This window comes from Melanerpes formicivorus, unplaced genomic scaffold (genome assembly GCF_026170545.1).
Source record: "Melanerpes formicivorus ecotype bairdi unplaced genomic scaffold, bMelFor1.0.p_v2 SCAF_22, whole genome shotgun sequence".
Classification (NCBI taxonomy): domain Eukaryota; kingdom Metazoa; phylum Chordata; class Aves; order Piciformes; family Picidae; genus Melanerpes; species Melanerpes formicivorus.
The window spans coordinates 253,961-324,237 of record NW_027142374.1 but is presented as its reverse complement, the minus strand read 5'-3'; the positions used below and the strand labels follow the sequence as shown (position 1 = coordinate 324,237).

The window sequence follows — 70,277 nt, the reverse complement described above, 5'->3', positions numbered from 1 at the left end:
TGGGCTCCCCAGTTCAGGAGGGACAGGGATCTGCTGGAGAGAGTCCAACAGAAGCTAAAAGGATGATGAAGGGACTGGAGCACAGACCTGAGGCTGAGAGCCCTGGGGCTGTTCAGTCTGGAAAGGAGAAGGCTGAGAGGGGATCTAATAAATGTCTATAAATACCTGAGGGCTAGGGGTCAGGAGGGAGGGGACAGGCTCTGCTCAGTTGCACCCTGTGACAGGACAAGGGGCAAAGGATATAAACTCCAGCACAGGAGGTTCCACCTCAACATGAGGAGGAACTTCTTCACTGTGAGGGCCACAGAGTCCAGAGAAGGGCAACAAAGCTGGGGAGGGGTCTGGAGCACAGCCCTGTGAGGAGAGGCTGAGGGAGCTGGGGTTGCTTAGCCTGGAGAAGAGGAGGCTCAGGGGAGACCTTCTTGCTCTCTCCAACTCCCTGAAGGGAGGTTGTAGCCAGGTGGGGGTTGGTCTCTTCTCCCAGGCAAGCAGGACCAGAACAGGAGGACACAGTCTCAAGCTGTGCCAGGGGAGGTTTAGGCTGGAGGTGAGGAAGAAATTCTTCCCAGCAAGAGAGATTTGCCATTGGAATGTGCTGCCCAGGGAGGTGGTGGAGTCACCATCCCTGGAGATGTTCAAGAAAGGCTTGGATGTGGCACTTGGAGCCATGGTTTAGTTGTCAGGAGGTGTTAGGTATTAGGTAATAGGTTGAACTTGATGATCTCTGAGGTCTTTTCCAGCCTGGATGATTCTATGATCTTAGAGATCTTTCCCAACCTTAATGATTCTAAACCAGGGAGAGCTCATGCTCCAGCCAAGCTCTTGAACCCAAAAGGGCTGGAGATGGGGCCAAGCTGAAAGAGGGTTCTGCACAGCAGCAATGCTAAGGGTTTGCCTCGGGCAGGCTGGAGTATCTCACTCTTCCCTGCCCTGGATTTAGCCAGAAGATTTTGCAGGCCCTTTCCTATCGAGATGTCAGCCTCGCTATCAGCCCACCCCCTCCCCTGCACATCATCAAAATATTTTGATAACCAAAAAATGTCAGGCAACACAGCAAGTTTTGCAGTAAATAACTAGAGCAAAATAACTGCAAAGAAACCCAGGAGGGGAGGAGCGGGGAGCTGGTGCCTCTGCAGAAGTTTTCCGTCCCCAGCCGCCAGAGAGATGGTTCAAAAACTGCCCCTTGGACAGAAATAGTTATTGTCGACCAAAATAACCTCCTGCTCTAGTGGAAAAAGGAGACTTGTGGTAGACAGTCTCACGGTGCTGGTTCACACCTCGGGTTCACACCTTACTCCACCTAGAGTACTGCATCCAGTTCTGGCACCCCCAGCACAAGAAGGGACATGGAACCGCTTGAGCAGGTCCAGAGGAAGCAACAAAGATGATCAGAGGCCTGGAGAACCCGCCCTGTGGGGACAGGCTGAGAGGGTTGAGGCTGTTCAGCCTGGAGAAGAGAAGGATCCACGGGGACCATTGTAAGTGAACAGGCTGGAAGGTGTCCAGAGAAGGGCCAGGAGGATGAGCAGAGGGCTGGAGCACCTCTGCTATGAGGACAGACTGAAGGAGTTGGGGCTGTTCAGTCTGGAGAAGAGAAGGTTCTGAGGAGACCTCATTGTGGCCTTCCAGTATCTGAAGGGGGCCTAGAGGAGGGCTGGGGAGGGACTTCTCAGGATCTCAGGTAGTGATAGGACTAGGGGGAATGGAATGAAGCTGGAGGTGGGGAGATTCAGGCTGGAGGGGAGGAGGAAGTTCTTCCCCATGAGAGTGGTGAAGCCCTGGAATGGGTTGTCCAGGGAGGTGGTTGAGGCCCTGTCCCTGGAGGTGTTTAAGCCCAGGCTGGATGAGGCTGTGGCCAGGCTGATCTAGTGTGGGGTGTCCCTGCCCATGGCAGGGGGGTTGGAACTAGATGATCCTTGTAGTCCCTTCCAACCTTGACTGATACTATGATACTATGATACTATGACCTTTAGAGCAGCCTTCCAGTACCTGAAGGGGGTTCAAGAGATCTGGGGAGGGACTTTTGACAAGGGCTGGGAGTGACAGTATGAGGGGCAATGGCTTTGAGCTGGAAGAAGGGAGATTGAGACCGGAAATGAGGAAGAAATTCCTGAGAGTGAGGGTGGGGAGACACTGGCACAGGTTGCTCAGGGAGGTTGTAGATATCCCCTCCCTGGAGGTATTCAAGGACAGCTTGGATGAGGCCTTGAGCAACCTGGCGTAGTGGAAAGGGTCCCTGTCCATGGCAGGGGGGTTAGAACTGGATGATCTTTCAGGTCCCTTCCAACCCAAACCATTCTCTGGCTCGCTGGCTCTGCTCTGGAGGGCCAGGGCTCCCTCTGCGAGCGCAGCACAGCCCCAGGGCTGTGCCGTGCGCTGGCCCAGCAGGAGCCCAGCTGCTCCCTGCAGCAGACGAGCAGCAGTTAGATGAATTGCCTGGCAAAGGAGCCCTCAGCGAGATACTAAACACATACCAAGTATGTGTGACAAATTGCAATGACAAGGTTGTGCTGGCAGGCTGGACGGCGGGTAATGAAATCCCTGTCCAGACAGCACTATGCTCTGGGCACACTTTGAGCCAAGGGAAGGCAAGAAATGCTGCCAAAACCCCTACTGGCATGACCACCATACCCATTTTCCACACAGATTCACAGAATGCCAGGGGCTGGAAGGGACCTCGAAAGCTCATCCAGACCAACCCTCCTGCCAGGGCAGGGTCACCTAGAGCAGGTCACACAGGAACACATCCAGGTGGGGTTTGAATATCTCCAGAGGGAAACTCCACAACCCCCCCTGGGCAGCCTGTTCTGTCACTCTCACAGTGAAAAAATTCTTCCTCATGTTTCCATGGAACTTCCTATGCCTCAGCTTCCACCACTGCCCCTTGTGCTGGCATTGAGCATCACGGAGCAGAGCCTGGCTCCATCCTCTGGGCACTCACCCTGCACATCTTTATCAACATGACTGAGGAGAGCAGCCCAGGCTGCTGCTAACACCCTGGGTGTGCAGAGAGCTGAGGGTGGAACTGCCACACCATGCACAAAGCCAGAGGAGGGCATGGCAAAATGCCAGGGCTGGCACTCAGGGTCAGATGAAGGAGACCCTCGAAGAAATGAAGCACAAACACAACCCTTAGGTCTGACCAGGCTGGAGGCTGGAGGGAGGCTTAGTGCAGAGATGGGCAGTGGTGTGGGGCAATGCAATAAATGGAAGGCATGGCAGCAGTAGAGTGGAGTCCCCATCCCTGGAGGGGTTTCAGAGCTGTGGAGATGTGGTGCTGAGGGATATGTTTAGTGGTGACCTGGCAGTGTGGGGTTCACGGTTGGACTTGATCTGAAAGGTCTCTTCCAACTCAAGTGACTCTGACTCTATGGCTCCTTGATCTGCACGTGGGGAGCCACACGGCTGTGTACACTCACACTTGCTCCTCACCACCATCCTGGGCATCCCAGGCTGCCCACTCACTCTCCCGTTGCCCTTCACAGCCCCTGAAAACACAGGGTCCCCCTTTCCCTTGCCAAACCCCAGCAGTGGGATGTGGTTCTGGGCTGGCCAGACACTCACCCAGAGGCAGCCACATCTTATTAGCCCAGTAGCTGTGGGAAATTGCCAGGCTGGGCTGGATGCCCTAGCAGTGAGTTGTGGGGTGGGAGAACAAGGTCTGCACAAGGTTCTTGATGCAACAGGAAAGCAAGGGCAGCACAGCTCTCAAACCCCAGGGGCTACCTTTGAAGAGATGTCTCTCTTCAGCCATTTGTCCCCTCCAATGTCCCCTGTCCCACCTCAAAGGGCACATAACCCCCTATTCACTTTATTTTCCTTCCAGTTGTGGACAGCAAAGCCAAGCCTGGTATTTAGGCTGGTGCTGGACAGAATTGGTCAGAACTGGTCTCTTCTAAGAGACAACAGAATTGATCTCTTCAAAGAAGGTTTCCAACCTTTGCCACCAGCCTGCAGCACAGCAGTGGCCATGGCCGTGGCTTGCACTCATGGTGAGGAGCAGAAGCATTTTGGCAGGCCAGGTTTAACATGTGCGGTGAAGGTTTTTCTTTAACTACTTCCATAGCTGCCACCTCTGCAAAGGCACCACCTTTGGACTATCGACCCAGCCCCAACCTGGCTGGGTGTCTGCATCCTACAGGCAAGAAAAAGCCACCAGGACTCTGAGCAGAACGGTGATGCACCAAGAGCTGGTGTCCAGTGTGCCCATGGGAGGCTGGCATGGGGCAAAGCAGCAAACAGCTTCACTGGGGTATTTTGGCCTGAGTGATCCAGGGGGTGCACCTTTGCTTGAAGAAGGCTGCTGTAAAGCATTCATCTGCAGAAGGCTGGAGCACCTCTCCTACGGAGACAGACTGAGGGGGTTGGGGCAGTTCAGTCTGGAGAGGAGAAGGCTCCAAGAGACCTTCTCGTGGCCTTCCAGTATCTGAAGGGGGCTCCAAGAAAGCTGGGGAGGGACTTTTTAAGGTGTCAGGGAGTGATAGGATGGGGGGATGGAACAAAACTAGAAGTGGGTAGATTCAGATTGGATGTTAGGAAGAAGATGTTCCCCATGAGGGTGGTGAGGCAACTGAGGTTGCCCAGGGAGGTGGTGGAAGCCTCATCCCTGGAGGTTTTGAAGGCCAGACTGGATGTGGCTGTGAGCAACCTGATCTAGTGTGAGGTGTCCCTGCCCATGGCAGGGGGGTTGGAACTAGATGATCCTTGAGGCCCCTTCCAACCCTGACAATTCTATGATTCTAAAACTGCCCCAGCAAACACCGTCCCTCCCCCTCCCCGGGTCTCTGTGAGCGGCACTCATTCCTCGCTCTCGCTGTGGATCCGGCGTGCCGAGTCCTTGCTCCCCAGGAGTATTCTCCCTTTACAAAGCAAGATCATAAAGCAGTGACATAATCCAGGCTTGGCAAACACTTCTGCTGATGTTAAGCCAGTGCCGGCCGTGGTTCTCGCTGCAGTGTTGGAGTGCATGATATAGATGGTGCAACTGGCTGATTAAATGTGCAGGAGCCTCCCAAGATACCATTTCATTTGGAATGCTGACATTTACATTTGACAGTCCAATAAGTGTGGGCCTTTTTCTTCTCTCTTTTTCCTTTTTATTCCATTTTCCCCCACATTTTTTCCCCTTTTAATTAGTTCTTGCAAGGGTGCAGGTCAGACACAGCTACACAACGAATTTCTCCAGACACAGCCACACAAGGAAGAGGTTCTCCATACACAGACACACAAGGAAGAGGTTCTCCATACACAGACACACAAGGAAGAAGTTCTCCATACACAGACACACAAGGAAGAGGTTCTCCATACACAGACACACAAGGAAGAAGTTCTCCATACACAGACACACAAGGAAGAGGTTCTCCAGACACAGACACACAAGGAAGAAGTTCTCCATAAACAGCCACACAAGGAAGAAGCTCTCCAGACACAGACACACAAGGAAGAGGTTGTCCATACACAGACACACAAGGAAGAAGTTCTCCATAAACAGACACACAAGGAAGAAGTTCTCCATAAACAGACACACAAGGAAGAAGTTCTCCAGACACAGACACACAAGGAAGAAGTTCTCCAGACACAGCCACACAAGGAAGTTCTCCAGACACAGCCACACAAGGAAGAAGTTCTCCAGACACAGACACACAAGGAAGAAGTTCTCCAGACACAGACACACAAGGAAGAGGTTCTCCAGACACAGACACACAAGGAAGAGGTTCTCCATACACAGACACACAAGGAAGAAGTTCTCCATTCACAGACACACAAGGAAGAAGTTCTCCAGACACAGACACACAAGGAAGAAGTTCTCCATATACAGCCACACAAGGAAGAAGTTCTCCATTCACAGACACACAAGGAAGAAGTTCTCCAGACACAGCCACACAAGGAAGTTCTCCAGACACAGCCACACAAGGAAGAGGTTCTCCATTCACAGACACACAGGGAAGAGGTTCTCCATACACAGACACACAAGGAAGAAGTTCTCCAGACACAGACACACAAGGAAGAAGTTCTCCAGACACAGACACACAAGGAAGAAGTTCTCCATAAACGGCCACACAAGGAAGAGGTTCTCCATACACAGACACACAAGGAAGAGGTTCTCCATACACAGACACACAAGGAAGAAGTTCTCCATTCACAGACACACAAGGAAGAAGTTCTCCAGACACAGACACACAAGGAAGAAGTTCTCCATTCACAGATACACAAGGAAGTTCTCCATTAAAGAAAAACCCCAAACCTAGGTATGATTCAAACAGATGACTCCTGGCCAGACTTCCCAACCCATCTACCTTAGAGCGGAAGCCTCGGAGCCAAATTAATTAGAGGCCACCCACAAGAGTAGACGTGAGAGGTGTAGGTGAATCTCTGCCTGTTTGTTCCCCGCCGCATCTGCTGAGATCTCGATGCGTGCACGAAGGGGGAGTGGGAGGGCTCTGATGGTAAGTAAATGACTCAATTCCTTTCGTTTTGACACCAAAACACAGGCAGCCAGCGAGGCTGGGTAGTAAACAATAGTAGCAGTGTGGAAACAAAAGCCAAACCCCAAAACACAGAACCAAAAAGAAGGGGAAAGAAAAACAGGCAAGCAGCGTATAAGATGCCTCAATGAAGAGGTGTGATTGTTGGCAGCACGTGTCCTGTTGGAGTTTATGGGATGTACAGAGGCTTTTTATTGGGGGATACTTTTTGCTGTTAAGTGTGAGAGTGAGAGAGAGATATAAAAGAAAACAAGGGGGGGGACACACCAATTGTTTCTGCCGTCTGAGAAAGCTCTTGGTGGAACAGGCAGAAATCCAGGGATAATTAAGAAAATAATAGTGCACGCCCAACAAGAAAAACATTATTTGTTTAAAGATGAAGTCCCTCCAGAATACTTTCTGTCAAGAAGGAGGGGGTGGGGGGGAAACCCTTCTAAATGAAAAGCAGCAGCCATCAGCTCGTTTCTTGTGATCTGGAGTGGAAAAAGAGCAGGGCTGTAATACCCTTCAGTGGTGAGGCTTTTTCCGTTTTCACCGCCCTTATCAGCCTTTGAGAGCTGCAAAATAATCGTGTTGTGCCCTTACATGTTTCCACCAGAGGATCAGAAGCTCTTCACAAAGCAGAATTAATTGAGCTTCACGGCTCACCTGTGAGAACAGAGCAATTATTTAGCAACAGGGTTTGGGGGGGGGTTGGGTTTGGGGTTTTTTTGTTTGTCTTTTTCTTCTCTTTCTTTTTTTTTTGGCTGTTTCAGGTGGGGATAGAAGTAAAAGCTGCAACAGGAAGATGATGAACCCACCAAGCCAAATCAAGGCTTCAATGAACCCACCAAGCCAACTCAAGACTTCAATGAACCCACCAAGCCAACACAAGGCTTCAATGAACCCACCAAGCCAACTCAAGGCTTCAATGAACCCACCAAGCCAACACAAGGCTTCAATGAACCCACCAAGCCAACTCAAGGCTTCAATGAACCCACCAAGCCAACTCAAGACTTCAATGAACCCACCAAGCCAACTCAAGACTTCAATGAACCCACCAAGCCAACTCAAGGCTTCAATGAACCCACCAAGCCAACTCAAGACTTCAGTGAACCCACCAAGCCAACTCAAGACTTCAATGAACCCACCAAGCCAACTCAAGGCTTCAATGAACCCACCAAGCCAACACAAGGCTTCAATGAACCCACCAAGCCAACTCAAGACTTCAGTGAACCCACCAAGACAACTCAAGGCTTCAATGAACCCACCAAGACAACTCAAGGCTTCAATGAACCCACCAAGACAACTCAAGACTTTAATGAACCCACCAAGCCAACACAAGACTTCAATGAACCCACCAAGCCAACTCAAGGCTTCAATGAACCCACCAAGACAACTCAAGGCTTCAATGAACCCACCAAGACAACTCAAGGCTTCAATGAACCCACCAAGCCAACACAAGACTTCAATGAACCCACCAAGCCAACTCAAGACTTCAATGAACCCACCAAGACAACTCAAGGTTTCAATGAACCCACCAAGACAACTCAAGACTTCAATGAACCCACCAAGACAACTCAAGGTTTCAATGAACCCACCAAGCCAACACAAGGTTTCAGTGAATCCACCAAGCCAACACAAGACTTTGGTGAACCCACCAAGTCAACACAAAGCTTCACAGCTTTGCTCATTCCCAGCAATGGAGGTGACAAACCTGGAAGTTTCTAGCTCCCAGATCCAGGTTGTCCCGTTGGAAGGGACCACTTCCCACTTGCAGCACTTTTGTCCAGGCATCAGATTGCCAGTTGCTTCCTATCCTCCCAAGTTCTGCCTCTTCAGATGATAAAATTCTTGCAGAAAACCCTATCTCCAAACCACCCATCTTCCCTGCTAGCATGTCATGGTACCATCCCACATCTGGGACATGCAACCTGGGCTCCAAAATCCTGTTCCCATCACCCCTGTGTGACTCCAGGTAGGTTATAAAGCTGTGCCAGCCCATGCAGGGGAACATGGTGGGAAACATCTCCCAGGCCTGGGGGTCAGGGCAAGGAAGGCTGCAAGAGCCCTAATATCACACTAATGACAAGGAGGAAAAGAGCTACCAACCACACCCTGATGCTCTGTGCAGTGCACAGTTGTGTGCTGAGTAACATGACAAGGGTGGTGAGAGACTGGCACAGGTTGCCCAGGGAAGTGGTGGAAGCCTCATGCCTGGAGGTTTTGAAGGCCAGGCTGGCTGTGGCTGTGAGCAACCGGCTCTAGTATGAGGTGTCCCTGCCCACAGCAGGGGGGGTGGAACTGGCTGATCCTTGAGGTCCCTTCCAACCCTAACAATTCCATGGATTCTATGTACTTCCACCCAACCAGCAGTGAAAAAGCCTCCATCCCTCCTTCAGATGGTTTACAAGAAGCTGTAGACCATGGAGGGAGGAGGCAATGCTGAGGTTCCCCATTAGCCCCTTGCAGGTTTTGTGATTATTTTATAAGGGTTGGGGGTTTTATTTGTTGTCGTGTTTTGTTTGGTTGGTTTGGTTTTTCCTTATTGAAGATTTTGGCTACTGCACAGTTGCAGAAGTTTTTTTGGTTAAAAACTGGGATGGCTGAGCCCAGAGTGGTGGGGAATGGAATTAAATGCAGTCAGTGGTGTTCCCCAGGACTCGGTGCCTGGGCAAATCCTTTTTAATATCTTTTATCAATGATGTGGATGGAGGGGATCAAGGCACCCTCAGTAAGTTGGCAGATGGCACTAAGATGGGAGGGAGTGCTGGTCTGCTGGAGGGTAGGAAGGCTCTGCAGAGGGACCTGGACAGGCTGAATTGATGGAAAGAGGTCTGTTGTATGAGATTCAACAAGGCCAAGTGCTAGTCCTGCTCTTGAGTCACAGTAACACCATGAACACTCCAGGCTTGGGACAGAGTGGCTGGAAACTGCCCAGCAGAGAAAGACCTGGAGGTGGTGGTCAACACCTGGCTGAAGATGAGCCACTGTGTGCCTAGGTGCCCAAGAAGGCCACCAGCATCCTGGCCTGGATCAGCAATGGTGTGGCCGGCAGAAGCAGGGAAGGGATTGTTTCCCGTTACTGGTGTGGCCACACCTTGAGTCCTGGGGAGGGGAGGGAGGGAGCTGGGGGTGTTTAGTGTGGAGAAGAGAAGGCTGAGGGGAAACCTCATTGCTCTCTACAGCTCCCTGAAAGGAGGTTGCAGTGAGATGGAGGTTGGAGTCTTCTCCTTAGTATCAGATGATAAGACAAGAGGAAATGGCCTGAAATTGTGTCAGGGGAAGTTTAGGTTGGAGATTGGGGAAAAGAGTGGTCAGGGATTGGAAGAGGCTGCCCAGGGAGGTGGTAGAGTCCCCATCCCTGGAGGTGTTTCAGAGTGGCAGAGATGTGCTGCTGAGGGACATGGGTTAGCACCAGGCGTAGCAGAGAACGTCTGGACTCGATCATCTTAAAGGCTCCTTCCAACCCACACCATTCTATGATTGTACGACCCCAGGTCCCAGCTCCCTGCACCGCCACGGCAGCAGCTCCCCCACGACCTCGTTGGGGTATTTTGGCCTGAGCGATCCATGGGGTGCACCTCTGCTTTAAGAAGGCTGCTGTAAAGCATCCATCGGCAGAGGGCTGGAGCACTTCTCCCACGGAGACAGACTGAGGGAGTTGGGGCTGTTCAGTCTGGAGAAGAGAAGGCTCCGAGGGGACCTAATCGCGGCTTTCCAGTACCCGAAGGGGGCTCCAAGAAAGCTGGGGAGGGACTCGGTGTCCTCCCCGGGGGACGCTCAGCCCCCGCCCCGAGCCCGGTACCGCCGGCAGCCCGACCCCCCGCGGCCGCGGGCCCGTCCCCGGCGCGGCGGCCATCCCCGTCCCGCCCCGGCGGGCGGTGCTGCCCCCGCCCCCGCTTCCCAGCAGCCCTCGCGGCCGCCTACAATGAAATTTGCGAAGTTTTTTCGGTTTCGGCGCCATTTTCGAGTGGACTTGGAGGTGAGGAGGGAGGGCGCGCGGGGCGCCGGGCCCGCCGCGCCGCGGGGGGGTCGATCGCCAGCCTCTCTTCCCTCGCCCCGCTGCGGGCCGGGCGGCTCGGCCGGGCTCGGCTCGGCCTGGCGGGGGGGGGGGTGAGGTGTGCAGCAGCGGGACGGGGAGGGGGCGGCTGGCGGCTGCGGGACGGGGCGCGCTGCCGGGACGGGGATGGGACAGGGACGCACAGCGGCCGCCCGGGGCGGGGTCGCGCCGCATCCCGAATGCGGGGCTGGGGGGGGGGGGGAAATACGGGCACAGGCCCGGGAGAGAAACTTTGGGAGGGAGGAAAGGAAAAAGGCTTAAAAAAAAAAAAAAAAAAACCACCAAAAAAAAAAAAAAAAACCCCACCAAAAACCCCCAACCCTCAACCCCCAAAACTCTATAAAAGCAAAACTTCAGTGGGGATGCGGGGGGTGGCGGGGGGGGGAGAGCCGGCGGCAGCGCCGGCGCCGCCCAGAGCCGCACAAAGGCGGCCGCGGGGGGGGGTGGTGGGGGGGGGTGTGTTGCGGGGGGGGGAAGTGTGGGTCGGTCGGTGGCCTCGCGGGGGGGGTGGCGGCGGCGGCTGGTGACGCAGCGGGCAGTGACAGCGGGAGCGGCTGGGCCCGGGGCGGTGCCCCCACCCCACCCCCCCTCTTCTTCTTCTTCTTCTCCTTCTCCTTCTCCCCCCCCCCCTTCCCCCCACACCGGACCGTTAAGGCGGGAGCAGGACGGTTCCCACGTGGGTGCGGGGCGACACCCTCCCCCGCTCCCCGCCCCCCCCCCCCCGGGACGCCTTTTCCTGGTCCTGGTGGAGGGTTTGGTTTTTTTTTTTGGTGTTTTGGGGGTGTTTTTTTAAATGATTAATACTTTTTATACCTCGTACTTGCCGTGTGTTGTTCCCTCTCTTCCCCCCCCTCAGGTGCGGCTGGTTTGGTTGGGGTGGGGTGGGTGTTTTTTTGGTGTTTCTTCCTCATTTCCTCCTCCTTTTTGTGTGTTTTTTTTTAAGAGCAAACCCGGGGCTGGCGCTGGGTCTGTAGCCCTCCTCCCCCCCCCCTCCGCCTAAGTCCCGCTTGGCACCAAAAAAAAAAGCCGTTTTATGCCTTAAAAGCGAATAAAACTCCTAAGTTAATTCGGTGAAAAGAGTCGGGAAAAAAAAAATATTAAAGGAGAGAAAAACCAAAACCCAACAATTCTTTTGCGGTCATCTTTCGCTATTTGGTGTTTTTTACCCCCGCGCTGCTGCTGCTGCTCTTGCTGCGCTTTGTACAGGAAATTTGAATGTCCTGGCATGGACAAGGGAGCTGCGGGGATGGAGCAAAGCACCCACCCCACCCCACCCCCACACACACACGCTGGATTTTCCCTTTTCACCTTCCCCTCTAAGACAATATTTTACCCACATGTGCATCAGCTCCCCCAAACCATTAATTTTTTGGGCTTTTGGAGAGTGAGTGGTTTTTTTTTTGGGGGGGGGGGGGAGGTTGGGTTTTTTTTGTTACAAGGTTCCGCCGCGAATCGCTCCCTTCCAAAAGGAGGAGAGAAAGAGCAGATTCGCGTGTTGTGTACGTGTGGAGGTGAGGGGGACCCTCTGCCAAGTTTCATCACCCTCTGCTCTGAAGAAATCCTTCAGGACTCCGCTGCTCACCGTGGGCTGCGAGAGCCTGCGTTGAGTTAATCCGCTTCGGGTGGGAAAGAGAGCGAAAAATCAACTGCTAGGTGCGATAAACCGCGGAGGGAGAGGGGAAAGAGGAGGGAGCTTGGAAGTAATGCTTCTGGCAAGCTGACCCAAATATAGATCATATATAAATACAGATATATATAATATTTTAATATATATGTGTATAGATAATATACAAATGGATAATAGATAACTATATAAATAGATAACTATATAAATAGATAAATATATAACGATAAAAATAGATAAAAATAGATTAAAATATATATCTAGATATATAAGTAGATAGCTATAGATACATAAATAAATATCTAGAAACAAAGTATATAATAATAGATTTAAACCCCCTCTGTACTTATGTTTTAAATCAATGCTCATCTAACAAAAAAAATACACTATTTTTTTTTCGATGATTGATTTATTTATTTTCCCTTCTATCCTTAACAAATAAACTTTATAGGACTCGAGCTTCCCGATCCCGTTTAAAACTGGATGAGATGACGATGTGAAAACATAGATAAATATATATATATGTCTTTATGGATATAACGTGAAGCTTCGGGGCTGCTCTTCTCCTCAGCAGTGTTGAGTGAGGGGGCAAAAAAAAACCAACCCCCAAACCAAACCTGTGGACCCTGGAGTGGGTTTTTTTTTTTTGCCCCCTGTGGATTTTGCTGCTTTTTTTTTTTTCCCCTGGAGTGCTGTAAGTTAAATTCTCGCCTCCCCCCCTTACCCCTTCCCCCCACCCCCAGGCCTTTTGCGAGCGCCGGTAGCTCTTGGCTGCTCTTACCAACCTCCCCTTGATCAACCCGGCTGATGAGCCGAAGGCGCAGCGTTGGCGGGGGTCGGGTTTTCCGACGGGAGGGAAGCTTAACGAATGAATTGTTTGCGTTCTTTGAACCGGCCCTTTGTAGCCGCGGGTTGGTTCGGGGGGGATGCGCGCCCCACCTCGGAGCACGTTTCGCATCGTGTGGGTCAGAGGTGCTTCGTGCCGGGGTTAAAAACGCGGCGCCTGGCACGTCAAACGCCGCTGCTGCCCTTTTCTTGTCTCCCACCCTCCCTCCCGGGTGCGTTAATGAGGGGGGAAAAAAAATCACTGTTAGTGAGCATATGAGGAATTGTCGGCTCTTACACGGATTTCGGTTGCCAACAAGGGGGGAAAGCAAACTATTTTAGGTGGTGTTGTGCCGCTCAGGAGGAAGTCTTGGCTGGCTAACCCGGCGAGGTTCGTTGTGGCCGTGCCCACCGTGGGTGCCGGCACAACTGAAAGTAACTCTGCTGACAGGCAGCGCTCCGGCTGCTCCCGCTCGGGGTGTGGGTGTGGGGTTATTTCCCTTTACTCTTGGGGATGTTTCTCGATTGCAGCAGCCTTGAGAGGCAAATCCCGTTGGGAATGCAATAGCTGGGACCATTTGGTGGCTGTCGATCAAGCGTCGGGTCTGGTCCCAGCTATTAACCACACCTGTAAATATTAACACAGGACTTTTGTTTAGGTTTCAGCGTTGGGAGGGAGGCAGGGACAGAAGTGGAGTGATTTGAGGTGTGTGGGGGGGGATTATTTATTTACTTAATTTTTAATCCAGACCCAGGCAGATACAAAGTGCTTTGGTGCTTCTCCTCTCACCTTTTTGTTTCCACTCTGCCGCTGGAGCCGTGGCTTGCTAATGAAATCTCTGGGACTTTCAGCTGTAACAGGATTTCTTTTGGTCTGTGAAACAATGCATTTGGGGTGGGGGTGGGGAGGGGGAGGAGGTGTTAATCTTTCAAAGGAGAACAATGACTTGGGGATTTGTTTGTGCATGTCTCCCGTGAAAACTGGTAGCAGGCTTGCTTGTTGTATTTTTGTCCCCCACCCCCCGAGCTTTTAATATATGTTTTAGAAGTGCTTACTAGTTCCTTGTCCTGGAGTTTACCTAGCCCCAAAATGTTTAGGAGGCAGTGAAGGCTCTGCATGCAAATCTGTCCTGTCAGGGGCTCCTGTATTTATTTTCTTCCCCGTGGCAATTCTTTCTCACTTCGGGTTTCCCCCCACCTCTTTTTTTCACTCCTGGTTGCAGCGTCAGTGAGGAGGGAGAGGGAATTTTAAGGCAGCCCTTTTATTCCAGGGTGAATTTGGTTTGCTTTTGTGCGTGTCTCTGGCTTGGGGCAGAGGAGGGGGAGGGGGGAGATGTTTTCTACTTAATTGCCCAATATACTTTGGCAAGCAGAAGTTGCATTGTTTTGGGAGCTACGTTAATGGGTTTCTGCCTGTTCGAATTCCCCAGTTATTTGGGGGGGTTAATTAAGCCTCTGTAGGTGGCTGGCTCTCGGAGATGACAGATAGGAGTCTGGATTTCTAGAAATAGCTGGTGTGCACGCTGCAGGCGTGGAGCTTGTGGCAGCAGAAGAGTTGTTGCGATGCTTTTGTGGTGAAGTGGAGCTTTCAGGGCAGTTCTCTCGGTGCTCAGGGTTACCAGTACAGCAGGGCACCCCTGTTTCTGGCCGTGGTGGGGTGCATCTCAAAGGCTAGGGGTGCTTCTGGGCTGTGCCTCCCCAGGCAGCCAGGGGCTGAGCACCCAGCAGTTCCACCACAGAAACCCCAACCCTTAAGATCCTCTCTGTATCTTACCTGCTTGTCCTGAGGGTGCTTTATTGCCTAAGCCTGCTTCTGCTCGGCCAACAGCAGTAGGATGTCTCTGCCGCTGCTGTTTTAACCCCTTCAGGGAGGTGGACTTGCTGCCAGCTGTGGTGGTGCCCATGGCTTACCCACTCACCCCCAGAGCTGCTGCTGCTTTTGCCTGGCAGGAGCTGTGTCATCCCTCCTTGCTGCACAGCTCCTGGACTATGGTTGGGGGTTACCAGTGCCATGCCACGGCAGCAGTGGTGCCAGTAGCCCTGGCTGCGGGAATGGGGAGGACAGGGCAAGGAGGGATGTGGCTGTTCCTAAGGTGCTGCTTTGTAGTCTGCCTTACCTGGAGGTGAAATTTTTGTTATTTTACTTCCCTAATTTAAAAAATGCTTGCCCCCATCTGAGCCTGTGATCTGTGCATGACAGGAGAGGTGACAGCTCCAAGCTGCCCAACAGCTCCTGTCCCCCCATCCCAAAGCACGGCGGTGCCGCTGTCAGCACCTCCTAAACCTTTGTGTGTGTTGCTTTCTAGTTGCTGTTGGAACAGCACTTGCCTGGTGGCCAGGGAGAGGCAAGGCAGAAGGAGCCAAGGCACTTGCATCCAGGTGAGTTAGGAAGGTAAGCTCATTTGTCCCACCTGCAGCACTCCTCTGGATCAATCCAGCTTCCTCCAAAGCACAGATCCCTCCTTGGGTGCTGCAGGTAACACTTGGAGAGGTCAGGGTACATTCAAATCATCCTGTTTAGCAGCTGATGCCTTTCTGATTTAATATCCAAAGCAGAAGCTAGGTCTGAAAGGAACTAAAGTGTGAGATGGGATGATTCAAACACAGAGCTTTATTGCTTGCAAGAACAATGCTGTCATGCCATGAACACAGAGTTTCTCAGATGTGTATTTTGCTGCCTCTCCTGAATTTCCACTTGCCCAATGCCTTGTCAGTACTCATTTTTCTCTCTGCTGGAGAATAGGTTGGTGAAAGTGTGTTGAGCTCTCAGCTGAGTCCTCCTTGCTGAAGAGAGCTCACTAGGCTGAAGACTGCATGGGGTTTGCTTTCCTATGTCTAAAAACATTCATTAGACTCTGAACCTCAAACGCAATCAAAATGGACTCTAGAGCTGAGCTTGCTTTTTCTTTATGAATCACTTGGAAGAAATAAATCAGACTACACAGGTACAGTAAACCACAAGTAATGGTAAAATTCATTGCAAGGGGAGGGTGGTTGTGGCTTGCACAGGCTTCACTTTGGGTACTTGTTGGCTTTGCAGTGAGCAGTGGCTGGCTGGCGAGCTGTACCTGCTGTTATCGGTGCTGAGGACACCGAAGTGGTGACAAAACTGCCCTTTTTGGGTTGGCAAATATTTGGCTTTTCAAACCTGCAGTAGTTTGGCAGGGCTCATGAGAGCTTTTGAAATTCCCCCTTTTTGAGTTTGCTAAAGCAGGCAGGGACCAGGAGGGGAGGGCAAAGTGGAGCTCAGCTCAGCTCTGCGCTGAGCACCGGGGAACCGCCTGAGCGTCCAGACCGCCAGCGTCACTTCTGACATTGTTCAGGGCTCGCTGAGATGCTGCCTTGACAAAGAATGAATTGAAGGAAGTTGTCACAGAACTGGGGTGAGGACAAAAAAAAAGGTGTAAAGGAAACACAAAAAATATCCCAACTATCTGCATGGCTCCTGAACAACCCTTGGGGGGGGCTGGCATGGCCGTGCTGCTTCAGCGCTACCTTGCCACCTGGCGCTGGTGTTTTCTCCTCTGGAACCAGGCAGGGAGAGGTGGTGAAGTTTCAGGGCATCTTTAATTTTTGGTTGCATGAAGCTTTGTCCATGGAAATAGAAAATCATTGTAAGTCTTGGGGGGGGAAAAAAAAATATAACAATGGTGATGATTGATGTTGGAGGTTTCTCAAAAGTCAAAGCAAGCCCAATGAAAATCCTGTGAGGAAAGAAAACGTTAACAGGTTTTGAGCTGTGGGCAGCTGAATTCGGCTGGGTAGCACTGCAGCTCCCACCCAGCCCTCCGTGTTCAGCAGCCCCCCGAGAGGAAAGTACAAAGTAACATTTCCCCCAGAGAGGTTTGGGAAAAGCCAGGAAAGGGCTGCAGGATCTGCTGCAAGATGTGAAAAGGAAGATTTACTGAGGCCCAGCTCTTCTGGAGGGTGGGTGGGGGACACAGAGTTCATTCCTGCTGCTTGTTTCTGGAACTGGTTTGTCTGCACTGTGTAACTGCTTGTTCTCTTATAGTTACAGACTTTCTGATAGCAGCCATGAAGAAGCAAAGGCTTTGTCCCGTGGTGGTAATGCATGCACCTTAAATGTCTTCATTGTAGAGTGTTCTTCAGTGCCTTTGATACCATGGTTTTTGTTTTAAACAAAATCTATATATATATAAATCATAAAACCATTTGGAATGTCAACATTCAGTGGGCTTTGAGGAGATGTAGCAGCACATCATGGTTTGTAGGGACAAGGAGATACAGACCATTCTGGGCTGCCTCATTACCTCAAGGATAAGACAAGAAGGTGAGCTTCTGGTTATCATAGATGTGGAAGCTAACACATTCCCATGTATCTCTTTAGCTCAGTTGAGCACCAGGTATGTGTAGAGATGTTGTCTTGGAGCTTGTATCTGTGCACAACCTTTGCAGCTACAAATAAAGTCCCTCTGAGTGTGTGTGTGTGTCTCAGCGGGGCTGGCCCTGCAGGCAGGAAGGACTTGGAGCTCCTTTTTGTTCTCCATCGTGGGCAGGGGCTGATGTTGGCTTCAGCACTGTGCCTTCAGTTGGCACCTTACCCCCTCACCTCCTGCCCTTTGCTCCTTTCCCTGGGAAAGGACCAGCCACAGTCCTGTGTTGCCCTGTGCCTGGGAGGGAAAGGGAGTGTCTGGAGGCGGTGGAGAGGCAGTAGGACGGAGAGCTGTCAGCAGTGCTCTAGCAGCACGTAAATACTGGAGTTTGGGATTGCCTGTTGCTCTCCAGTATTGCCTTGCTGCTTTAGTGAGGCTGGAAACTGGTCCCTGCTGCAGGAGCTGGTCCCTGGCTCTTGGGGTGCCTCCTCAGCATCCCCATGGTGCCTTCCAGGCTGCTGCTCGGGGGCGCTCGGCTCCCGCACCAATAAACCACTGCGGAGGCAGCAACCAACGAGGGCTTGGTGTCGTTACTGGGGGGGTGGGGGAAAGGGGAGGGACCTGAGCTCTGACAAACGTGCTGGGGGAGTGCTCCGTGCCCCACCCCAGGGATGGGAGGGGGCACAGGGGACTCATCTGGGAGATGGTCTGTGGGGGGAGGGGAGGGAGGGCGGGCCTCGGGTTGTGTGGTGGCAGTGGGGGACAGGGGCTGGTATGTGGCCCCTGGGTGTTTTCCCCTAGCTGCAGCCTGCCTCCAGCAGCTGGGATGGGGCCGTTGGGGGGTTTCAGGGGCTCGGAGGACCAGATATTCAACTGGGTGGAAAGGAGGGGTGCCATAGTTGTGCCTGGGGTGCTCTAGGCAGGGGCTCCTTCCCCACAGAAGCAGCACACACACACCCTGCCAGCCACCCTCGGCACCAAGGCCAGGCACAGCTGGGGTCGATGGTGCTACCAGTGTGTAGCATGCATGCAGCAGCTGGCAGCATTTGGGCGACGGTGGGAAGAGTTTGGTGGGTCTGGAGGACCTGGAGCTGGGGGTTTGACCGCAGACCCATCCCTGCAGCAGTTAGTGCCCCCAGAGCAAGCCCAGCTCCGGAGGTGCTTCCAGCCCAGGTGTTTTCCTTCTTGCTCTTACCATTGCACTGCTTGCAGCTTCCCAACCCTGTCGGGAGCAAGGGTTAAATGCAGAGACCACCGCGGGGTTGGGGATGCTCTTCCTGGGGAGGGCAGGGGTGGTCAGTAGTGTCCTCCCTACTCTAGTCATGAGGTCTGTGGTGATAGGTTGGACTCGATGATCTTTGAGGTCTCTTCCAACCTTAGGAATACTGAATAGGTTACTGAATAGGTTCCTTTACGGTTGAGCCATCTTCCGTGGTGGGAGGGAGGTCGCTGGGCCCGTGGGTGATGGTGCAGCATCGCTGAGCCTCAGCGCGGGGGCTGCTGTCGAGTAGCGATGATTTCGAATCCCCAAAGATCTGATTTCGTCAACTGTTCTCAGGAATAAATGGTCGATAGTTGGCTGCGGGGGTGGGAGGAGACGTCCTCTCGATGATTTACAGCTTAATCTGGGGGGGTGGGTGCTGGTACCACCAGGAGGCTGACACAAGGGACCCTCCCTCAGCACACAAAGTCGTTTCTAGCACAGCGGGGAGGGTCCAAAAGCCGCTTGCATGGGTGGGAGCAGCTGCTCAAAGCCTCCTACCCAAACCCAGGTTGAAGACACACTCTGGACGCAACCCATTTCAGGTCAGCCGTCGCCGTTTGGTACCTGCAGAAGAGCGTTTTCCCCCTGGCTACAAGTCAGTGCCATGCAAAATCCTCCTTTTCCTCAGGAAAACAGCTTGAGTTGATAACCTGGGCTGCAGGAAAATTCCTCTGTGGAGTGGTTAATTGGCTACTTCTACACTCGTGTTAATTTTACACCCGGTTTTTAAAGAGAAGTTTTCTGTTGCCAGCATTTAGAGGTGAGGTGCAGTTAAAAACCAGGGTTTCCTTCTTTTCGGACCGTTTTGCTGTGATCTGTTTGATTTTACCTGGGTAGAAAAAGAGGTTTCCAGTGATCAGTTTGATTTTACTCAGCTGGAAAGAGAGGTTTCCAGTGAACAGTTTGATTTTACTCGGCTAGAAAGAACTTTCCAGTGATCAGTTTGATTTTATGTGGCTACGAGAAGAGCTTCCCAGTGATCAGTTTGATTTTATGTGGCTACAAAAAGAGCTTCCCAGTGATCAGTTTGATTTTATTTCGTTAGAAAGACTTTACTCAGCTGGGAGAGGATCTTTCCATCTCGTTCATCAACGAAAGACTCCTCCTAAAACTGCTTTCAGGCTACCGCCTCCTGCCAACCAGCCACAGTGACAGTAACGGAGCAGTAAAAGCGCCTCGGAGCACTGGGCAAGAGTAAACTGCAGGGGTTAAATCAAACCGGTAGGAAAAGCAATCCCAGAGGGGGTAGAAATCACTCCCGTGGTGGTGGCTGAGCTGTGAGCGAGCAGCACTAAAAGCCAAGGGGGTCCCTGCCCGGCGGCGATGGCTGCGGTGGCATCCCAGGTGGATGTGCTCCGGTCGGGATATCCGCGGGGATGTCAGGAGCAGGCAAAGCAGAGCCCTGGGGTGCTGGGCAGGGAGCATCAGCTCCCCTCTGCTGCTCCCAGCACCTTGTGTCTGCCCAAATACCTCAGGATGTTGGCTTTCAGTAATGAGGAAAGCCCAGGGGGAAGCCATCCAGCTGTGCTTTGCTCTTGAAGCAGCTGGGGACGCTCCTGCAATTTTTTTTCCCCCCAGTTTGCCTTCGACGTGTTAGCAGAGTGACTTAGCTGCTGCATCTGAGCACAAGGGACTTGGAAAAAGACCCAGACAAGCAAAAAATCCACCCAAAAAAGCAAGGCAGGCACTTACACAGCACCCCCGGTCTGACTCCAGTCACCCAGAGCCCCCCTGCACCACGCTGCATCGCTGGGGCAGCCGTGAGCAGCATCGGGCAGCCTTGCAGAGGGGCTCGGCACGGGCACCGCAGCTCGGGCAACGCTGCTCTGCCTGCGCAGCAGAAAGCAAGATGGAATTGTTGTTTGTTCAAACGAGAAGTTTGCTGCAGCAGGAACAAATGCAACTCCTGGGGGTGTGTGGGTGTGTAATCTTTGAGCTTGCTCAGTAATTTGGGGTGTGAGTTTATAAAGTAGCTGGAAGGAGGCAGTTCCCTGGGGTGGGTAAGGAGGTGCAGCACACGGTTAGGTTACAGCGCTGCCTGGCTGGCTGGGTCTAGGAGATAGGCACAAGCTCATCAACTGAGCATTTCTACACCACTCTTCCTTGCAATTTCACTCAGACCAAAGCCCTCCCCCATCCTAAGCCTGTTCCGTGACCCTGCCGACAGTACCAGGTACCTGCATTAGAGAGGCAGTGGTGTGGGAGGCAGGGGAGGTGCTGCAGATTACTGTAAACACGAAAAACAAACAAACACGCCAAAAAAAGCAACCCTCAAAGCCACCTTATCTACCTTCAGCGCTCTCCTGCTCACCTCCTCTGATGCAGCAGGAATTTTTGGCGAAGGATAGGGGCTCCTTGTGGTATCCAGCCTTATCTTGCTTTCCTTGCTCTTCTTGCCCGCCCCCACCCCGTCCACTTCATCTGCTTTTCCTCAGCTCCCATCCAGTGTGCTGCGAGCCAGGAGGTGTTTGTACAGTGCTTGCACAAGAGCAGCTCCCAGCGCTGGCCATGGCTAAGTTCAGGTCATGCTCTTTGCAGCAAGGCTGAGAAGAGGCACTGTCAATGTCCCTTACTGAGGGTCATTTTGTCCGTGCCACAGTTGTCTGCCCAGGTGTGCGGCTGGCTCCCGTGGGAAGCAGGCAGTGCCCCTGGTGCAAAGCTGGGTGGACAACATCTCCTTGGGTTACATCACAGGTGGAGGGCAGGAGCCACCGAGCAAAGCAGAAGCCAGCTCACCTGCTCCCCCAGGAGGGGTTTGCTGAAGTGGGAGCAGCACGGCCAAACGATGGTGCTGGTGTCCTGATGACTGCGTGGTTCTTCACCACTCAAACCTTTTCCTTCCTGAAGCAGGTGCTGCTCTGGGCAGTTTCTCACGTGAACCCACTCTTGTGTGCCGGCCAAGAGGCAGAATCACAGAGTTGTCAGGGTTGGGAGGGAGCTCAAGGCTCAGCCAGTCCCAACCCCCTTGCCATGGCCAGGGACACCTCACACTACAGCAGGTTGCTCACAGCCACATCCAGCCTGGCTGCAAACACCTCCAGGCAGGAGGCTTCCACCACCTCCCTGGGCAACCTGTGCCAGTCTCTCACCACCCTCATGGGGAACAACTTCTTCCTCACATCCAATCTCAATCTCCCCATTTCTAGTTTTGCTCCATTCTTCCCAGTCCTATCACTCCCTGACACCCTCAAAAGTCCCTCCCCAGCTTTCTTGGATCCCCCTGCAGATTCTGGAAGGCCACAATTAGGTCTCCTGGGAGCCTTCTCTTCTCCAGACTGAACAACCCCCACTCCCTCAGTCTGTCCTCATAGCAGAGCAGCTCCAGCCCTCTGCTCATCCTCGTGGCCCTTCTCTGGACACCTTCCAGCACCTCCAGATCCTTCCTGTACTAGGGGCTCCAGAACTGGACACAGTGCTCCAGAATAGTGAAGGTTGCTCAAAAAAGGGTTCAAGTAGAGCACAGATTCATTTCTGAACAGTCCAGAGTTCTCATGCCTTATGCTCTGTGAGAGAAAACAGCTTCCCCCTCATGCTGCCATGATCTGAGTGTGCAGGACTGCTGGGCAAGGTGTGGTGGAAGGGAGGGGACCAGGTGCCATGGGAGATGCAGCTAGACAAGAGTAGGGGTTATGGTTATTCATTACTACAAAGCACAGGATGAGCTTCTCCGGGCAAACCTCAGGAGTTTACACTGCAAAGGACAGTTCTTCCTCTGTTGTATTCTCTGCTGTTGGGTGCTTTACATTTTGTGAATGAAATGATAGGGGAAAAAAGAAGTCAAGAAAAGGGAACTGAGGAGGAAATATCTGATAAAGGCACTGCAATGCACATTTTAAAGCACTCCCACCCCCATACCCTCTTCCCCCCTGCCCTAGGACTGGCTTTATCACATCCCAGCTCCTCAGATGGGAGACAGGCACTAGCACCAGCACAGGCACCAGCCCTGGCAGCACTGCTCTGGCATCTTTCAGCCCTGCACACTGCCCAGAAGAGAGTGCAGGAAAGGCAGTGCCTGCTAGCAGTGCCAGGGAAGCCTGTTCCCAGGGAAAAGGATGTTCTCCCAGGGAAAAGGATGCTCTCCCTCTCTGAAGGGCAGCTGAGCCAGCCCTCCCTGCTCATGCCAAACCCTACCCAGCTGCTCCACAGGCTGCATGCCAGCCGTGCTGAGGACAACCTGCCTGAGGGATGTTTGGGCTCAAGCTGAAAAGCTGCCCCACGCCAGCATCCATGGCTGCCACACCACTTCCAGGGCATTGCCACACTTGCCCATGTGTCTCTGGAGCAGACTGAGAGGGGATCTGATCAATCCTGATCAATAGCTACAGGGTGGAGGGCAAGAGGATGGGGCTGAGCTCTTTTCAGTGGTGCCCTGTGACAGGACAATGGACAACAGGCACAAACTGGAACCCAGGAGGTTCCACTTGAACTCAAGGAGAAACTTTTCTGAGGGTGCTGGAGCCTTGGAGCAGGCTGCCCAGAGAGGTTGTGGAGTCTCCTTCTCTGGAGACTTTCACCTGCACATTGTGATCCTGTGCAAACCTGCTGTGGGTGCCCCTGCTCTAGCAGGGGGCTGGACTGGATGATCTCTAGCGGTCCCTTCCAACCCCCAGCATGCTGGGATTCTGTAATGGGTATAGAGATGTGCTGCCTTCAGTGGCAGGATTTAACAGATGAAATAGTAGCTTCAGCGCTGTGTGAAGCAAAACACTGTGGGAGAACCAAGTTTGGTCTAAGCCTCTTCCAAAAGCAAGCCTGTAGCATTCCCAGGGGTGCTCCTGAGCTTCAGGACTGTAAATTGAGCATAGCCAAGCTACTGAGCTGTAAGAAGCCTACCCAAGAGCTGGGACTGGGGTTCCTCATTTAATAGCTAGCTCTGTATTTGCACACAGACACTCTCTACTGAGGCATTTCCCTGACTGCACTCGTGGAGGGCAAGGCTGGGGAATCACCCCCTAGAGGAGGGCTCAGATTGTCTGGGAACCCTCCCCAGCCCCTAATGCCCAAAGCTGTTGCTTACACACACAGTGACTTGCTGTAGGCAACATGGAGATGTGCAGAAGGCACCAGGTGGTTGGCTCTATTCCTGGTTATAGTGAGGGGAAAAATGATGATGCCACTAAGAATCACTTGTTAGAGACATATCAGCCTCTTAGTGGGACAGCTCAACCCACCTGCAGCTTGCTTTACTCACCACCACAGGCCTGCCTCTGCTCCCTGGTGCTGCATTGGCACCTTTTGAGGTGCTCCAATTCACCAGTTGGGTGTTTTGCTGGAGCAAAGCCTGCAGACAGAAGGATTTGCAGGCATTCACAGGAATCCCCAACACACACTTTGCACCAGCATTTTATCCCCTGGCAGGGATCCCCTTCTCAGCTTCCATGGGGAGGAAAATTCTCACTGCCAGTTCTGCCATCCTGCTGAACCACTCAGGGCTTTTCTAGCCCTCTCTTCACTTTGCTGCCTGCAACGGCTGTGGCCTTACCGAGTGCTGCTGGCATCTTTACAGAGCTAGGAAGCAGTTTCCCCACTGAAACAGACATCAAACTTTATCTGCTTGTGAAAAATAAACAAACTCCTTAAGCACTAAGGAAAGAAAAGAAGAAAAACGGAAGGAAAAAATGAAAAGAAAATCAGAAATTGAAAGAGAAAAGGGGAAAGGAGAGGCAGGAAAAGGGGAAAGGAGAGGAAAGGAAAGGGGAAAGGAGAGGAAGGAAAAGGGGAAAGGAGAGGAAGGAAAAGGGGAAAGGAGAGGAAGGAAAAGGGGAAAGGAGAGGAAGGAAAAGGGGAAAGGAGAGGAAAGGAAAGGGGAGAGGAGAGGAAGAAAAAGGGGAAAGGAGAGGAAGGAAAAGGGGAAAGGAGAGGAAGGAAAAGGAGAAATGAGAGGAAGGAAAAGGGGAGAGGAGAGGAAGGAAAAGGGGAAAGGAGAGGAAGGAAAAGGGGAGAGGAGAGGAAGGAAAAGGGGAAAGGAGAGGAAGGAAAAGGGGAGAGGAGAGGAAGGAAAAGGGGAAAGGAGAGGAAGGAAAGGGGGGAAAGGAGAGGAAGGAAAGGAAAAAAAGGAGAAAGGAAAGGAAAAAAGGAGAGAAAAGGAAAAAAGGAAGAAAAGTAACAAAGGAGAAAGAAAAGTGGAAAAAAAGGGGGGCAAAAAGGGGAATAAAAGGGGAATAAAAGGGGCAAAAAGGCACAAAGGCAAGAAGGAAAAAGCAAAGCTAAGCCCTTGTGCTGTCTTATCGGCTCATAGGGGTGCTTTGCACGCAGCTGAGCAGTGCCCAGCACATCCCTCACCGAGTGTCGAGCACCCAGCCCATGTAAGCGGTGCCGGCTCCCTCCCGGCTGGATCGGCGCCGGCTCCCTCTCGGCTGGGTCGGTGCCGCTCCACGGGGCGCTCCGTGTCCAGCCCGTGCAGCACCTCTGCAGTCGGGGTCCACAGTTCCAAGGCAGCTTCACCATCCTCATTTGCCTCCGTTTCAAACTCAGCATTCACCTCCAGCTCAGCTCAAGTAGAGATTTCACTCCAGAGCAGATGCTTAGCAGTGTGAATTTGTGAAATTAAATAAGTTCAAAGTCTTTCAACGTTAAGAAGAAAAAAAAGGGAGGAAAAAGAGAAATGGAAAAGAGGAACAAAAGACAATCTAAAAAAAGGGGGGGGGGAAGGATAAAAGAGAAAAATGGGGGGAAAGGAGAAAAAGGGGGAGGGGAGGAAAGGAAAAATGAAAGGGAAAAGAAAAATATTCAGAAAAGGGAAAAAGAAAAATGGGGGGAAAGAAAAAAAGAAACAAAATTAATTGAAAAAAAAGAAAAACAAAAAATGGGGGAAAAGGGAAAATAGGAAAAAGAAAGGGAAAGAGGAGAGGGGGGAAGGGAAAGAGGAGAGGGAAAGGGGGAAAGAGGAGGGGGGAAAAGGGAAAGAGGAGGGGGAAAAAGGGAAAGAGGAGAGGGAAAAAGGGAAAGAGGAGGGGGGAAAAAGGGAAAGAGGAGGGGGGAAAAAGGAAAGAGGAGAGGGAAAAGGGGAAAGAGGAGGGGGGAAAAGGGAAAGAGGAGAGGGAAAAGGGGAAAGAGGAGGGGGGAAAAGGGAAAGAGGAGAGGGAAAGGGGAAAGAGGAGGGGGAAAGGGGAAAGAGGAGGGGGAAAGGGAAAGAGGAGGGGGCAAAGGGGAAAGAGGAGGGGGAAAAGGGAAAGAGGAGGGGGAAAAGGGGAAAGAGGAGGGGGGAAAGGGGAAAGAGGAGGGGGGAAAAGGGAAAGAGGAGGGGGAAAAAGGGAAAGAGAAGGGGGAAAAAGGGAAAGAGGAGAAAAGGAAAAGAGGAGAAAAGGAAAAGAGGAGGACAAGAAAAGGAAAAGAGGAGGACAAGAAAAGGAAAAGGAGGAAAAGAAAGGAAAATGAGACTAAAAAGGAAAAGAGGAATGTGGGGGCGGGGGGGGGGGGGGGGAAGAGAAAGGAAAAATAACAAAGAAAAGAAGGAAAAGGAGAAGGAAACTGAGACTAAGCAAAGCCAAGCAGTCCCCCAGAGCAGAGGCAGCCACCCGTGGGAGCGAGGCAGCAGCGTCAGTGCCGTGTGGCAGGGGAGCGCTGCCAGGCTGCACAGGAATGCCAGGGGTGAGACAGCAAAGCCCCTAAACTTTCCCCATGATTTCCCCTTCACCTACCTGTGCTCTGGGCTACAATGGATGGCAAAGGCCACAGCCACGTTCCAGTGCAAGGTTTCCTCTGTGACTGAACAATCTGTGCCTGGGTTGTGTAAAGCTGCCAAGGTGAGAGCGAGCCCCCAGCCCTCCACCTGGCAGACCCAACCCAAAGGAGCAGGCACAGTTCCAGCTTCTTTTGAGTGAGGATTTACCTTCCTGCAGTGAAGGCAGAGGTGCTGTGAAGGGCTGCAGTAAGACAGATCTGTCCTAGCGAGGGGGAGAGAGTGAGGAACAACTTCTCTGTCCTAGAGACTAACCAAAGCTTTGGAAGGAGGGATCCCCCTGGGGTGCTAAAATCCATCTGACAAGTGCCTGTGTGGAGGTGAGTGCAGAAACAAAGCAGAGAGAGCAAAGTGCCTGCTCCCCAGCACTTGGAATGTGGGATCCAGCAGTAAGAGTTGGCTTTATTGCTTCATGGTTGACTTTTTCCATCAGACACAGAAGAGGCTGTAAGGAGGCAGGCCTGGGCTCCCGAGGCATCACCGAGGCACGCCTGGGCTCCCGAGGCATCACCAAGGCACGCCTGGGCTCTTGAACTGGGGAACACCAGAACTGGATGCAATATTCCAGGTGTGGCCTCACCAGGGCAGAGTAGAAGGGGAGGAGAACCTCCCTGGCTCTGCTGGCCACACTCCTCTGAATGCCCCCAGGATCCCATTGGCCTTGGCCACCAGGGCACATTGCTGTCCCATGCAGCACTCCCAGGTCCTTCTCCACAGGGCTGCTCTCTAGCAGGTCACTTCCTAACCTGTACTGCTGCAGTTTATTCTTCCTTCCCAGCTGCAGGACTCTGCACTTACCCTTGCCAAACTATCTGTGTTTTTAATGAGCACGTAAAAGCACTCTACATTCCTGCCAAGCCAAAGGACAGTGCTTAAACCACTTTCTCTGAATCTAGTTTGCTTATGGAGTACAGGAGCGTTTCAGTATTTTCCCTCAGCACTTCACCATCTCTCTTGCAGCCAGGATAACATTAACCAAAAGCTCTACAAAGATCATTTGTGGATGACACCAAGCTGGGAGCAGGTGTTGATCAGTTAGAGGGCAGAAGGGCTCTCCAGAGGGACCTTGCCAGGCTGGACAGATGGGCAGAGTCCAACAGGATGGCATTCAACAATTCCAAGTGCCAGGTGTTGCACTTTGGCCACAACAACCCCATGCAGAGCTACAGGCTGGGGTCAGAGTGGCTGAAGAGCTGCCAAATAGAAAGGGACCTGGGGGTGCTGGTTGACAGCAGCTGAACAGTGGGCCAAGAAGGCCAATGGCATCCTGGCCTGCATCAGGAATAGTGTGGCCAGCAGGAGCAGGGAGGTCATTGTGCCCTGTGCTCAGCACTAGCTAGGCCACACCTTGAGTCCTGTGTCCAGTTCTGGGTCCCTCAACTTAAGAAAGACATTGAGACACTTGAATGTGTCCAGAGAGAGGCAACAAGGCTGGGGAGGGGTCTGGAGAGGCTGAGGGAGCTGGGGTTGCTTAGCCTGGAGAAGAGGAGGCTCAGGGGAGACCTTCTTGCTCTCGACAACTCCTTGAAGGGAGGTTGTAGCCAGGTGGGGGTTGGTCTCTTCTCCCAGGCAAGCAGCACCAGAACAAGAGGACACAGTCTCAAACTGCACCAGGGTACGTTTAGGCTGGAGGTGAGGAGAAAGTTCTTCACAGAGTTGTTTGCCATGGGAATGTGCTGCCCATGGAGGTGGTGGAGTCCCCATCCCTGGAGGTGTTCGAGGGGACTGGATGTGGCACTTTGTGCCATGGCTTAGTAGTCATGAGGTCTTGGGTGGCAAAAAATATCCCTGAGAAGAAAATGTCAGGAGCATTTCAGTACACAGTCACAGCTTAGGTTGGAATGCACCTTTGAGATGAGATCTACCACAATCCCCCCGCCATGGGCAAGGACACTTCTCAGCCAGTCTTGGTTGCTTAAGGTCACATCCAAGCTGGCCTTGAGGAAGGTGGCAGCCTAGCCCAGTGTCTCACCACCCTCATACAGAATCATAGAATTCATAAGGTTGGAAAAGACCTCAAAGATCATCAAGTCCAACCTGTCACCCAACACCTCCTGACTGCTAAACCATGGCACCAAGTGCCACATCTAAGCCTTTTCTGAACACCTCCAGGGATGGGGACTCCACCACCTCCCTGGGCAGCACATTCCAATGGCCAGTTTCTCTTTCTGGGAAGAACTTTCCCCTCACCTCACAGTATCACAGTATAACTTAGGTTGGAAAGGACCTCGAGGATCATCGAGTCCAACCTATCAACACAGACCCCATGACTAGACCATGGCACCAAGTGCCACATCCAATCCCCTCTTGAACACCTCCAGGGACGGTGACTCCACCACCTCCCTGGGCAACCCGTTCCAATGACGAATGACTCGCTCGATGAAGAACTTCCTCCTCACCTTGAGTCTAAACCTCCCCTGGCGCAGCTTGAGATTGTGTCCTCTTGTTCTGGTGCTGGTTGCCTGGGGGAAGAGACCAACTCCCACCTGGCTACAACCTCCCTTCAGGTAGTTGTAGAGAGCAAGAAGGTCTCCCCTGAGCCTCCTCTTCCCCAGGCTAAGCAACCCCAGCTCCCTCAGCCTCTCCTCACAGGGCTGTGCTCCAGACCCCTCCCCAGCCTTGTTGCCCTTCTCTGGACACCTTCAAGTGTCTCAATGTCCTTAAGTTGAGGGACCCAGAACTGGACACAGGACTCAAGGTGTGGCTTAACCAGTGCTGAGCACAGGGCACAATGACTTCCCTGCTCCTGCTGGCCACACTGTTCCTGATGCAGGCCAGGATGCCACTGGCCTTGTTGGCCCCCAGGCACACTGCTGGCTACTGTTCAGCTGCTGTCAATCAGCACCCCCAGGTCCCTTTCTGTTTGGCAGCTCTCCAGCCACTCTGACCCCAGCCTGTAGCTCTGCCTGGGGTTGTTGTGGCCAAAGTGCAGCACCCAGCACTTTGACTTCTTCCTCAGCTCCAGTCTGACCCTGCTCTCCCTTAGATTCCACCCACTCCCCCTTGCCCTGTCTCTAGACACCTTTATGCAAAGTCCCTCTTCAGCCTTCCTGCAGATACCTTCAGGTATTGGAAGGCAGCTGTGAGGTCCCCCTGGAACCTTCTCCGGAATGAGTGGCATAGCTGTCTGGGGCTTATTTTAAAGAGACAACCTTTATTTAAAGTACTTTGCTTTGTAGAACTTTAGAAAGTAAACATTACAGCTTCTTTTCTTTCATTTCTTTTTTTTAATTATCATTATTATTCTTTTGTTGTTTCCCCATAAATATATTAAAACTGTTTCCATTTTAAAGGCAGCTCCACTGACTGATGGACAACTTGAGAGAGAGAATTAAAAAACAACAAACAGAAGAGAGACTGACAGGCAGCTCAACTAAAACTAGATTTGAAACATTCTGTTTTGTCATCCTATCTCCTGAAAGAGAAAGGAAGGGGGGAAAAAGGAAGGAAGGGGGGAAAAAGGAAGGAAGGGGGGAAAAAGGAAGGAAGGGGGGAAAAAGGAAGGAAGGGGGGAAAAAGGAAGGAAGGGGGGAAAAAGGAAGGAAGGGGGGAAAAAGGAAGGAAGGGGGGAAAAAGGAAGGAAGGGGGAAAAAGGAAGGAAGGGGGGAAAAAGGAAGGAAGGGGGGAAAAGGAAGGAAGGGGGGAAAAAGGAAGGAAGGGGGAAAAGGAAGGAAGGGGGGAAAAGGAAGGAAGGGGGGAAAGGAAGGAAGGGGGAAAAGGAAGGAAGGGAGAAAAAGAAAGGAAGGGAGAAAAAGAAAGGAAGGGAGAAAAAGAAAGGAAGGGAGAAAAAGAAAGGAAGGGAGAAAAAGAAAGGAAGGGAGAAAAAGAAAGGAAGGGAGAAAAAGAAAGGAAGGGAGAAAAAGAAAGGAAGGGAGAAAAAGAAAGGAAGGGAGAAAAAGAAAGGAAGGGAGAGAAAGAAAGGAAGGGAGAAAAAGAAAGGGAGAAAAAGAAAGGAAGGGAGAGAAAGAAAGGAAGGGAAAAAAGAAAGGAAGGGAAAAAAGAAAGACAAAAGAATGGGGGGGGAAAGGAAGGGGGGGGTAAAAAAGGAAGGGGGGGTAAAAAAGGAAGGGGGGGTAAAAAAGGGGAGGGAAAAAAGGAAGGGGAGGGAAAAAAGGAAGGGGAGGGAAAAAAGGAAGGGGAGGGAAAAAAGGAAGGGGAGAAAGAAAGGAAGGGGAGAAAGAAAGGAAGGGGGAAAAAAGGAAGGGGAGAAAGAAAGGAAGGGGAAAAGAAAAGAAGGAGAAAAAAAAGGAAGGGGAAAAAGGAAGGGACAAAAAGGAAGGGGACAAAAAAAGGAAGGGACAAAAAGGAAGGAGAAAAAAGAAAGAGCCATTTTTCCCTCAGACTTCCTTTACAGCAATAAGGCAACTCCAGGAGACCTGAAGGAGCTCCTTGGAGATTACAGATACTGTAACTGGCTGCTCCTCATGCTTCAGAACACCCAAAGGTGCAACTCTCCCTTAAACCACAATCACATTTGTGCATTAAAACATAAAAAACCCCACCCCTTTAAATTACAGACCTGTGGCTTGGTTGTGTTTCTTTGCCTTTTAAATATTACTAACACGCTTGCTTAGCATACAATGTTTGACATTTACAGTACTTGAACTGTCTCTCAGTTCTGGGTCGAGGAGGCTGAAGCAATTTACCACTGCAAGAGTTTGTATTCGCCTCTGGGAGCTCAAACAAACAGCACAACCCAACCAGGGGCAGCGAGAGTTAAGAGTCATAGTGCAAATCAAAAGGAGGAGTGCAGAGCTGCACTGCTTGCTTTACGTCTTCCAAACAGAAATGAACAAGAGGAACTCTTCTATGATACATGCAATAAATTATAGGAAGCAGATGACAATGGGGCTGGGGGGGAGGGAGGGGGGAGGAGGGGCTTCTACAATTTTTAGCTGGTGTACCAGAAGTTGAAGCCTTGTGAAAGATAGGACTCAGTAAACAAACAAAACCCAAACGTTTCCAAGCTCTGCTCTCGTAGCGCTTCAGATCTGCTCTCATGCTTTGTACTTCTGCTTGCCTGTCTCGCTGATCACACAGATGTGCTGCAAAGCAAGCAAACAGAAAGCTCCTGTTAGGACACTCCTGGCAGGCACCAACACTTTCACACCCTCATCACTCCAAGTGATGTGGTTAGGAAGAAAATGCAAGCATGCCACACATGTTTCGGTGTGAAAGAATCACAGAACGGGTTGGGTTGGAAGGGACCTTAAAGATCATCTTGTTCCAGCCCCCTGCCATGGGCAGGGACATCTCCCACCAGCCCAGGTTGCCCAAGGCCTCCTCCAATCTGGCCTTGGACAGCTCCATGGAGGGGGCATCCACAACTTCCCTAAGCAGCTTGTTTCAGTATCTCACAATCTTGTGATCCTCTTTATGAAGAACAACTTCAGCCTTTTGGTTTTGTCTAAACCCCTCACCATTGGCTTTCTTTCTCCTCCCCTCAATTGTCCCACCCAAAATATGGTGGTTTGGTGACACCCAGATCACACAATCATAGGATGGTAAGGGGTTGGAAAGGACCCCCAGAGATCGTCGAGTCCAACCCTGCTGCCAGAGCAGGACCACTCAGGGCAGGTCACACAGGATCACATCCAGCTGGGTTTTGAAAGTCTCCAGGGAAGGAGACTCCACAACCTCTCTGGGCAGCCTGCTCCAGGGCTCCAGCACCCTCACAGCAAAGTTTTTCCTCAGGCTGAGGTGGAACTTCCTGTGTTCCAGTTTGTATCCCTTGCCCCTTGTCCTATCACAGGACACCACTGGAAAGAGCCTGGCCCCTTCTTCCTGACACCCATCCTGCAGATACTTGTAAACATTACTAAGATCCCCTCCCAGCCTTCTCTTCTCCAGGCTAAACAGCCCCAGGTCTCTCAGGCAGATGTTTCAGTCCCTTCATTATCCTTGTAGCCTCTGTTGGATTCTCTCCAGTAGTTCCCTGTCCCTCTTGAACTGGGAAGCCCAGAGATAGACACAATACTCCAGGTGTGGCCTCACCAAAGCAGAGCAGAAGGAGAACCTCCCTCCACTGGCTGGCCACACCCTTCTTCATGCACCCCAGGATCCCATTGACCATCTGGCCACAAGGATACATTGCTGTCCCATGGATAATTTATTGTCCACTGGGACACCAAGGTAAAGACAACATGGAGCTGCTTCCCAGCAGGTCACCCCTCACCTGTACTGGTGCAGGGGGTTGTTCCTCCCCAGGTGCAGGACCCTACACTTATTCTTGTTGACCCTCGTGAGGTTCCCCTTTGCCCAGCTCTCCAGCCTGTCCAGGTCTCACTGAATGGCTGCACAGCCTGATGGTGTATCAGCCACTCCTCCCAGCTGGGTACCATCAGCAATCTGGCTGATGCAGAATTAATGACTTAGAATAACAAGTGACCCCCTCTTAACTTCCAAGATCTCTCTCCTCTAACTCTTTCCCAGCTAAGCACTTGTTTGTTGCAGTCATCTGGAGAGAGCTGGGGAGGGACTTTTGAGGGTGTCAGGGAGTGATAGGAGTGGGGGGAATGGAACAAAACTAGAAATGGGTGGATTGAGATTGGATGTCAGGAAGAAGTTGTTCCCCATGAGGGTGGTGAGAGACTGGCACAGGTTGCCCAGGGAGGTGGTGGAAGCCTCCTGCCTGGAGGTGTTTGCAGCCAGGCTGGATGTGGCTGTGAGCAACCTGCTGTAGTGTGAGGTGTCCCTGCCCAAGGCAGGGGGGTTGGAAATGGCTGATCCTTGAGGTCCCTTCCAGCCCTAACAACTCTATGATTCTGTAGGAAACTCCACATCCACTCCACAGTATTCCATAGCTGACAGGAGATGTGCAGCCTCCATCCTGCAGGCAGCCAAATTACCATTGGTTTCCCCAGAGCTCCAAAAGGCTGCCCTGCTGCTCCAGCCTCTGCTCTCCTTGTTGCACCACCAGCGGAACATGATTTACAGAGGAGGGAGACTGATGTGAGGAGACTTCCTTCCTCCTCCTGAGTTTTAAATGGACAAAAACAGATGGGAAAGAAACGGACTTACGTTCAAATCTCTGAAGTATTCATTGTAGTCTAGGGCGTAGCCCACAACAAATTTGTCTGGCACTTCAAATCCAACAACTGGAAGAGACCATAAGTCACCAGCATGTTAGAAAAGAACTTCCTAGAGCCCACTAGACCTTTGTACAGAGGCAGCCTGGCACTTTGCAGATAAGTTAAGCATCCTAACTCATTTATTTCTTCCTCCCTCAGGCTGACATTTGAGCTGGTTTACAGTTTTAACTGACTTGGCTGATCTGATTTCCCAACCAAGCCAAAGATGTATTTTGTGGTTCCCACGCAGCAGCCTGCAAGGAATGAATGGAAGCACTTCAAACTGCAGGACAGGGCATTCCCATCAGAGCAAAAACTCCTCCCAGATGTCCTGCAGCTTTGTAAACACACACACACACACTTCCTAGCAGCTTGGTGTGGCAGTGGAGAGGCAGTGGAAGTGATGAGCACAGCACAAGCTCCCCTCCCGGTATCATTCCCACCTCTGGGAGCGGGACCCACGCCTGGGGTAGGGCTGCAGGAAGGGCAGCTTTTTGTGCCACAAATGATGACACCCTTGATGTGTGGCACATTTGGTTTCATCTTTGAGAAGGCAGAACTCTACCAGAGTTCTTGTAGCAGGTAAAAAGGATGTGGAGACCATCAGAGGGGAGAGGCTTTGCCTATAGCTACCCCCGAGGGTTGAATCTTCCAGATGAGCTTTGCCACTGCCTGGGGCTGATGTCTAGACCAAACATTTCCACATCCCCTAACCTTGAATTCCCTTCCTCTTTTTGGTTACACTTTAAAGACCCTACCCTTCCTGAATTCATATTTTGCCTTCCTGTTTTGCATTATGCAAAGCAGTAATGAGTAGGCAGGTTCAGCCACCAGCTCCTCCAAAACTATGGAGGTGCAAGTCCAAGAGGACTTTCCGTGGAGTGCTGGGAGAGTGGCCACAGGAGAAAGTGAGTATCACACCCACAGTTACTGCATGGAAGCCAGTCCTTGGCCTAGATGGACTCCACTCTTGCAACTTGCAGGCAATAGTTGTGATACGTAGAAATGTACCCTGACTGCTAAAGCACATCTCAGCTGCTGGCTCCATGGCACAGAGGACAGTGAAGAGCAAAGAGCACTCTGATCTTCATGGAGTCACACTTGCAGGTTTCAGCAACAGGTGGTGGGGTTTGTGTGTTTGGTTGTGGGCTTCTAACTCCCAGAGAAACTGCCTAAGAGGAGGACATCAGCTGTTCCACAGGTTGCCTAAGCAGCCTTTAGGGCAGCTGGTGAGGGGTCAGGCACTATCAGTCTGACCTGTCCACAACACATCATAAAATGACCCCCAAAAGATGAAATAATACAAACCACAACATTCCCAACTGACTTCCTCCCCTCATGCTACAATAAAAGACCCCTGAGCATAGGAAAGCTGCAGAGCTTTTTTCTCCCTGGCTGCAGTGAGGGTCTAAGGGAAAGCAGGGAGATAAATTGTGCAATTCAAAGGCAAGGCTGGGTGGGCTTCTGGAAAAATGAAGATGATTTTTAGATCTGCTTGGCCTCACAGGAGAGAGATAAAGCAGGGCCCAAGCCACTCCTGCCTTGTTGTCTCTCCTTTCAGAGCTCACGTGTCCTGCACTGAACAGGTTGTCACTGTGGACAGATGGCACAACAAGTCACCTGCTGCAGGATGCCCAGCAAGCCAACCATTAACCCAGCTAAGCCTCTAATGAGATCTGGGGAATGAGGAGCATCCCTGCCTGAGGGGCACACCTCAGCTCAGCTTTAAGGCATGGAGAAACTTCAGTTCCAGTGTACTGGAGGAGGGAAAGGATGTGACTCTGCTGCTGAATTCACTTCTCTTCCACAGTGAAAGCACAGGGCAAAGATTAACAGGAATTTGGCCTCTGGAACACATGGCCTTTAAAACACACAGCCCTTCCCAAGGCAGGAGGGGCTGTCTGGTACCACTGCCTGCTGTGGATGCTGCTTCTTTATGGTCTTGGGCCAGACAGGAGAAGATAAGAAATGAGTAACTCAGATGCCCAGACGTTACTGGGTTTGTGCCAATCTTTTATCACTGTAAACCTTTCTCAGATCAGCTACCTCAGGTGATCCTGGGGACATTCACCCAACATGAGGTCGTATGGAGGGTTGAAGTTTCCCCCAGCATTAACTTTAGCCAACCCCACAGAGCACTGGCTATCATCCGTGGATCAGTGTAGAGAGAAAGCTTTGGCCATCTCTCAGGCTCCCTAAACTAAACCCTAAAGCTACCCCAGGTGGCTCCATTTGTGCACCTGAAGATAAATCTAGCAGGTTCTGCTGAGCAAAGCAATTGACTACAGGTAAGCTGGGGAGAATTTGCACATGAAAAGGGTGTAGCCTGGAACCAGAGTATCCCAGTTTGCTATTCATGTAGTAAAATGTTACCAAAAGTTAAGAAAGAAAGGATCAGATTGGCTCTGTTAAAAAACAACAACAACAAAAAGCATTCCAAGTCATTTAAAGTCTGTAAATAAGGGGGGGGGGGGGGGAATCCATTAAAAATGGGAACATCCTTGGCCTTGGACCAAAGGGGACAACAATACACTGACATGCTTTTAGGAATGAGTAACAGAAAGCTGGGGAGGGGTCACTTACAGTCTGGCCGGTATCCCACGCTTCGAGGAGTTCTTTTCACCAGCAAACTGTCAAAGAAAACCAGTGTCAAACTGAGGCATGGAAAAGCACCAGGTACAAACAGAAGAGCCTGCTTTTGATGACAGACAAGTTGGATCTGGCCTAACTGTGCCCAAGTGAAAGCGTAACTACACGTAGCTGCATCCAAAGCAGCGCTGCCAGCAGATCCAGAGAGGTGGTTCTGACACTTCGCTCTGCTCTGGTGAGACCTCACCTGGAATACTGTGCGCAGGTTTGGAGCTCTCAACACAGGAAGGACATGGACCTGATGGAGCAGGTCCAGGGGAGAGCCATGAAAATGACCAGGGGGTTGGAGCAGCTCTGCTATGTGGACAGGCTGAGGGAGCTGGGGGTGTTCAGCCTGGAGAAGAGGAGGCTCTCAGGAGACCTAATAGCAGCCTGCCAGTACCTGAAGGGGGTTACAGGAAGGATGGGGAGAGACTGTTTGCAAAGGCCTGCAGGGACAGGACCTGGGGCAATGGCTTCAAATTAAAGAAGGGCAGATTTAGATTGGCTGTCAGGAAGTTCTTCACTATGAGGGTGATGGAACACTGGAACAGGTTGCCCAGGGAGGTGGTTGAGGCTCCTTCACTGGAGATATTCAAGGTGATGCTCCACAAGGCCCTGGGCAACCTGATCTAGTTGGGGATGTCCCTGCTGACTGCAGGGAGATTGGAGTAGATGACCTTTGGAGGTCTCTTCCAGCCTGGACCATTCTGTGATTCAGAACTATTGTTTGCTGGTGCAGCTGATCAGAATGAAAAGATCAAAATGAAGAAATCAAAAGTGAATCAAAAGAGTCATGAGTGGTTCACAACCTAAAGGATATCTGTAAGAGGGCTGGAAGAAAGAGCGTAGGAGATACTGCTTTGGATGGATGTTCATTGTGGAAAGTGACTTAGTGAGCTTTATAGGTGTTAGGAACTTCAGACACAGTTTAGCTTCTAGGTAAAGAGGTGACAACTTGGGCTCTGGCCAGACCAACTCAGCTCTTCTCGTTAGTATTATGAAGCAAAAGTTCAGCTGCTTAAATGTAACCTCAACTGCACTTGCACAATGCATCCTCAACTGCTTTTCACTGGCAGTGCTAATTACCTCCATGAAGCAAAGCTAATTGCTCCTGATGAGCAGGTGATACAAACCAGCTTCACTCTTCCAGACAGAAGAGTCAGAGGTGTAAAAAGCACAGAGATACAGAGCTGAGGGTGTTGTAGTAAGGAGAAAGTCCTGCTAGCTTAATTTGATTCACTCTCTATCCATGTGAGCAGTTCCACAACCCCACAGGCCTGGCTTTTGTCTGCCTTTGAGACACAAGCTTTGGGAGGATGACTGAATGTAAGGACTGAGGTCAGCAGAACTCTGTGCATTAAGCAGGGACCCTTCTGGATCGCTCCTGAAGGCAGGGCTTCATTTGTCACAGTTGCAATTGTTAGACAGTTTCTGAAAGTTCTAAGCTGTGAGAGTTCACTTCTCTTCTGGAGAATGGGTGCAGGATTTGAAGGAAGAAATCCCCAAACCACATTAGCATTAATTGCCATCTCCCTGCTGCAAGTGCTGCATTGCCAGAGGGAGAGAAACATCTAAAACGTAAGAGAGAAGAAAGAGAAGAGAGGCAAATGAAGCTATCTAGAATGATATTTACCTGCTCAGGTCTTTGGCAGCCCCAAATCACTGAAACAGGTTTAAAGAACAGGAAGCTGCCCTTTGCTCCTGCTCTGTTATCCTTGTACAGTGCAGCGTTGTTAGGAGACAGCAGCAAGTGTCTAACATCTGCCATGCTTCAACCAGCCAGGGAGAAATCCTCACCAACCTCACCAACCTTCAGCAGGTCACCTCCAGACTGTCAGCAAGAAGAGCTGTTCTCACAGGGCTAGCAACTGCTTTGGCCATTGTTATGGCAACACAAGTGATCAGGTATTACACACAGCTCTGCTTTCTCTCTAATCCCCAGCCATTGTTATGCTCTTACTGTAAAACACACCCCCACAGCACAGCAGCACCAAAGATGCCATCTGAAACCAACCAGGAAGAATGCTAATTGGCTTATAACACAACATTCTCCTCACTGTTTCTTCCTAGCTACTAACTAATCAAAGATGTAGCTAAGCCATAAAGCCTGGAAGAGCCTATGGCTGACTAACTCTCAGGGAATGACCTCTATGGCTCAGCTGCACTGCACAAACTATGAAGTGAGTGTGCAAACTAATTGGATTCTGTAATTAAAGAAGGAAAGTTTGCTGAAGACACCAAGCTGTGTGGTGCAGCAGACAGCTGCAGGGAAGGGATCCATCCAGGGGGACCCTGACAGGCTGCAGAGCTGGGCCCATGACAACCTCATGAGGTTCAATAAGACCAAGGGCAAGGTCCTGCAGCTGGGTCAGGGCAATCCCAAGCACTGATACAGGATGGGCAGGGACTGGCTTGAAAGCAGCCCTGAAGAAAAGGACTTGGGGGTGCTGGGGGATGAGAAGCTCAACAGGGGCCAGCAGTGAGCACTTGCAGCCCAGAGAGCCAAGCAGAGTCTGGGCTGCAGCAAGAGAAGCAGAGCCAGCAGGGCCAGGGAGGGGATTTTCCCCCTCTGCTCCACTCTGCTAAGACCACAGCTGGAGCTCTGGGTCCAGTTCTGGAGCCTCTGTGCCAGGAAGGATCTGGAGGTGCTGGAAGGTGTCCAGAGAAGGACCATGAGGAGGAGCAGAGGGCTGGAGCTGCTCTGCTATGAGGACAGAGAGAGTTAGGGTTGTTCAGTTGGAGAAGAGAAGGCTCCCAGGTGACCTAACTGTGGCCTTCCAGTATCTGAAGGGGGCTCCAAGAAAGCTGGGGAGGGACTTTTGAGGGTGTCAGGGAGTGATAGGACTGGGGGGGATGGAGCAAAACTAGAAATGGGTAGATTCAGACTGGATATTAGGAAGAAGCTGTTCCCCATGAGGGTGGTGAGGGACTGACACAGGTTGCCCAGGGAGGTGGTAGAAGCCTCCTGCCTGGAGGTGTTTGCAGCCAGTCTGGATGTGGCTGTGAGCAACCTGCTGTAGTGTGAGGTGTCCCTGGCCATGGCAGGGGGGTTGGGACTGGCTGATCCTTGAGGTCCCTTCCAACCCTGACAATTCTATGATTCTATGAATAGTGGGAGGAAAAAGTCTCCACAGCACAGGTTCAGCACAGGTACAGCACTGCAGCTCACTGAAGCTGCAGACTTGTGCATAAGCAGAACCATGTTTGGATAGATACTACATACACAGAAGAGACAACCACTGCCTCTTTTTTTTTCTCTAGGAAAAGTCCAAGTGTATGAATCAAATTTGTGTTGAAAATAGCCCTACTGGCTTCAGAGGGTGTCATGGGGCTTTATCAGGCCCCAAAGACTGAAATTTCTTCCCTATACTTCTAAACCTAAACTAGGTTTCAGTGGTAAAAGCCCACGGGTCTTACCATAACATGTTAAGTACCAGGCATGCACAGGCTGTCCCCTTCTGAAGCACTAAATTCTTCCAACAACAAGGTTAGAAAGATGACACAAAACTGGGTGGAGTGGCTGACACACAGGAAGGTTGTGCTAACATTTAAGGAGACTTAGGCTGGAAAGTTGGGCAGGGAGGAACTGAGTGAAATTCAACAAGGGCAAGTGTAAAGTCTTGCACCTGGGAAAGAACAACCCCATGGAGCAGGATAGGTTGGGAGTCCCAGCTGCTGGAGAGCAGTGAAGGGGAAAAGGACCTGGGGGTCCTAGGGGATGGGAGGTGGACCAGCAATGTGCTCTTGTGGCCAAGAAGGCCAAGGGCATTCTGGGGTGGATGAGAAGGGCTGTGGCTAGCAGGTTGAGAGAGGTTCTCCTCCTCCTCTACTCTGCACTGATGTCCAGTTCTGGGCCCCTCAACTCAAGGACCTCAGGGAACTGCCTGAAAGAGTCCAGTGCAGAGCCACAGAAATGATTGAGGGAGTGGAACATCTTCCTTACCAGGAGAGACTGAGGGAGCTGAGGGCTCTGTAGCTTGAAGAGGAGGAGCCTGAGAGGTGACCTCATTCATGTTTATGAAGGTGTGCAGGGTGACTGCCAAGAGGCTGGAGCCAGGCTCTGCTGGGTGATGCCCAAAGACAGCACAAGGGACAACGATGGAAGTTGAGGCATAGGAAGTTCAATGGAAAGATGAGGAAAACCTTTTTCACTGTGAGGGTGACAGAACACTGGAGCAGGCTGCCCAGGGGGGTTGTGGAGTCTCCCTCTCTGGAGATATTCAAAACCCACCTGGATGTGTTCCTGTGTGAGCTGCTCTAGGTGCTCCTGCTCTGGCAGGGGGGTTGGACTGGATGAGCTTTGGAGGTGCCTTCCAGCCCCTAACATTCTGTGAACAGTGTTGCCCCCAGCCTTTTGGGATTGAACCAAATACTATACTCCACCAGACTGCACCATATCAGACTCCTGCAGGAAGGTTCCCTCCTGTTTCTCTTCTATAGAAGTGTACTGTACCTGTTCCCCCCACCCCCCCCAACCACTCTGTCATTCTTCAACGTGAAATACAGCACCAATACTCATCATTCATCAAGTTTACCTGGCTACTTTCACCATCTTTGGATTGTATTGCTTAAGGAGAGACAGCAATGTTTTCATTGTTTTACCAGTATCAATTATATCCTGAGAAGAGAAAAAAAAACACAAACCAACAAAACAAACCCAAAAACTCATGTCAGAAAGAACATCCAACATCCCCAAGCAGCATTTTCAAGTTGCTCATCCACAGCAGCATAAAAAACCTGCCAAAATAACTCTTTGTGATCAAATTCAGGTGATGTTAGCACCATGGGTGTGCTTGCAGAGCTGTGCTCAGTACAGTGACCATGCCCATTAACAGCAGTTGTTAATTGCTGTGGGTAACTCTGACTTGCAGAGCAGTTACTGAACCCTGACCTCCCTGGCTCCTTTTGGAGGTTGTGTGGCTTGTGCTCCTGGTTTGTTTAATTTGAAGAGGCTAAAAGCAACATTAATCTTGTCATGGAGCTCAGCTATAGAGACAGATGTGTCCTGGGCTGCACCAAGAGGAGTGTGGCCAGCAGGGCAAGAGAGGGGGTTCTGTCACTTTACTCTGCTCTGCTGAGCCCCCACCTCCAATACTGCCTCCAGTTCTGGTGTCCCCAGCATATGAAGGATACAGAGATGTTGGAGCGAGTCCAGAGGAGGACACCAGGGATGGTCCAAGGGCTGGAGCACCTCTGCTATGGGGATAGGCTGAAGGAGCTGAGGCTGTTCAGCCTAGAGAAGACTCCAGGGGGACCTTGGAGCTGCCTTCCAATACCTGAAGGGACCCTACAGGAAGACTTTAGAGAAACTTTTCCTAAGGGTGTCTAATGACAGGACAAGGGGGAATGATTTTAAGCTGAGGGAGAGTGGGTTTAGATTGAATTTTAGTATCATAGTATCAGTCAGGGTTGGAAGGGACCACAAGGATCATCTAGTTCCAACCCCCCTGCCATGGGCAGGGACACCCCACACCAGATCAGGCTGGCCAGAGCCTCATCCAGCCTGGGCTTAAACACCTCCAGGCATAGGGCCTCAACCACCTCCCTGGACAACCCATTCCAGGGCTTCACCACTCTCATGGGGAAGAACTTCCTCCTCCCCTCCAGCCTGAATCTCCCCACCTCCAGCTTCATTCCATTCCCCCTAGTCCTATCACTCCCTGAGATCCTGAGCAGTCCCTCCCCAGCCTTCCTGTAGCCCCCTTCAGATACTGGAAGGCCACAATGAGGTCACCTCAGAGCCTTCTCTTCTCCAGACTGAACAGCCCCAACTCCTTCAGTCATTTTAGGAAGAAGTTCTTCACTGTGAGTTTGGTGAGACTCTGGAATAGGTTGCCTAGAGAGGTTGTGAATGACCCTTCCATGGAGGGGTTCAAGACCAGGTTGGATGAGGCCTTGAGCAACCAAGTCTAGTTTAGAGGTGTCCCTGCCTAAGTCAGGGCAGTTGGAGTAGATGATCTCTAAGGTCTCTTCCAACCTAAGCCATTCTATGTGTAGAGCAGAAAGAAAAGAAGGGAAAATAGGCAGAATAACCTCTTGCTGCCACTAGAACAAAAAGGAGTGCAATGTGCATTACAGGTCCAAGAAACAGCTGTGAAGGAATTGCACTGGGAATAGCTGGGTGCAGCTCTACAGTCTATACTCAAACCCACTGAAGTGAATTTGGACACACCACTGCACTCCCATCCACTGCATGGGGAGGCAGAAAAAAAGAACACATGGCTTACAGCAGCAGAACCAGACCCCAGTTTCATCTGGACTGAAATAAGCACAGCATCTTTAGAGGGACAGTCCTCACCCTGCCATGGAATCAAAACTGTTGGGAGTGAAGGAGGTAGACACTGTGGAAGCAGCAATGTTCTGGTTTCAGCCTTATTCTCCCCTGACTCCCAAGGAAAATAGACACCAAACAACAAAACTCAACAGAGCACCCACTAGCAATCACATCTGGAACACTGAGTGCTTTTAATCATGGCTATAAACTCAGCAGTAAAGACACAGTAAATAAGCAGAAGTAGCTACTTCCACACTCCCAAGCCCAGAAGCACTTCCTGGTTTTGTAGTGTGGGATGAGCTGCTTACTGGAGGTCAATCTCCATCTTGTTCACTACTTTTTTACCCCATGGAAGGGATGCTGTATAGAAAAAAAGCCCAGTGCTCTGGTGCACAAGACATCAATTGCTTGCCCAGGGGGACAAGAAGGCCCATGGCATCCTGGCCTGCATCAAGATTAGTGTGGCCAGCAGGAGCAGGGAAGTCATTGTGCCCTGTGCTCAGCACTGGTTAGGCCACACCTTGAATCCTGTGTCCAGTTCTGGGCCCCTCAATTTCTGAAGGACATTGAGACACTTGAAGGTGTCCAGAGAAGGGCAATGAGGCTGGAGAGGGGTCTAGAGCACAGCCCTGTGAGGAGAGGCTGAGGGAGCTGGGGTTGCTTAGCCTGGAGAAGAGGAGGCTCAGGGGAGACCTTCTTGCTCTTTACAACTCCCTGAAGGGAGGTTGTAGCCAGGTGGGGGTTGGTCTCTTCTGCCAGGCAACCAGTGGCAGAACAAGAGGACACAGTCTCAAGCTGTGCCAGGGGAAATTTAAGCTGGAGGTGAGGAGAAAGTTCTTCCCAGCAGGAGTAATTGGCCATTGGAATGTGCTGCCCAGGGAGGTGGTGGACTCCCCATCCCTGGAGGCATTCAAAAAAGGCCTGGATGTGGCACTTGGAGCCATGGTTTAGTTAGCCATGAGGTGCTGGGTGATAGGTTGGACTTGACAAACTCTGAGGTCTTTTCCAACCTTATTGATTCCATGATTGTCTGATTCTATAGCAAATGTGCATTTTTATTGTTTGATTGGCTTATTGTGTGGTTGGAAGAAGGGTTCCTGTTTGACACTGTGTAAGACAAGTCACTGGATAGATGAGTCACTGAACACATGAGGAACTAACCTAGTTAGCTGTCTGGGGCTTTAAAGACACAGATTCATCTGAAATGGAGCAGATCCATAATGAAATGCATCTGCCTAGCTGAAGCACAACACACTTCAAAGGATGCCACCGGTCACAGATGCCTGCTGTATACAAACTATTTTGGTAGGAGCTTTGGAACTGAATGTGCTTCCTGTGGAACAACAAAACCTCAGATTTAAAAATAAAACCAAGCCATACACCAACTCCCTCTTTTATGAGAGGACACATCCTGCCCTTTGGCTGCTGAGTGGGTTGCCATAGCTGTTTCTTTGTTTACAAACAAATCACTGCTATTATTTGGAGTCTTAAGACACAGAATCACAGAACTGTTGTGGTTGGGAAAGCCCTCTGTGATCATTGCATCCAACCACTGACCTAAGACCACCATGGCCACTCAACCATGTCCCCACGTGCCATGGCCACACATTTCTTGAACACCTCCAGGGATGGGGACTCCACCACCTCCCTGGGCAGCCTGTGCCAATCCCTGACCACTCCTGCAGCAAAGACATTTTTCCTTATCTCCAACCTAAACCTCTCCTGGCACAGTTTCAGCCATTTCCTCTCATTCTATCACCTCATACTAGGGAGAAGACACCAAGCCCCACCTCACTCCAACCTCCTTTCAGGGAGTTGTAGACAGAAGTGAGGTCTCCCCTCAGCCTCCTCTTCTCCAAACTAAACCCCACCAGTTCCCTCAGCTGCTCCTCACCAGTCCTGTTCTCCAGACCGTTCAGCTGCTTCCTTGCCCTCCCCTGGGCATGCTCCAGCTCCTCAATGTCCTTCTTGGGGTGAAGGCCCAAAACTGAACCTAGTATTTGAAGTGTGACAGGGCTGGGTACAAGGGCACCTTTCCTGTCTGCTGCTGCCTGCTTCCCTATCCTGAAACTGGCAATCTTACTCCAGAACAACCTTTGTCAGAATAACATTTACTGAACAGAATGAACACTGCCCATCAAGACAGAGCTCTGAAAGCAAGAATTAACCACAGTACCTAGTATGAAAGCCTACTGAGGTGGACTGCCCCAGTACCATCAAAAGAACCACCTCTACTCAGTCCTGGTGAGACCACACCTTGAGTACTGGGTTTGGTTTGGGGTCCCTCACTCCAAGAATGGTGCTGGAGAAGAGCAACTAAGCTGGTGAAGGGCCCTGAACACAGGTTTTGTGAGCAACAGCCGAGGGATCTGGGGTGGTTTAGTCTTCAGAGGAGGAGGCTGAGGGAAGACCTCATTGCTCTCTAGGACTACCTCAAAAAAGGCTGGGGCCAGGTGGGGATTGGTCTCTTCTCACATGTAACAAGTGAAAGGACAAGAGGAAACTGGCATCAAGTTGTGCCAGGGAAGGTTCAGGTTGTCCCAGAAAAGGTTCTCAGGCACTGTCCCAGGCTGCCCAGGGAGGTGGAGTCACCATCCCTGGAAGCATTTAAAAAGATGTGTGGATGTGGTGCTGAGGGATGAGGGTTAGTGGCGGTGGTGGGACTGGGAGCTCTAGGCAAGCAGTTGGACTTGATGATCTCAGAGGTTTCTTCCAGGCTCACCTGGCCTATGATGCTATGACAAGACAGAGGAATGGGAAGGTAGCAACTGCAGAATACTAATTAAGCATTCATAGAATCATTAGGGTTGGAAAAAACCCTCTAAGATCATCAAGTCCAAACACCAGCTGATGCTCTCTGTGACACTATTCTCCAAACAAATGACACACAGGGCCACTGGACTTAGACCTGTTCTTCATAGGCTGGAGGTGAGGAGAAAGGTCTTCCCAGAGAGAGCTGCTGGCCATTGGAATGTGCTGCCCAGGGAGGTGGTGGAGTCCCCATCCCTGGGGGTGTTCAAAAAGGGATTGGATGTGGCACTTGAAGCCATGGTTTAGTAGTCATGAGGTGTTGGGTGACAGGTTGGACTTGATGATCTTTGAGGTCTTTTCCAGCCTTGTTGACTCTATGATTCATATATCATAGGATATTCCTACTAGGAACTTCTTCCTACCCCTGCAGTTTTAATTTCCTAAACCCAGAACAAGAACACCCTTAGTAACTTTCTCCAGGCTACTTCTTAACATTTAAACAAACAAACAAAAGCTGTTTTAGAGCTGAGAGAAAACCCCAGCAAACTGAAAGAAACTGCAAGCAACTTTAGGTGGATGTTTTCCTCGTTAAATTTAGCAGCCGAATGCAATGTGAGAGTTCAAAGCAGAGCTAACTCCAAATTCAGAGCCCACTGGCAAAATTCAGGGCTAGAATCAGAAGCTGGAAAGCCTTGAAGCCAGGAATGGTAGGTTTTTTTTTCTGGTTTAAGAACAACTGTTAGAAGATCTCTCTTACCAGTCACACAGCAGAACTTCAAAGTGGAACATAATACTTACTTCTACGATCAAAACATTCTGGTGGGAAGGCATGAGGGAAGAAAAGAGAGAGATAAAAAAACCCCATTAATATCTAAGGAATATGGCACTTGAAAATACATATTAATCCTTTTAACTTGTTCTTTTCATTCCAGTCAAATAGTTGCAGCACTGTTTATGTTCACACATGTTAAGAGTGAATTCTGTGCAATTAACGTTTGCGAGGCTCTAGTAACAATTAGCTGGCAGTGGGATTCTCCTCAGCATCTCATGCTGAGTACAAAGTGTTCTTGAAATTATTTAGGCTTTGATGATCCCAGATATATGCAAAAGAGATCAACAGAGAGTCTACACAATGTGTCCTCTAGAGCAGTGTCAGACATATAGAGACACTTGCTGCTCTGGCCTACTTATATCCAGATCCGGAGAGGTGATTCTGCCACTTCACTCTGCTCTGGTGAGACCTCACCTGCAGTACTGTGTGCAGGGCTGGAGCCCTCAATACAGGAAGGACATGGACCTGATGAAGATGGTCCAGAGCAGGGCCACAAAATGATCAGGGGGTTGGAGCACCTCTGCTATGAGGACAGGCTGAGGGAGCTGGGGGTGTTCAGCCTGGAGAAGGCTCTGGGGAGACCTAACAGCAGCCTGCCAGTACCTGAAGGGGCCTACAAGAAGGATGGGGAGAGACTGTTTGCAAAGGCCTGCAGGGGCACGACCTGGGGCAATGGCTTCAAACTAGAGCAGAGCAGATTTAGATTGGGTATCAGGAAGAAGTTATTCACTATGAGGGTGATGGAACACTGGAACAGGTTGCCCAGGGAGGTGGTTGAGGCTGCTTCCCTGGAGATATTCAGGGTGACGCTCAACAGGGCTCTGGGCAACCTGATCCAGTTGGGGATGTCCCTGCTGAGTGCAGGGAGGGTGGACTGGATGACCTTTGGAGGTCCCTCCTGGCCTGGACCATTGTATGATTCTCCAACTCTATGATTTATGCTGAGGTATGGAAAGATCCTTGATGTGTAAGAAGAAGGGGAAAGCCATGGCAGAGCAGGAGGCTCTGCTGCTTCAATCCCAGACATGTGGCTCAATGATCTCCACAGAGTCACTGGAGAAAAGCACATCCCCCATCCTCCTCTCATCACATGAGCCTGTTGTCTGTAGCAGGAACCTCTGGACCACACATCTCAACAGCAGGAATTCCCACCACTACTTCACTGAAACACCAGCAGAGCAAATAAATCATGCTGCTGTCTCCTAAAGGGAGTTTGCAGACAACAGCTCACCCAAAATTATCCTTCTCAGGCACTGCAGAAAAACAAACCTCTTCAGACTCTGCTGATAATGGGGATGGTGAACACAGTGAAGCTATCTTTGTTCAGACTAAACCAAGGGCTTTGGTGGGGTTCATCCACTCTCCTTGGGTACAGTGGCAAATACTGAAAGGCAACCTGTCAGTTTTGCCTTGTTTAAAACCCTGTAACCTTCACACCCTAAGAGAGCAGCCTTAAAAGCATGCAGGCAATATGGGGCTCCTTCAGTGGGCTGGGTGGGTTTCAAACATACAAAGAGCCAGCATACCTTTCCAGTCAAGGTTGAGAGGTCATCTCCACCAATGACTTTTATATCCCCTGTTGACTGGTCATTCTAAGAAAGAGGAGGGTGAGGGTTAGAATTAAAGTACTATTCATCATAATCATAACTATAACAATGATTTTATTAATTCTAATAATAAGAATAATAAAGATAATAACAACAAACAGAATAAAGATCATAAATATTAGAAAGATGATATAATAATAATAATATAATGACACCACCACCCACCACCCCCTGCTTTGGCAGGGGCTTGGACTCAATCTCTGGATATTCCTTCCAATCTCTAATGTAAGGGCAACAAAGCTGGGGAGGGGTCTGGAGCACAGCCCTGTGAGGAGAGGCTGAGGGAGCTGGGGTTGCTTAGCCTGGAGAAGAGGAGGCTCAAGGGAGACCTTCTTGCTCCAGTCTGGGCCAGTTCTGGGCCCCTCAGGTTAGGAAAGATGTTGAGATGCTGGAAGGTGTCCAGAGAAGGGCAACAAAGCTGGGGAGGGGTCTGAAGCACAGCCCTGTGAGGAGAGGCTGAGGGAGCTGGGGTTGCTTAGCCTGGAGAAGAGGAGGCTCAGGGGAGACCTTCCTGCTCTCTCCAACTCCCTGAAGGGATGTTGTAGCCAGGTGGGGGTTGGTCTTTTCTCCCAGGCAATGAGTGCCAGAACAAGAGGACACAGTCTCAAGCTGTGCCAGGGGAGGTTTAGGCTGGAGGTTAGGAAGAAGTTCTTCATAGAAAGAGAGATTGGTCATTGGGATGCGCTGCCCAGGAGGGAGGTGGTGGAGTCACCATCACTGGAGGTGTTTAGGAAGAGAGTTGATAGGGTGCTTGGTGGCATGGTTTAGTTGATTAGGTGGTGTTGGGTGATAGGTTGGACTTGATGATCTCAAAGGTCTTTTCCAACCTATTATATGCTATTCTATGCTATTCTATTCTTTCTTCTATTCTATTCTACTATTCTATTCTATTCTAATGTTCTGTGACTCTGTAATGATGATGATAACAGAGATAGTAATAGGTGTCAGGTAATGATAGGGCTAGAAGGAATGGGAAAAAAAAAACCAGAAATGGGTAGATTGAGATTGGATGTTAGGAAGAAGTTGTTCCCCATGAGGGTGGTGAGAGCCTGGCACAGGTTGCCCAGGGAGGTGGTGGAAGCCTCCTGCCTGGAGGTGTTTGCAGCCAGGCTGGCTGTGGCTGTGAGCAACCTGCTGTAGTGTGAGGTGTCCCTGGCCATGGCAGGGAGTTGGAACTGGCTGAGCCTTGAGGTCCCTTCCAACCCTGACAATTCTATGATAAAGATAAGATAAAGATGATAAAGATAATGATGATGACAATAATTTTATAAAGCTAGAATAACAAGAACTTTTTTCTCCCAGCAACCATCAAGATGCCAATGCTTTCTGAAACACCACCAGTGTCTCTCTACCAACTCAGAAATCAGAAGTGATCCAATTCAATGATGGCATTTCAGACTGAAGACTGTCTGACAAGAGAGCTGCATGAATGAAGACACCACATCTCCTCTCTGGCTATTATCCATACATGTGTATCTAAAAAGACAGGATTTGCCATGCATTCCCTACAGATATGGAAATCAGGCACAAAGCATTTCAATCTCCAAGCTGCCTGCTGCTGTGTAGCTGCTGGTTTCCACCTTCAACTTTAATGCCTCAGAAAGCCTTCCTCTCTGAATAAGCAATCATAACCACAACAAGAATAGCCAGCTTCAGATTTAGAAACACAAGCTACAAAGTAAGCCAGCAAAAGCTTCTGTTTGCCTAACTTGCAACAAATATTGGCAGCCTATCAAATTACTTCTCACAGTAACTGAAAGGCAAGATAGGTGCAGCTCTGCAGCACGGCATTTGGCTTCAGTAAAGCTAGGCTTTGATACGTGAATTAATTGCTACCTAAGTCAAAATGTATAGGAAGGAAATTCCTGACAGTGAGGGTGGAGAGACACTGGCACAGGTTGCCCAGGGAAGCTGTGGATGATCCCTCCCTGGAGGTGTTCAAGGACAGGCCAGGGAGGTTGTAACTAGATGATCCAGCAGTGTGCCCAGGGGGCCAAGAAGGCCAAAGGCATCCTGGCCTGCATTAGGAACAGTGTGGCCAGCAGGAGCAGGGAGGTCATTGTGCCCTGTGCTCAGCACTGGTTAGGCCACACCTTGAGTCCTGTGTCCAGTTCTGGGCCCCTCAGTTTAAGAAGGACATCAAAACACTTGAAGGTGTCCAGAGAAGGGCAAAAAAGCTGGGGAGGGGTCTGGAGCACAGCCCTGTGAGGAGAGGCTGAGGGAGCTGGGGTTGCTTAGCCTGGAGAAGAGGAGGCTCAGGGGTGACCTCATTGCTCTCTACAACTACCTGAAGGGTGGTTGTAGACAGGAAGGGGTTGGTCTCTTCTCCCAGGTAATGAGCACCAGAACAAGAGGATACAGTCTCAGGCTGCACCAGGGGAAGTTTAGGCTGGAGGTGAGGAGAAAGTTCTTCACTGAGAGAGTTGTTCACCATTGGAATGTGCTGCCCAGGGAGATGGTGGAGTCCCCATCCCTGGAGGTGTTCAAGAGGGGATTGGATGTGGCACTTGGTGCCATGGTCTAGTCATGAGGTCTGTGGTGACAGGTTGGACTTGATGATCTATGAGGTCTCTTCCAACCTTGGTGATACTGTGATCTTCAGGGTCCCTTCCAACCCAACCCATTCTATGAGTCCCTGTTCAACACACTTGCTGCATGACCCAGCAGACAACTGCTGCTGAATGCCTGAGACAGTGCTAGGCCCAACCAGAAAAAATGTGATTTAGTTAAGCTCTGTATCCATAAAGCCAAAGGACATTTCCTGTGTTCAGCCTATCTTAAAATTACCTTAAATAACAGCTTCTTTAAACTTTCCCTTGTTTATGTTAGGGGATTCTCTCTTATCTATGCCTGCACTAGGAGGGATTTCACCTTCCTTCCACGGAGGGGTGTTAAAAAAAAGAAAAGAAAAATCACAGTATCACAGTATCACCAAGGTTGGAAGAGACCTCAAAGATCATCAAGTCCAACCTGCCACCACAGACCTCATGACTAGACCATGGCACCAAGTGCCACATCCAATCCCCTCTTGAACACCTCCAGGGGTGGGGACTCCACCACCTCCCTGGGCAGCACATTCCAATGGCTAAAAACTCTCTCAGGGAAGAACTTTCTCCTCACCTCTAGTCTAAACTTCCCCTGGCACAGCTTGAGACTGTGTCCTCTTGTTCTGCTGCTGCTTGCCTGGAAGAAGAGATCAACCTCCACCTGGCTACAACCACCTTTCAGGTAACTGTAGAGGGCAACAAGATCTCCCCTGAGCCTCCTCTTCTCCAGGATAAACAACCCCAGCTCCCTCAGCCTCTCCTCATACAGCTGTCCTTGAGACCTCTCCCCAGCCTTGTTGCCCTTCTCTGGACACATTCAAGAGTCTCAATGTCCTTCTTAAACTGAGGGGCCCAGAACTGGACACAGGACTCAAGGTGTGGCCTGACCAGTGCTGAGCACAGGGCACAATGACTTCCCTGCTCCTGCTGGCCACACTCTTCCTGATGCAGGCCAGGATGCCATTGGCCTTCTTGGCCACCTGGGCACACTGCTGGCTCATGTTTAGGCAGCTGTCAATCAGCACCCCCAGGTCCCTCTCTGTTTGGCAGCTCTCAGCCACTCTGACCCCAGCCTGTAGCTCTGCATGGGGTTGCTGTGGCCAAACTGCAGCACCTGGCACTTGGACTTGTTGAATGCCATCCTGTTGGACTCTGCCCATCTGTCCAGCCTGGCAAGGTCCCTCTGCAGAGCCTTCCTATCCTCTAACTGACCAACATCTGCTCCCAACTTGGTGTCATCTGCAAATTTGCTTTACAAAATAATGATGGAGAAAGATGGCACAGGTATTTGTTCCACTGAAATGATGTGCACAGATGACAGGCTCACAACTCTCAGGAAATGCATCAGATCAGGTTCCTGAGACTGAAAATCTCTTTGGCTACAAAGCAACACCCTGCACTCAAAACCAGACCAGCACCAAGCTATAGGCTCCTGCAAGCCTTTAGATCAGGCATAGTTAAGTGTGATGATCAGCAGAGTAATGACAATCTTAACCTGCAGTTTCCTCTTCCTTCCCACCCAAACCCATACAAATTGCTACCACTTTTTAATGCAAACCAGCAAACCTGCCTGGCATATAAACCTGCATTCCTATGCAGGTACTGAGCTCCTGAGCAATTAAAGGATAAAAACCCCCACACAGTTAAAAGGAACTTCTAGCACTGGTTGCAACCAGACTGCCACTGGAAAGAACTTTGTTTAATAATTAAGCCATGTTCTAATTACCTTCAGAAGCATTATTTCTAATATCAGGCCTGGGAAGACAGAACCACAGAACAGTAGGGGCTGGAAGGGACCTCTGGAGATCATTGAGCCCAACCCCCCTGCCAAGGCAGGTTCACCTGAAGAAGGTCAAAGACTTTAATGCTCTGTGGTTTAACACTTAAGAGTCTTAGTGTTTTCACTGCCTTCCCATTGTCACGGGTGGAAAACAATAATGCTTTACGAGGCCATAAATCCTGCCTCAAAGCGACTCCAGGACCACCTTTTAGAAGGTGTTTCAAGCTCCTGACAGTATTTGCTCTAAGGCTTGGTTAACAGGGATCCTCCAGAACCCTGCTGTGACCAGCTAACCAGAGCGGACCGTGACAAGCCCTCTTCTCCCTAGCGCCAGTGCAACACATCCGCTGTCTTTTCATAGTATCACCAAGGTTGGAAGAGATTTCAAAGATCATTAAGTCCAACCTGGCACCACAGACCTCATGACTAGACCATGGCACCAAGTGCCACATCCAATCCCCTCCTGAACACCTCCAGGGATGGGGACTCCACCACCTCCCTGGGCAGCACATTCCAATGACAAATGACTCTCTCAGTGAAGAGCTTTCTCCTCACCTCCAGCCTAAACCTCCCCTGGCACAGCTTGAGACTGTGTCCTCTTGTTCTGGTGCTCATTGCCTGGGAGAAGAGACCAACCCCATCCTGGCTACAACCACCTTTCAGGTAGTTGTAGAGGGCAATGAGGTCTCCCTGAGCCTCCTCTTCTCCAGGCTAAGCAACCCCAGCTCCCTCAGCCTCTCCTCACAGGGCTGTGCTCCAGACCCCTCCCCAGCTTTGTTGCCCTTCTCTGGACACCTTCAAGTGCCTCAATGTCCTTCTTAAACTGAGGGGCCCAGAACTGGACACAGGACTCCAGCTGTGGCCTAACCAGTGCAGAGTACAGGGGCACAATGACTTCCCTGCTCCTGCTGGCCACACTGTTCCTGATGCAGGCCAGGATGCCATTGGCCTTCTTGGCCTCCTGGGCACACTGCTGGCTCATGTTTAGGTGGCTGTCAATCAGCACCCCCAGGTCCCTTTCTGTTAGGCAGCTCTCCAGCCACTCTGACCCCAGCCTGTAGCTCTGCATGGGGGTGTTGTGGCCAAAGTGCAGCACCTGGCACTTGGACTTGTTGAATGCCATCCCATTGGACTCTGCCCATCTGTCCAGTCAGTTGAGGTCCCTCTGCAGAGCCCTTCTGCCCTCTAACTGACCAACATCTGCTCCCAGCTTGGTGTCATCTGCAAATTTGCTGATGACTGACTCAACCCCCTCATCCAGATCATCAATGAAGATATGGAAGAGGATGGGGCACAGCACTGATCCTTAAGGCACACCACTAGTGCCTGGCTGCCAGCTGGCTGTGGCACCATTCACCACCACTCTCTGGGCTCAGCCCTCCAGCCAGTTCCTAACCCAGCACAGAGTGTTGCAGTCCAAACCACAGCTGACAGCTGGCTGCCCTTCACCACTAGGTGAGGGATGCTTGCTCATTTCCAAGCTGAAATGCAGGAGACTGGTGGAAAGCCATTCTTCTTGTAGCACAAACAGCATAAACTGTTTGTCAAGAACACTGAGATCTGGATCTGTTCACAACCACTACCTTACCAGCGTGCCAGGCCACTGAAATTCCTCCACAAGGACTCAAAAAATGGAGTTCTGAGCAAAGTTTAATCACAGTTTGATCATGTCAGTGTTCTTGGGAGAATTATTTTTGGGTGCAGAACAGTATGAGCTCTGAATTGCAAGACAAAACCTCCCTCCCCCCCCCCCATATGCTTGTAAATATTAAATGATGGGTTTGAAGCAAGAATAGAACCTAATTACATCCATTTCAGAACCATTAGACGAGTTCAGCTGCTTTGTTTATGCACCCAGGGTATTTTTAACATCTTTTATCCCATCTGTAAAGACAGGCAGCATGATCTAGTTATCAAATCCAGAGAACAAGAAATCTGGCTCCACTTTTAACTGTCCATTAGAGTTTGTGACGGCTTCCACATCACTAAATGCAGATTGCTCCTTCCAGCAAAGCACAGATTAAAACAACAGAGCTGATTTAGCATCCTGACACTATTAGTGATGGAGGACCCAGCCAATCTGTTACATACATGTGCATGTTAGGACAATCTTATCCAGTCTGCCAAGTTATGCAATCTAGAGGATGCAAATCTGGATATTAATAACCACCTAAGAGTCCACAGAAATTAAATGCTCCTAAACACTGTAGTGGAGGCATCAGATGACAGCAGCTCCTCACTCCTCTCGAAGAAGAAACTGACAAAATCAACTCCCCCACCCCACGCCAACACCTCAGGGAAAACATTTTGCTTAGCTGTCTGCCCAAATTTCTCCTCTTTTCACCTATTCCTATTTACTACAAACTCCAGCTTTGAATTTCCATCAAAACTGCTTTGCTGCTCGCTCCCCTGGGAACATCCAAGGCACGGGATAGTTCTGGGGAGGAATAACCAAAAGCAGCTGTAGCCAAGAAATGAACCAAAGCATACCAAATGCACCACTATGAGCCAAGAACACATGCATGTAATAAGGCTGACTTGCTTCCTAACAGGTGCTTTGGGGCTTTTTTCAGGTGTTTCAAATAATTTCTCCATTAGTTTTTTCCCAGTTAGTCAGAAAGTGGAGCGTGGGCAAAGGTGTAGCCTTACTTAGACAAGTCAGCCACTGGAAAGGTTCCTTGAGGACAGCAGAAGATACACATTTTCCTCACCAAAATAAAAGGTAGGAGTCATCAGTTCCTATTCTCTGGAGAACAGAAGGCTACAGGGAGACCTTTATAGTGGCCTTCCAGGGCTTCAGAAGAGTTAGGGAAGGACTTTTTACAAGGGCCTGAGAGGCCTTGAGCACAGCCCTATGAGGAGAGGCTGGGGGAGCTGGGATTGTTTAGCCTGGAGAAGAGGAGGCTCAGGGGAGACCTCATTGCTCTCTACAACTACCTGAAGGAAGGTTGAAGCCAGGAAGGGGTTGGTCTCTTCTCCCAGGCAACCAGCACCAGAACAAGGGGACACAGTCTCAAGCTGTGCCAAGGGAAGTTTAGGCTGGAGGTGAGGAGAAAGTTCTTCACTGAGAGAGTTGTTAGCCATTGGAATGTGCTGCCCAGGGAGGTGGTGGAGTCCCCATCCCTGGAGGTGTTCAAGAGGGGATTGGACGTGGCACTCAGTGCCATGGTCTAGTCATGAGGTCTGTGGTGCCAGGTTGGACTGGATGATCTTTGAGGTCTCTTCCAACCTTAGTGATACTGTGACAGGATGAGAGGAATGGTTTTAAACTACAACAGGGTGGATTTAGATTGGATATTAGGAAGAAAGACTTTACAGTGAAGTGGTGAGACACTGGAATAGGTTGCCCAGGGAGGCTGTGTTCAAGGCCAGGTTGGATGAGGCCATGAGCAACCTGGGCTGGTGAGAGGTGTCCCTGCCCATGGCAGGGGAGGTTGAACTAGATGATCTTTGAGGTCCCTTCCAAGCCAGGCCATTCTACCAGTCTATGAACATGTTACCCTGTAATAGAGACATTCAGGTTTCTCTTCTGGCTTTTGCAGGCAGAATACAGAGGCAGGTGGTAGCATAGTGGTTAAATGGGCAGGATCCTGAACTCTGGGAGGAGCAGAAGGAAAGGGTGTCAAACAGCTCTCTCCACTGATGCAAATACGCTGCACAAGCACCGACAGCACCTTGTGAGATACAACCAAAGGCTGGCACAAAGCTTTCTGCCCAGCCTTGCCCTCTTCAGGACCATAGGTAAATTACTGCCTTGTGTTCAGCACATGTGAGCAGGGTTTCCAGGTAACCCCTGGACAGTCAGTTATGTGGATGCCTCAGGCAGCCAGAGCTGCTACTCCTCCTGAAAACTGCCTTGACCAAAGCCTGGCACAGCTCTGGGCTTCGCCACAAAACATTAGCAGCAATCATGAATTTGTGGAGTTCTTTGACAGCTCCAAACTAAGGCTGCAAATAACTCCATCTCTGGTTTCACAGTTTAACAAAATGAAGGATGAGGCTGAGTTTCCAATTAAGTCATCTCTACTTTCTTTTTCTACTGGCCTAAGCACTCATCTACAACTGGGACAAGTAGCCTGTGCTGCTGACTCAAACACAAAGCTGCTGAGAGGGAACTAACAGCATAACCTCACAACACAATTCATTCAAGCACTCTGAACTAATTATTTCCATGCTACAAGTGGAACAGATCATGAAGTCTGTCCTACAAACACGAGACTAGGCTGTCAGTGACAGAATGACACACTGGTAGGGGTTGGTAGGGACCTCTAGAGATCATCGAGTCCAAGCCCTTGCCAAGGCAAGTTCACCCAGAGAAGGTCAGGAGGCACACAGCCCTAGCATGCATCTGACACCTGCTCATTCCCTTGACCTGCACAAAGACAACCTCATGCTTCCCTCTTTAAAACTTACACATTACCTCATGCTACAGAACATTCACTTTCCCTATCAAGTTCAATCTTTGTGTTCAGAATGCAGATAAAATTGTTGCCCAACAAGGCAAACCCCAGGCAACCTATGTCTGTTCTTCACAAGGTTGTGCCATATTCAGTGGCCACTAATCATCAATCCAGGGGTGTGAATCTAGTGTTTCCCCAAGGCTAATTACAACTGATTTGTTCATTGTTTGGCTGAGCCAAACAAAAGATGGGATAGGGAACTTGGGTATAACTGCTTTCAAGCCTTCCTGTCCAAGGAATGGTGTCCAAGCCACATAAAGACTCCTAGACTTACATTCATTGTAACCACAGTTGCAGGAGAATCCAGCAGTGTGCCCAGGGGGCCAAGAAGGCCAAAGGCATCCTGGCCTGCATCAGGAACAGTGTGGCCAGCAGGAGCTGGGAAGTCATTGTGTCCTTGTACTCTGCACTGGTTAGGCCACACCTTGAGTGCTGTGACCAGTTCTGGGCTCCTCAGTTTAAGAAGGACATTGAGACACTTGAATGTGTCCAGAGAGGGGCAACAAGGCTGGGGAGGGGTCTGGAGCACAGCCCTGGGAGGAGAGGCTGAGGGAGCTGGGGTTGCTTAGCCTGGAGAAGAGGAGGCTCAGGGGAGACCTTCTTGCTCTCTACAACTACCTGAAGGGAGGTTGAAGCCAGGTTGGGGTTGGTCTCTTCTCCCAGGCAAGCAGCACCAGAACAAGAGGACACAGTCTCAAGCTGCACCAGGGCAAGTTTAGGCTCGAGGTGAGGAGAAAACTCTTCACAGAGAAGAGTCATTAGCTGCTGGAACGTGCTGCCCAGGGAGGTGGTGGAGTCCCCATCCCTGGAGGTGCTCAAGAGGGGACTGGACGTGGCCCTTGGTGCCATGATTTAGTCATGAGGTCTGTGGTGCCAGGTTGGACTGGATGATCTTTGAGGTCTCTTCCAACCTTGGTGATTCTGTGATTCTTTGTATTATTCTAGAGCCACAGCTTTAGAGGTGGGGTAAGGGCCAGAGAGGGAACTGCTTAAGAAGCTAAGAACATAGAAACTGTCCCTCTGCTCTGCACAAAGATTTTACAAGGCTGCAGACATACCAAGGTCTAAAAGAAAACAGATTATAGCCATGAAGCAGAGAAAGAGCAAATTAGTTTGTGACTCTCAATTCCCTTCATTGTTTGTTTAATATTAGCACATTCTGGCAGCAACAACATTAAACCACCTCTGCTGCCAATCTGACATTAGTCAGAGACAGATGAAACTTGCACGGTGCCGCAGAGATACTTACACAATAACTCTTCAGTCTAATGAAGTCGACAGTCATGGGGATTGATTTGTCACTGTTTCTGTTCAGTGCTTTGATGTAGTCTAATAAATCAGCAAAAAATTTATAGCCACCCTTGAGTACACAGAGGGCTACGATGTGGTGTCCTCCCATGCCCTTCATAATTTCTCGTGCCAGTCGCTCCGTCCTACACAAAACCAAGAAAGAGTTAGCTGTGGGAACACGTTCCACTTGCTCACTAGACAGCAGCAGCCTTTTGTACTGCTAGCAGCAGCCTTTTGTAACTGCTAGCAGCAGCAAATACATGCAGCAAACCTGGAAACATATTTTCCTGCACAGAAATATTTGCCTGCCGCCTGGGTCGCTTTCACACGTTATCGGTCAACAAAGTTTGGCTTCTCAAGGTTACCCTAACAACAGTGGCACTGCCAAAGGCCTTTGCTTTCATATGTCACGCTTGGCCAAAACAAATCTGAACACCATGAAGCTATTTTGCTGCCAGAGCAGCACAGAGCCACGAAAAAATGATTAAAGGAGTGGAACATCTTCCTTATGAGGAGAGCTGGGGATCTTTAGTTCAGAGCGTAGGAGACTAAGGGGCGACCTCATTCATGTTTATACATATGTAAAAGGGGAGTGCCAAGAGGCTGGAGCCAGGCTCTGCTTGGGGATGCCCAATGACAGCACAAGGGACAGAGGTGGAAGCTGAGGCTTAGGAAGTTCAATGGAAAGATGAGGAAACATTTTGTCACTGTGAGGGTGATAGAACACTGGAGCAGGCTGCCCAGGGAGGTTGCGGAGTCTCCCTTTCTGGAGGTATTCAAAGCCTGCCTGGATGTGTTCCTGTGTGATCTGCTCTAGGTGCTCCTGCTCTGGCAGGGGGCTCAGGCTGGATGATCTTTAGAGGTCCCTTCCAGCCCTTAACATTCTGTGACATGAAGGATACAAAGGTGTGTCTTCTCCTTCCAAAACAGGAAGGTGGAAGCTTCCATGCAAGGAGCAATGTAAACTAACACAACCAAACAGGCAGCAGCATGCACTGGGCAGCAAGAAAATTCTCAAACTGTAAACTGTTTATCTGCCAGGTTAGAATGCCAGAAATTCATCCTGACAGCAACATAGAATAGAATAGAACAGAGTAGAGCAGAACAGAGCAGAGTAGAGCAGAACAGAGCAGAACAGAGCAGAGCAGAGTAGAGCAGAACAGAGTAGAGCAGAGCAGCGTAGAGCAGAACAGAACAGCGTAGAGCAGAGCAGAGTAGAGCAGAATAGAACAGTGTAGAGAGAATAGAACAGAGTAGAGCAGAATAGAACAGAGTAGCGCAGAGCAGAGTAGAACAGAGTAGAGCAGAACAGAACAGAGCAGAGTAAACCAGGTTGGAAGAGACCTTTGAGATCATCGTGTCCAACCTATCACCCAACACCATCTGATCAACTAAACCATGCCACCAAGCACCACATCCAGTCTCTTCCTAAACACCTCCAGTGACGGGGACTCCACCATCTCCCTGGGCAGCACATTCCAATGGGCAATCACTCTCTCTGTGAAGAACTTCTTCCTAACCTCCAGCCTAAACCTCCCCTGGCACAGCTTGAGACTGTGTCCTCTTGTTCTGGTACACCAGCAAAGCAGGGCAAGAGAACCCTGCACCATTTTTTCCTGCAATCATTGTTTCTGAATTTATTTAGGACTTTATTTCAGAAAGCAATATAAGTCTTGTGCTGCCAGCAGGTTTGGCAGAGGAAACTGATCGCTGTAAGCATCACATCAATTACTTGATGCAATCTGCTTTGTCCAATTTTTCTCTCCACAAGGACTTCCAGTGCAAAGGTTTTACAGTGCTTTTTACACACCCACACCCATTTTATGGGGCTATTTATTCTAGCTAAGCAAACAGCACTATGCAAAACCCAGATGCATTCCTGACAGCAAGATCTCCAGGAAGATCCAGGCAGCGCCACTCTTAAATTGGCTGTGTGTCTCCAGCAACTGGATGTGTTGTTCCCTCTCTCAAAGGGAATTAGCAACCAGCAACAAGCAGATAAAACCAAAATTACAGGGCTTGTGCACCTATGTCTGACCACACAAGATAAAACTTCCACAGCACACAGTGCAGCAGGCACAGAAGTGCCAGACTGGTATTTGCAGAGGCTGATGTCCTTCCCAGAAGGCAGGAGAAGGTGGCTATCTACCAGATGAAGTCCAAGATGATGTGATTAGCAATTTACTTTGGTTAATATCCTAAGGAAAATCAAGAGACTGCAATTGTTTCACAACAAATTACCTCTCCTAATTACCTTTTAAGAAGGGTAAGCCATCAAAGAAATGCTGGCAAGAGAGTTTTAGATTGCCACACACTGCTTGGGAAACCATGGTAAAATTCCAAACATCAGCATAACTGCAAACAGAGCAACTCTTAGAAGCCAAACAAGAAAGAGTTAATTAGCACTTGTGCTGCTTAGCCTCCAATTAAATGTAATCTATTTAGATGGTCACCAGGCAGCAAAACTATCACTGGAAGACCGTTTATTCCAGCACCACAGAATCAGCTGGAGCTGCATTGCACTGTCTGAAGTCAAACCAACCTGTCCATGATGAGCCCATGAGGAATATAGACTTTTTCCAAGTCATCTGCATAATGTTTAGGGATGCAGAACAAGTCCAGGTCGTAACCTTGCTCGTCATCACCAATCTGAAAGGGAAAGAAGGTGAGGTTTCCACAAAGTCTTACAGAAAGCCCGTGGGGAGAAACTGCAAGCCCTCTGCTTTCTCCACTGAACTGCCAAGCCCATCATCATCAGAATCACCTTGCTTTCCCTCTCTGTAACAACATTAGTCACACCAAGCGCCGCAGCCTAACAGAGGCTAAGCTCACCCGGAGCTGTTTGAAACACCGCACAGGGCTGTTGTGCAACACAACGTGGGGCAGAAACGATGTCCTGACAACATTCCTCTACATCAGAGAGCAGGAAAACGAAGCAGCTACTTTACTGCACCACAAGCAGCCTCTTTATTCCACTGAAAACCAAACCAAACCCCGCCAAAACTACCAAGGAGGTTTTGAACGCCTTTGTGTAATGCGATACCTGCATTTGCAATCAAGCAAGAAGAGGTTTGGACATGGACATCTTCCAAATCTCCACAACACCAAGTCACAACAAAACACAAGAGCCAGTTTCCAGGACACGACAAGACAGCTAACACGTGCATGACAAGCCATGCTGCTCTGCAGCAAACCTCCTCAGACCACCACCTGCAAACTGGGGAGGTTCAAGATCTTCCAGGATGTGAAGTGAAAGCCTTACTTCAGCAGCCTGTTCTGCACGGGCAAATTCCCCGGGTGGAACAGCCTGCAATACTAGCAAGTGTACACTAATTAGGACAAGGGATTAGCATATGTATATAATTATAACCAAACACTGTTGAGGTTGGGGGCATACTGTCACAACAGCCTTCCCTGAACCTTAACCCTGCTGCAACAATGCCATTGTGGTTTTTAATTATTCCACTCCCCAGTTATGCAGCTTAATGATGAGGTGCAAAAGGAAGGCTTTCAGAGGGAAAACTGAAGTGACAGCTCACGGGGACAGGCATTTAAAGTATCCATCTTGCTTACTGTTGCCCTTGCAGGACATAATCTCATTTCTGTGTCCAAGGAACCGGTTACCTGCCCCGCGATCAGACAGCTTTTCTTGTTGTGTAAGCCCTGATGAATAGTTCTCCTTCCCATCCAAAACAGATCCACCAGACCCTGTATGAACTCCCCACGGCCCTGGCTCATGTGAGTCCCTGAGCAGTGTCCCAGCAACCCAGAGCAGGCTGTGACTTTAATAACGGGTCCCCCACCCACCAAACGTATGGCATTTTCCTGTGGTTCAGACCCATCGTTGTCTCCAGAGGTGTCTCCTAAACCTCCCTCGCTGCTTTTGGCGGGGAGTGGACCCTTGGTACAGAATTTTATCAGCTTATTTATATCGACGGCAGGGATTTACAGCCACAACCTCGGGGCCGGCCGAGCTCTCAGCCATGAGACGCCACATGGATTTCATGAGCACCTGGCTTCAAATAACTAAATAAAACGAAATGAATACGTAAGAGCCTCGGCAGCTATGGCAATGATGAACAAACAAACAAGCAAGCGAGCGAGCAAACAAACAAAATTAATAAAATACTAATAAAACACATCCCCCCGTACGCCCTTCCTCCGAAAGCGCATCCTAACTGAAGCACCCAAACGCTCTGCGCTGCCTCCCCAGCACGCCGCGGAAAAGCAACAGGAATAGGAAGTTGTGCGGCGCAGGGCTCTGGCTGCTGGAAGTTATTTCACCTTCATCTCCCGAGGCGGCAACTCCGGCTCTCCCCAGCCGCCTCCGCCTTTCACTCCTCCCGAGGCGCCCCCCGGCACCGCCAACCCTCCCTGCCGGCTTGCCGCCCGGCGGCGCGGAGCGGAGCGGAGCGGGCACCCAGGCCTCTGCAGCGCCCGGGGCACGGCACCGCGCCATGCCCGGCTGAGCCAAGCCACGGAGCCCCGGGCCCGGCGCCGGGAGGCCGTGGCTCCCCTCAAGGTGACTCGGCGGGGCGGCGGCCCCCGCCGCTGAGGGACGACTCCCGCCCCGCTCCCTCGCCATTCACCGGGGTCGTGGGGGGGCAGGCAGGACCCCCCCTTCCCTTAGCCGGCGACGGCAAGGCGAGAGTCACCCCCGCAAGGCGCCCGGCAGACCCCGGCTCGGCGCGGCGGCGGCAGCGGGCAGGCGTCCCCGCCGTGGGAGGAGGGGGGAGGCCGCGGCGGCGCCGAGAGCCGCACTCACCACGATGCAGGGGCTGGGGGTCGCCATGGAGCGGGACGGCCCGCCGGCAGAGGCTGCGGGCGGCGAGGTGGAGCGGCGCGGCGGCAGCGGCAGCTGGCGGCGAGGAGGCGCCGCGCCCCGCAGCGGCCCCGGCCCCGGCCCCGGCGCCGCCTCCGCTCCCTCCGCGCTCCCCGCCCTCAACATGGCCGCGCCGCCGCCGCTCGCTCCGGCGGCCTTCACTGGCCCCGGCCCAGCGCGGGGGCCAGGGACGGGCACGGGGATGGGGACAGCAGTAGGAATGGGGAGAAGGGGGGGGGGGACTGAGCGTGAGCATGGGGCGGCCCCGCCCCGCCGGCAGCCGCCTGCCTGGGGGCGCTGAGAGCTGCTCTCGGCCGCCGCGGCACCGCTACCCGGGATGGTCTGGGCGGTCATTGCTCATCGCCGGTCCCCTCGCCTAGCCTGAGCCGTCCCTGTGCCATCGCGGGCGCCCTACCCTCGCTAGGGCTGTCCCAGTGCCGGGAGAGGGGCAGGAGACCCCCGGGCACACACCCAGCCCTATCCCGGGGTCTCCAGAGCTGGGCGGCCCCTCTGCTCCAGCACGGTGTGGAGATGTCCGTCCGTTCCCCTCGTGTCTCCATGGCAAAGTCACTCGTGTCCCCACGGGGGAATGGCGTGTGGAATGGCTGTCGTTCAGAAACCCAAGCACAGGGGATGCTTTTCCTTCTCATCCAGTCATTAAGGTTGGAAAGGACAGAATCACAGAATCAACCAGGTTGGAAGAGACCTTCAAGATCACCAAGTCCAACTGATCACCCAACCCGAACTAACCAATGAGACCATGGCACTAAGTGCCTCATCCAGGCTTTTCTTAAATACCTTCAGGGATGTCGACCCCACCACTTTCCCCTACACAGCTTGAGACTGTGTCCTCTTGTTCTGGTGCTGCTTGCCCAGAAGAGGAGACCAACCCCCACCTGGCTGTAACCTCCCTTCAAGATCATGAAGTCCAACTGTCAACCCACAACCGCCATGGCCTGAAGTACCATGCCTGCACGTTTCTTGAACAACTCTAGGGATGATGACTCCACCAACTCCCTGGGCAGCATGGTTCTATTTTCCTAATCTCCAAATTAAGCCTCCCTGGGTGCAACTTGAGGCCATTTCCTCTCCCTAGTTTCTTGGGAGAAGAGCCCAATCCCCACCTGGCTCCAACCTTCTTTCAGGGAGTTGTAAAGCAAGGTGGTCTCCCCTTAGTCTTTTCAGTCTCCAGACTAAACAACCCCAGTTTCCTCAGCTGCTCCTCACAGGAATGTCCATGTTCTTGGAGGGGCTTCACTGATGGACTCCCCACACATTTCCCCAATCCATTTCCCAGCTGAGGGTGTTCCTAAATACCCATCAGACCAACACACAGGGGAACTAGGGTGCTGGGGCACCTCAGGGCTCTGGGCAGGGCAGGGTTGCCTGCTTTGACCTCAACACACTAATGATTCTGGCAGCTTTGTGTCAGGATAGTTGAGATAACCCAGTGTCATGCTTCAGGCCTCCAGTTGATCATTTGCAGGAGTCAAGCCCCTGGGTGCATAACTGAAAGTATTGGTAGGATTTTTCTCTGCTTTCCTTTGCAGCTTTAGAATCTTCATGTAGGCAGAATCATACAAATGATCAGGGGGCTGGAAACCCTCTGCTGTGAGACCAGGCTGAGAGAGCTGGGGTTGTTCAGCCTGGAGAAGAAAGGCTCCAGGGAGACCTTCTGGTGGCCTTTTGGTGCTTGAAAGGGCTGATCAGAAAGCTGGAGAGAGACTTTTTATCAGGGCCTGTTGTGACAGGACAAGGGGTGATACTTTGAAACTAAAAGAGGGGTGATTCAGACAAAAGGATTTTGTTACACTGAGGGTGATGAAAACACTGCTCTAGGTTGCCCAGAGAGGTGGTAGAAACATTCCAGGTCAGGTTGGATTGGAGCAGAAAACTGATCCGGTTAAAGATGTCCCTGCTCACTGGAGGGAAGCTGGACTAGGTGGTCTTGAAAGGTCCCTTCCAACCTAAAGCAGTCTATGAGTCTGTGATTGATGTGGGCACAGCTAGCAGCTGACCGTCGCTCGGCGTGGTGCAGGGAACCCCTTTGCGGATGCCACCGTGTGTCTGACAGAGCAGGCACCTGATCTGAAAGGAGGGGCATTAGCTGGGAGTGCCTTTTCCCCAGGTGAGGAAAGTGACAGGTGACACTTCCCCAACCACAGATGAGAAGGAATGCCCTGCACCCCTCTTACCTCCCTGCACAGGGTGGACAGAAGCTGCCCTTTCCATTTGATGCAAGATAAGGCTCAACTGTGCCTCCAGATGATGTCCACATCTTTCATTGTCTGAAGGAGAAATGATCTTGAGGTAAAGTAATAAGCAGGCATTGAAATGTCTGGGTAGCTTGAGCAGTCTCAAATGGGAAAAGAATCTCAGGAGTGCCAACTATTCCTGTAGGCCTGGAGTGAAGGACAGTGCAACAGTGCCAGGGGGAATTCATGGTTACTTGTAGTGAAGGATTACGTGTCAGCTGAAGACTCTTCCCTTCATTCTCTGAGGGATGGAGGCTGAGCTTTATTTTATGCTGCATCAGTGTTGCAGCCATTGCTGTGAGGGCAGCTGCTGGATGCATGCAGAGTGCAGGATGCCTTAGCTGACCAATTCCTTAGCACACTGCCTAAACAATCACATTCCATGGGTGCCAAGAGCAACATCCTCACGTTGGCACCCTTGGATTGGAACATGCTGCAGAAGCCACCTCCTTGATGTGCTGGCACCTCTCGTTGGGAAAAGATTTTAGCTTATCTGTGTGGTTGGATGTCACTGGTTTAAGGGATTGATAACAAAGAGTATAAAAACCAGACACTGAGCAATAGTTAACTGGGGTTAGAGACTCAAGAATGGCTTGGGCTGGGGTTAGGGCTGCTAGGGACTTCTGCTTCTGTTAGTTAGGTGCTACTTCTGGTCAGGGCTTTGGTTTAGGGATGCTGCTAGGGACCACAGGATGTTAGGGGTTGGAAGGGACCTCCAGAGATCATTGAGCCCAACCCCACTGCCAGAGGAGGACCATAGAGTCCAGCACAAGTTGCACAGGAACACATCCAGGTGGGTCTTGAAAGTCTCCAGAGAAGGAGATATGCTTGGGACTTCCACTTCTGTTAGCTGCTTTGTCTGTTAAGGCCTTCCAGGACTTCTTCTGTAAGTGGGACTCCAAGACTCTGTAATGCAAGGGATTCTACAATGCAGCAATAAAGGACTTCTGGGAGGACTTCTGAGGTTCTCTGGACTCTCGTTGATGTATGGCAGTGGGGTTGTGCCTTCATTCATCACTCAGTGCCCCCCCCCAGGCAGGGAGTACAACACAAACACTCAGTGTCACAAGGATAATGGTTCTTAAAAATAACTTTATTCAGCCAGAGCTGGAGCATTCACCTGCTGATACACAGCTAGCATTATTACTGTCAGCTCAGAAAACACAGAATCAATGAAACCACCGATTTCAGCACATTCTGACTAAGCAAACAGGCACAATCCATAGAATCACAGAATCAACCAGGCTGGAAAAGACCTCAGAGATCATCAAGTCCAACCTATTACCTAATAGCTAACACCTCCTGACAACTAAACCATGGCTCCAAGTGCCACATCCAAGCCTTTTTTGAACGCCTCCAGGGATGGGGAGTCCACCACCTCCCTGGGCAGCACATTCCAATGGCAAATTACTCTTACTGGGAAGAACTTTCTCCTCCCCTCGAGCCTAAACTTCCCCTGGCGCAGCTTGAGACTGTGTCCTCTTGTTCTGGTGCTGGGTGCCTGGGAGAAGAGACAAACCCCAACCTGTCTACAACCTCTCTTCAGGTAGTTGTAGAGAGCAAGAAGGTCTCTCCTGAGCCTCCTCTTCTCCAGGCTGAACACCCCAAGCTCCCTCAGCCTCTCCTCACAGGGCTGTGCTCCAGACCCCTCCCCAGCCTCATTGCCCTTCTCTGGACACCTTCAAGTCTCTAAATGTCCTTCTTAAATTGAGTAGCCCAGAACTGGACACAGGACTCTGGGTGTGGCCTAACCAGTGCTGAGTACAGGGGCAGAATGACTTCCCTGCTCCTTCTGGCCACACTATTCCTGATGCAAGCCAGGATGCCATTGGCCAAACATGGCCTTGTTGCAGCTAGGTGTGCAGCTAGTTTGGGTGGGTTAGCTCTGGAGGGAGAGAAAGGAGCTTTTATCAAATGGCCTGGAGCAGCAGAGTGAAATACGCCCTGCAGCTAACTAATATCAAGAACACATCGTAGCTGGCCTGCTTCCAGAAGGCTGGGAAGAGCAGCAGCTGCCCTGTCAAGTTCAGGGGGAGCCTGACATTATTGGGCAGTAGGCACTATCTGTCAAGAAACTATGCAGCTGCAGGAGTGTTTCAGGGTCTAACTCTTAGTAACTGAAGACGTTTCTCATTACTGACCAATATCAACGTCTGCCACTGAAGGAAGCATCCAACGGCACCTTCTGACTGCATGCAAGAGTTGTTGGCTCCACTTCTGTGCAATTTCTCCCCATCAGACAAAAGCATTAGTCCTGTTTTGCCCTTCTGGGTGAGCAATTTCTTTGTTCCCCCTGCCAACCAGCACATTTCACAGATCCAAAGCATTCCTGGTCCCGCTGGCACCCCGTTCTGAAGGGAAGAACGGGCGTACAGAGCAGAAATATTTGCTGATGCCACAGGAAATTGGTTAGCTGAGATCAGCAGCAGGTTTAAGTAGATGATCAGTTTTGTTGTGGCTGGTATGGGGGCCACTGAGGGTTTGCAGGGCTGGGTGAAGGGAGGGGGTTCAGAGGGATCTGGGAGCTGCGTGTTTTCTGGCTGGACGATGCACTAGGTGGGAGAGGCAATGTTCTGCTCTCTCTGAAACATGCAGCTTTGGAGAAGGCAAAATGATTGAATCAATATGTTTTATCTCTGAGTAGAGTCCTGATTTCATAATCATTTTGTCCTCTGTTGCCAGTCAGCCCTACCTGACTGAGTGCTTCAGGCCCAGTGACCTGGGGGAACATCAATTGCGTGGAACTTTATTAACAGGCTTTTAAAAGCCTTGCTTGGAAACCACATGTCCTAAGTGGCAGGACACCTGGAGATAAAAGCTGAGTATTCATCCCCTGGCACCATTTGAAACAGTCTGCTCTGACTCAGATCTGCAGGTCACCCATTCCCCAATCCCTCTTTTTTTTCATCCCTCTCAGCTACGCCATCGCTGCTGAGTGACTCACAGGGAATTAGCAGAATTTATCTGCTGGGGGGTTTTTTGTCGGTGGTTGGTGGTGTTATTTTGGGGTGTTGTTTTGTTTTGCTTTCACAAGGCAAGCCTCCTAAAAAAATAAAACACAAAGAGCAAGGCAGAAGCACAGCAGATTTTCAGCACATTGAGAACTGAGACCAGCTTTGGGACCAGAAATCAGGCTGTGCAGACACCACTGGGAAAAAAAAAGCAGAATTCAAGGCCCAGTTCAGAGAGAAGCACCAACATCCCTAATCAAAAGGAACATCCAAAAGCAGTGTCTCACTACATGATAGAGAGAGCATTCATGAAAAGATGCATTTGAGATGGAAGTTTCCTATCTTCATCGAATCATAGAATTGTCAGGGTTGGGAGGGAGCTCAAGGAGCAGCCAGTTCCAACCCCCTTGCCATGGGCAGGGACACCTCACACTACAGCAGGTTGCTCACAGCCACATCCAGCCTGGCTGCAAACACCTCCAGGCAGGAGGCTTCCACCACCTCCCTGGGCAACCTGTGCCAGTCTCTCACCACCCTCCTGGGGAACAACTTCTTCCTAACATCCAATCTCAATCTACCCATTTCTAGTTTTGTTCCATCCCCCCCAGTCCTATCACTCCCTGACACCCTCAAAAGTCCCTCCCCAGCTTGCTTGTAGCTCCCTTCAGATACTGGAAGGCCACAGGAAGGTCTCCTCGGAGCCTTCTCTCCTCCAGACTGCACAACCCCAACTCTCTCAGTCTGTCCTCATAGGAAATAAGCTCCAGCCCTCTGAACATCCTTGTGGCCCTTCATCATGGCTACAGAGAAAACCCTCTACTCTGATTAGTATTTAAATAGCCTACCATTACTTTTCTAGCCTCCTGTTTCAAATGGGAGAAAACCATAGAATCATTGAAGAGTTTGGGCTGGAAGGGACCTCCAAAGGTCATCTAGTCCAACCCCTGTGCAGTCAGCAGGGCCATCCCCCACTAGATCAGGTTGCTCAGAGCCTTGTCAAGCCTGACCTTGAGTATTTTTGGGGATAGGGCCTCAACTACCTTCCTGGGCAAGCTGTTGTGAAAGCCAGGTGTACCAAAACAACATTTAGCAAGAGACAAACCCTTCCTAAGAACCTAGGAATAGATGTTCATTGCAAAATACCTACTTTAATAATGCTATTCCTGTCCTCCCCCTTGTTGACTTTGGCTGAAATTAGTCATCCAAGTGATTCTCAGTGGGGACAGTCTCCATGGATGTTGGAAAGTGGTGTCTGTCTGCTCAATTGTTTCAAGACTGGGATTTCCTGGATGATTAGAGCTCCCCAAGAGTCCTTTCCCTGCTCCCCTAAGCAATGACAAGTTGCTTACCAAAATGAAAGCAAGCCAACCCCCTGGAGCTGTTGGTAACTTTGTTTGTCACATGAATCTTTGCCTCTTTCAAACCTTTGTAGGAAAGAGTTTTTCACGTTCCAGGCAGGGAGCTGGGGGAAGTACAGACTGTTTGCTCTTTATTGAGCAGTGCAAGGAAGGGTCACTGACACACCATAGAATCATACAGTTGTTTTGGTTGCAAGAGAACTTTAAGACCATCGAGTCCAACCATCAACCTCTCACCACCATGGCCACTAAACCATGTCCCACAGTGCCATGTCCACACAGTTCTTGAACACCTCTAGGGATGGGGACTCCACCACCTCCCTCTGCCAATCCCTGACCACTCTTGCAGCAAAGACATTTTCCCTAATCTCCAACCTAAACCTCCCCTGGTGGAACTTGAGGCCATTTCCTCTCATCCTATCACTTGATACTAGGGAGAAGAGCCCAACCCCCACCTCACTGCAACCTCCTTTCAGGGAGCTGTAGAGAGCAATGAGGTCTCCCCTCAGCCTCCTCTTCTCCAGACTAAACATCCCCAGCTCCCTCAGCTGCTCCTCACCAGCCCTCTTCTCCAGACCCTTCCCCAGCTTTGGGGCCCTCCTCTGGACACACTCCAGCCCCTCAGTGTCCTTCTTGGAGTGAGGGGCCCAAAACTGAACCCAGTGTTTGAGGTGTGGCCTCACCAGTGCTGAGCACAGGGGGACAATCACTTCCCTGCTCCTTCTGGTCACACTATTCCTGATCCAGGCCAGGATGCTGTTTGCCTTCTTGGCCACCTGAGCACAGTTCATACAGCTGTCAACAAGCTGGGGGTCCAGGGCCACCATTTACATAATTATTACAACACACTCAGTGTTGGCTTATCCCAAAACATCAGCTCTCCTCAGAAAGACCAAGCTGGATGGCTGCAGACAGCACCAGACTTTGGGCTGGTATTGGTGGCATTTACCAGCTTCTGTTGGCAAACACACATTTCAGCAGGACCAGACACACCACAGCTGTCACAACACAGGGAGAGGCTGGCACTTGGCACTGTGCATACCTAAAGACACAGTAAAGTCCTGCCCAAAGGGATTTACTGAGTGCCAGCATGTTGCCAAGGTCCAGCAGAGACTGAAACAAGGGTTATGATAAAATGGCAGGAAGCAAGCAAAGGCAGATCCCCTCACTCAAGCAGAGCTGCTGGCATGAGCTCAGTGCTGCCAGACCTGAACCACAACCCCACATCTTAGGTTGACAGTTGGACTCCATGAGGTCTTTTCCAACCAAAACAATTCCATGATTCTATCACTTACACATTTGAATAGAATAGAATAGAATAGAATAGAACAGAATAGACCAAGTTGGAAGAGACCCTCAAGATCATCGTGTCCAACCTGTCATCCAGCACCACCT

At 50.8% G+C, this 70,277-nt stretch overlaps 1 protein-coding gene and 1 long non-coding RNA gene across 2 annotated transcripts; one reads left to right on the top strand and one right to left on the bottom strand.

Annotated features, from left to right (window-relative positions):
• Positions 1–10,395: 10,395 nt before the first annotated feature.
• LOC137447852 (uncharacterized) lies at positions 10,396–17,884 on the top strand. The gene is made up of 2 exons (XR_010988939.1): positions 10,396–10,449; positions 15,283–17,884. It is a non-coding gene; the product is annotated as an uncharacterized lncRNA (long non-coding RNA).
• Positions 17,885–30,447: 12,563 nt separating this feature from the next.
• On the bottom strand, positions 30,448–62,358 carry HPRT1 (hypoxanthine phosphoribosyltransferase 1). Its single transcript, XM_068151752.1, has 9 exons — positions 62,262–62,358; positions 60,039–60,145; positions 57,456–57,639; positions 47,340–47,405; positions 45,780–45,797; positions 40,492–40,574; positions 35,909–35,955; positions 33,276–33,352; positions 30,448–31,300 (listed from the first exon to the last, which is right to left on the bottom strand). Exons 1-9 carry the CDS (start codon positions 62,286–62,288, stop codon positions 31,253–31,255), a joined length of 657 nt encoding a protein of 218 aa, XP_068007853.1. The 5' UTR covers positions 62,289–62,358; the 3' UTR covers positions 30,448–31,252.
• Between the last annotated feature and the right edge of the window lie 7,919 nt (positions 62,359–70,277).

What these genes read in the sequence shown, in the direction of transcription:
- HPRT1 (XM_068151752.1), bottom strand. Translation starts at nt 62,288, where the DNA reads ATGGCGACCCCCAGCCCCTGCATCGTG. An exon ending in AAGATGGTGAAAGTAGCCAG is followed by an intron (nt 35,956 to 40,491) that starts GTAAACTTGATG and finishes TTTCTTTGACAG; the next exon opens with TTTGCTGGTGAAAAGAACTC. An exon ending in CGTGGGATACCGGCCAGACT is followed by an intron (nt 33,353 to 35,908) that starts GTAAGTGACCCC and finishes GGTCTCTTCCAG; the next exon opens with TTGTTGGATTTGAAGTGCCA.